Source organism: Diabrotica virgifera, chromosome 7, assembly GCF_917563875.1.
Source record: "Diabrotica virgifera virgifera chromosome 7, PGI_DIABVI_V3a".
NCBI lineage: Eukaryota > Metazoa > Arthropoda > Insecta > Coleoptera > Chrysomelidae > Diabrotica > Diabrotica virgifera.
This window is the reverse complement of record NC_065449.1, coordinates 203,899,381-203,971,469: the sequence shown is the minus strand read 5'-3', so window position 1 is coordinate 203,971,469 and position 72,089 is coordinate 203,899,381. Positions and strand designations below refer to the sequence as shown.

Here is a 72,089-nt window from a genome sequence, read left to right as displayed (position 1 = left end):
TTAATCTAAGATAAAGTAAACTTGCATTTATTACAAAATACAAATCGTCATAACTTCCAGACATCGTATCGTATAGCAGCCAACACGCTACTAAATTTGGCAACAAAGAAATACAAATACTTTAAATCGTAACATAGCTGCCGCTGTTACACCGCGCCATGTATTTTAAGTTGCCTCGACGTCGACTCGACGCGCACCGACTGGTGTGTCCTTGCTCTTAATCATCTTATTGCTTTAACATTTAAACCACATTATCATCTATGAATAAAACATATATTTTAAGTGCGAAGTATCTATTTTTTATAATATGGCGAAGTCCAGAATTACATTTTGATCAAATCAAAAAATTCATAATGTTATTTTATAAATGACAATACTTTATATCTTGTCATATACTTTCTTACTTATTCCTCTTCCTCCATGCGGAGCATACGGCGTCAACTCTCTGCCTCCATTCTGTCCTGTCCTTTGCACTGATCTTTATTTCTACCCAGGTTTTCCCAATACCATTAATTTATTTCTCAACACTTCTTTTCCACGTTTCTACGGGTCTACCTGGTCTTCTCTTTCCATGTGGTGTGTATTCTAGGGCTTGCCTCGCTATGTCTGTGTCAGGTCTCCGTAGTGTGTGCCCCTTCCAACTCATATCCTTTTGCATATTGTCTTAGAAATAGGTTCCTGGTTAGTTCTTGTCCATAGCTCTTGTTTGAGATGCGGTTTGGCCAGTAAATGTTAAGAATCTTCTTAGGCATTTATTTATAAATACATGACATTTTCCAAGTTTCTGCTTCATACAGTAACACAGTCTTCACGTTGCTGTTGAATAATCTTATCTTGGTGTTACTTGTCATCTGACGTGAAGACCACATTTTCCTTAGCATATTAAATGCGTTTTGAGCTATTCCTATTCTCCGTTTTACGTCCTCCTTCATCACTCCTTGGTTGTTCAAAATACTGCCCGAGTAGTTAAGTTTCTCTACCGTTTCTAATTCCGTGCCTCCCAGTGATTTTCCCATTTCTATTGGTGCATTTATTTTCATTATCTTAGTTTTTTATGTTAAGTCCGACCTTCTTCCCTGCCTCTGCTACTTTTTCAGTTTTGCGTTGCGTGTGTTGTCTTTTTTCTGTTAAACGACATATATCATCTGCAAATTCCAAGTCCTCAAGTTGGTTAAAAATATTCCATCTTATTCCAGTCTTACTACTAGTTGCCTTGGACATGAACCAGTCGATTACTATCAGGAATAAGGTCGGAGAAAGCACACAGCCTTGCCTTTCTCCTGTACCAATATCTATTTGTTCTGTTTTGATATACATGGGGGGCATTCCGTATTTCTCTAGCAATTTCCATAAGGATTTGCGATCTACATAATCAAACGCTTTCTCGAAGTCTATAAAGTTCACATATAGCTTGTTCTGCCACTCCAATGATTGCTCTATAATCGCTCCCATCGTACAAGTGTATGTCATGTATAACAACCGTAATCATCATCATTCAGCCAATCTGATCCACTGTTGAACATTTACCTATATAAGTCTCTTTCAATGTTCACTATACTGAGCTACTTGGAGCCAATTTCCCGCTACTACATATATTTTCACGTCGTCATTCTCCGTTTCCCTTTTTTTCTGGTCCCTTTTTTTAGATTTCCTTTCCCACAGTCTGTCTCATACAATCTAACTCACTAATTCGCCTCTTAGCAGAACTTTTTCCCTCTACCTTCTACTTACAATATACTTTCCTCTTACTTTTGTCGTTGGTACAACTATTTTTCCTCCTTTTCTTTATTCTTGATCACTGCACGGATATAGTTGTGTATACTAGTCCAACCAGATTTATTTTCAATCATTCTCTCAATCATTTCTTTCACCTGTCACAAAATTCACACCTGTCTCTGTCCATTCTGTTCCTTTCAATTATTCATCAGTTGCACTCTATCTTCGTATGTGTAACAGTGTCCGGGTGTCTGCAGTATAGGCATTCATCAATATCAGCATTTCCGAACCTATAGAGATAGGATCTAAAACATACGTGTCCTATGAGCACTTACGTTAGGAAATAATTGAGTCCACCCAATATTTTAGGTTCGGGAGCAACATCTTTGTCCACTGAGCCACATCCTCCGTGTTGTTCCATTCTTATTCTCTCCTTCTTGGTCTTCTCTCGGCCATAGTAAGCTCTAGGTCTCTTGTCTCATATAGTTCTTTTCTTTTCACTACCAACACATGCAATGGAACACATCCAGTGATGGCTCACAAGGCTGCAGCAGACACAGTCCTGTAGGCGCATGCCACTCGCAGCAGGCTTGTTATTTCCACTCGTGTCATGAGCCCCATGTAGGCCTGTATCATTACAGCCCACACCAGACTGGTGCCGCGTAGTGGACGATCGACGGCAAAACACCGTGCAATGCCCTCCTCCTTGGATTTGGGTCCCCCAATGTTGGATATGACCTTCCCCAACACAGCCGCACCAGTTGTAGCCTTTCGGGTCACCACCCCACGTGCTCCCCCCACTATCCATTCTGGTGCAAAGTCACTCCTAGGTACTTTACGTGTTTCTTGGGTATTAGACACGCCCCCGCACATTGTAGTTTCACACTTTGTCTGTTCCTTTTCCCCTTCAGGAGTTGTGACTGTCAGTTCGTGCTGTATCATCCATTTCTTCTTACCGGGTGCGTTCCGTACCCGGTATTTAAGATCTGGCTCGTCCCGTGCCACTACCAGCACAGCGAGGTCATCCGCAAATGAGGGTGACCTCCATAGCGTCGGGCCCCTGGTCAGATCCCTGCTATCACGTTCATCAGGTATCCAGGACATTCTCTCTTCTCCATTGCCTTCATTACCTCGTTCCACTGCAGCTTATTGAATGTATTCCTAACATCGAACTACAATAGGGCTGCCCAACGGTGTTCATCCCCTCTGTTGCGCAATGCATCAAATACACTCACTATTGTATCAATCGTGCTTTTCCCTTTGCAAAACCAATACGCTATTGATTATGTATTTTAGAAAGGAACTACAACGTTAACAAAGTTTTATTGTTTCATATAGTCAATGGACCTCTCAGTATGAAAAAACCGGGGAGCGCTACCATTTAAAGCGGTGCGTTTTTGAGAAAAGGGTTAATTAGTCCCTAGGCACAGGGCGAATTAGGGTGAGTTCTATGCACATTTGGTGCAAACATGTCTACAGGAAAATTGTTTCAGGTTAAATTTACTATAGAAATATCACATTTTAAAATTAAAAATATTTTTTTACAAAAATATTTTCAAAAGAAAAGCAAGAAAAAAAAACTAATGATATCAATTTTGTTTCTTGTTCCAAAACTTTTTTCAGTGGATATATAGGTATAGACATTGCTTCACACAAAAAAAAACTTCCATCCTTTTTTTTAAGTGATGTTTGATATAAGTCCCTATGATTTATAATTTCCAAATTATGATTTTTCAAAGTTCGCCACATACAGCGATTTTGGGACATTTTCCTTGTTACGTCGCAAACATTGTTCTGTAACTTTTTTCTAATAGAAACAAAAGTCAGTTATCTTTAAAATGGTGTATTGTAAAAGGCTATGTGACTAATTTTAAGCAAGATATGGTTTTTCAAAGTTGTATACTTTTAATGATTTTTGATATATTTTGTAGCAGATGGATTTCTACTACAATGTTTTATAAAAAATACCCATTAATTTAATATCCTATCCCAAGAAAAATATCTATTTTTCTAATATTTCGGCGAGTAAAAACATGTTCGAAGATTAAACATCTTTTTGTGTGGAACTCAACTAACAGACTCGCAGAAAGTCGCACTTTGCCGGCCTTAAAATATTTTTCTTCTTATGGTAGAAGAACTAAAGGATTTTTAACTTGTCAAGGAATATAATGACAATAGTTTCACAGCATTTTAATGGATATATTATTGTGAAACAGTTTTATTGTTACGCAGTTTATTTTGCCGGTAAAGAAGTGCGTGGTTTCCTGTTTTTATGATGTTATAGTAACATTCCTGTCCTTTGTGTAGCTGTTGCTATTTTTATGATGATATTATGGATTTGTTCATGTTCCAGTAAGAATTCCCGTAAGTTTTTTTTTTCTAATGATTTGAATGTCTTCCCCCCCAATCTCGAATGGAAAATTTTGAAGTTCCTAAGTGTGACGTGAATGGATTTTGTTTTAACGAGGTATGAATAATGTTTATTTTAAATAATTCACAAGTGGATATTAATGGTAAAGGTTTTACATAATTAAATATTTGTTTTCAACATGGATTCTCGGAAATTTTTATGTAAAGTAAATATAAAATGGCAGTGACTTTTGACAGCCATGTCAAATTTTTGTTTTGGTACACTGCTAAAAATAAGGTTAAGAATTGTAAAACCATATATTTGTTTTTATTGTTCATTTCTTGTTTGAGAATGTTTTTTCTCAAAATAAAAATAAAAAGGTATAAAGGTTTAAATAAACATTATAAAATGTACTAATTTTTGTTTTTGTAACCTCTTTATTTAAGAAAATTATTAACAGATATCTAATACAAGCAAATTAAGTTTTAGAACAGAAGTAAATAATATGGCATAGAAGCCAATAATGGTAAATAGATAGCCCAGTTTAACCCCAACGAGGAATCTACGATGAATGTCCTCCCATTTGGTTTCCAGTAAGTACTCGATATGAGAATTTGAGGATTTTTCAAACGGCGTCCCAATTTGTTTAAATAGTAGGAAAGTCCTCAAGTCTGTGTAAGTATCCTTTGCTTATTTGGTTAAGTAGTTAGTCTTCATTAAACCCTCTTAAAAATACAGGTAATGGTTGGAAAAATGCTTCAACTTAGTCTTCTTTGAACCCTCCTACCCCTCCCAACGAACCTACGACCTGCCACCGCACAAAAAATGAGCTGCCGTTCGCATGAAGGTTTGCGTGTCTGTTCCTTCTACTAGCCCCATTTCGACTCCCCCAGTATCTCTATAGATAATCTTTCCTTGTCCCCATTTGAGCAGACATGTAAATCGCATCAATTTTACGATTATTTTTAAATTTCTCATTATAACTTTTTTTATTGTATATTTAGTTTAGATATATAGATTGTGCAATAAAAAAGAAAACTTATTTTATTTACATTAAAACTGTCTATCGTAAAAAACTTTAGGACTATTTTTAAACAAGATATGCTTTTTCAAAATGTCACATACAAATGCAATAGGTCCCACTAAGCTGGAACCATATGGAAAACTTTTTTATATTAACTTTATGAAAAAAAGTTATTCTTTATAAAATGCTCTGCATAGTCTAAAACCAAAAATGCAATCATCAAATATAAAATTTTGTCAAGAGTGTACGAGGTATGTTTGAAAATATGAATTTCACTCAAGAGTAAAGTACCTTTATATTTCAAAATATCGAAAAGTGTTGTTAAGAAAAGTTATTTGGAATTGAAAATTATGTTATAATATGCCATTATATTCTTCTAATTGAAAAAAATGAAAAATTTTAATTTTTTTCTCAAATTACGGATACCCTTGGATATCCTACGGATATCTTGTTTAAAAATAGTCCGAGAATTTTTTGAAATACACCATTTTAAAGTAAAAAAAATATACTTTTTTTTATTTCACAATGTATATAACTAAATGTACAAGAAAAAAAGTCCTAATGAAAAATTCTAAAAATAATCATAAAAAATATCAAAAATCATAAAAGTATAAAATCTTGAAAAAGCATAACTTGCTTAAAAATAGTCGTACAACCTTATACAATATACCATTTTAAAGGTAATTGACTGCTCTTTCTACGAAGTGCGAAGTTGTATATACCTAGACATACGAAAAAAAGTTACAGAACAATGTTTGCGAAATAATGGGGAAAATGGCCCAAAAATGCTGTAAGCGGCGAAATTTGAAAGATCCTATTTCGGAAACTATAAATCCTAGAGACCTCTACCAAACGTCATTTTAACGAAGAAGGATGGTAGTTATTTTTCACTAAAGTAATCCCTATACCTATATCCCTGTGGAAAAAAAGTTATGAGGCAAAAACAAAATTGCTTTCTTTTGTGTTTTTTTCTTATTCTTTTGAGTATATTTTTGTTAAAAAAATATTTTTAACTTTAAATTGTGATATTTCGATAGTAAATTTAACTTGGAACAATTTTTCTGTAGACGTGTTTGTACTAAAAGTGCATAGAACTCACCCTAATTCACCCTGTGCCTAGGGACTAATTCACCCCTTTCTCAAAACGCACCCACTTAAATGGTAGAACTCCGCGGGTTTTTCAAACTTAGAGGTCCATTGACCATCATCATCATCAGTAGCTCGACAACCTTTTTGGGTCCTGGCTTGTTCTAGGATTTTCCTCCATTCTGTTCTGTTCCTTGCTTTGTTCTTCCAGTGGGTAATCTCAAGTGTTTTCAGATCTTGTTCCACTTGTTCCATGTATCTAAGTTTGGGTCTTCCCTTTGACCTTCTCCCTACTGGTGCTTGTCTCATTATATGTTTTGGTGTTTCGGTCTCCAACATCCGTTCAACATGGCCCATCCAGCGCAGACGTCCGATTTTTATGGATGTTATGACGTTGGGTTCGTTGTATGCTGCGTATAGTTCAAAATTATATATTTTCTGCGTCATACGCCATTTTCTTTCACCCCCTTATATATGTGTCTGAGGATTTTTCGTTCAAACGTACCTAATAAGTTCTCATCGTTTTTCGACAGTGTCCATGTCTCTGATCCATATATAAAGACCGGTTTTATCAGGGATTTGTATATTTTGCATTTGGTTTTTCTCGTGATGTTGTTAGATCTTAGATGTTTAATTAGGCCATTATATGTTTTATTAGCAATATGTATTCTTCTCTTGACTTCTTCGCTGACATTGTTATCTGCGGTGACTAGTGAACCTAGATGTAAAATTTTTTACGCTTTCGATGTTATAGTCTCCTATTGTCAGATTCTGTAGGTTTCTTTGGCCTGTCGATTTGCTGGCCTTCATGTATTTGGTTTTTATTTCATTAATATTTAGGCCACTGTTTTGTGCCGCTCTTTCTATCGCATTAAATGCTTCTATCATTTCTCTTTTGCTTCTAGCTATGATATCAACATCATCTGCAAATGCCAATATTTGTACACTTTTTGTTATTATTGTTCCTCTGGTGTTGACTTTTGACTCTCTAATTATTTTCTCTAATGTGATGTTGAATAGAATACAGGATAGGGCATTTCCCTGTCGTAAGCCCGTTTTAACATGTATTGTATCTGTTAGTGCGTTTTGAATTCGAATTTGGCTCTGTACTTTAAGTGTTTCGAGTTGAGTTGGAATATTAAACTCTTTCAGGGCGTGGATCAGAAATTCTCGATGGATATTATCATAAGCACTCTCAAAATCAATGAAGAGATGATGTGTGTCTATATTAAATTCACTAGTCTTTTCCAAGATTTGCCTCAAGACGAAGATCTGATCTATTGTGGACTTCTGCCTGCAGAAACCACATTGATATCCCCCAACTATTTGTTCCGCATATGGTCTCAATCGCTCATAGACAATATTTGACAGTATTTTATATGCCACAGTCAGTAGCGTTATTGCCCGGTAATTTTTACATTCAAGTTGATCTCCCTTTTTATGTAGTGGAATAATTACTCCGGTATTCCAGTCTTGTGGCAGTTGTTTATTATTCCATATATTCACTATTATTTCGTGTATCGTATTCAATAGGGAGTCTCCGCCTTCTTTTATTAATTCTGCGCTAATATTGCCTAATCCAGGTGACTCGTTGTTTTTCAGTCTGGTAACTGCTTCTTGCATTTCAGCTACTGAAGGGGGGGGGGTTGTTTCTCTGGTATCCGTTTGATCCAGTATAATTCCATCGTATAGTGGATCTCCGTTTTGTTCAAACTTTTCTTTAAAGAATTCAGTCCATCTTTGTAGTATTTCACTCTGTTGAGTTACTATATCTCCTTCTTTGTCTCTGCACATCATTGTTCTTGGTTTAAATTCTTTTCTGCTTTTGTTAAGTTTTTGGTAGAATTTTCTGGTTTCTGTTGGTTTATTTAATTCTTCAATTTCTTGGAGTTCGTCTTCTATGTGTTCTCTTTTTTTTTTTCTGCGATGTATTTTCTTTTCTTCCCTCCTTAGCATTCTATATTTCTCTTCTTCTTGTCTTGTTCTATGTCGTTGTTTTAATCGTTGATATGGATTATTTTTCCTCTCTGTTATGTTACGACACTCTTCATCGAACCACTTCCCGTCAGTTGATTTGACCTTTTTTTGTAGACCCAAGGTCTCTTTGGCAGCGTCTTGTATGATGTTTTTACACGCTTCCCATTCTCCGTTTATATCATCGTGCTTTTGTCTGTTTTCTAGCCTTCCTTTTATATATTCTTTGTATTTGGCCTTTTTGCTGTTTTCTGCTAAGTTTTTATTTCATATTTTTCAATTTGGATCCCTTTTCTTTTTTTATGTTTGAGATTCTGGCTCTTATTCTACTTCCCACTAGGTAGTGATCTGAGTCGGCATTTTCCCCTCGTCTGCTGCATACGTTTATTACGGCCCATTGACCCTATGAGATAATAAAATCCCATTAACGTTCCTTTTAGCTCTCTTACTTTGAACATAATCAATAGCCTACAAATTGCCTTAAGGATAAGCCTCCCGACCTCTCAATCATGCCATCGATGCGTCCTCGCAACATTCTTTCATAAAGCTTACCGACGCACGGAAGAAGGCAGATGGGTCGATACTTTTCCCCAGCTTTGGGGAGCAGTACCAACTTCGATGTCCTCCAAAAAGGTTTGTGCTTCCAATAGTACATTCATGTGCTCCAGAAGCCACGCATGCTCCTGGTGTCGCTATCTAGCCATATCTATGTACTTTTAGATATGCCAGTAAATTGACACCAGTGTATCCCTCTGAACCATAGATTAAATATCTGAAAATACCTCTATTTTCCAGCAACAACAATTTGTAATTAGTTTTATAGAGGACGACCTATTACGCAGCAGAAGACATGAACACTTTTTCTGTATTAAAGTCTGTCCTTCCATCACATTACAGGTTATGTCCTCTAGTTGGATACGGTGTACTTGGTAGAAATTGGTCGGGTTTGCCTATTCTTTTCTATACTACATTTACAACCAAAATGCATTAGAAATAAACAAACCAAGTCACGTTAACTGTTATAAGGAGTACTCCTGAATCATGATTATGTATAAACTTTGTAAACCATCATTTGGGATTTACAATATACATAATATACATACATTGTAAATCATGATTCAGGAGTGCTCCTTGTAATAGTTAACGTGTCTTGGTTTGTTTATTTCTAGTGCATCTTGGTTGTAAATGTAGTATAGTTTTGAATTTATAGCTGTTTAATTATTGTATACCTTATTACAAACCCCTATTCTTTCAAAGGTCTTTTTGCATGATTTTTATTTCCTTACAAAACCCACTTGTACCTATTCTAGGGGAGTGCAATTAGAACGAAAACATGCATTGTTTCGGAAAAATTCAAACAAGCTTATATTTTTCTTAAACTGTTTTTGTTAGTTTATATACATGTTAAAGTAAAAAGTTCTACTCGCAGATTTGGCCGCTAATTGTTTATTAATTGTTTAAACAATAACAATTGTTCTGTATAAATAATTTTAAAAATATCGTTAAATTCATCATTTTACTTTGATCAAATATGTTTCTATTTTGTTTTTAATTATGCTGAATCCGAATATGGCATTGCAATTTGAAAATTCCTTTACAGAAGCTCTTATACAGTGTGTCTGCGTAGCTAGGAACCACATGGAAAACTTTTTTATTATCAATTTTACGAAAAAAATTGATTCTTAATGAAATGCTCTGAATAGTCAAAAATTTAAAACTCAACCATCAGATATCAAATTTTATCAATTTTGTACGAGTTATGTCAAAAATATGAATTTCTTTAAAAAGTAAAGTACCTTTATATTCCAGCATATCAAAAAATGCTATTATTAAAAGTTGTTTGAAATTCGAAACTATGTCTAAATATACAATTACATCATTCTAATCGAAAAAAAAATTACGGATATTTTATTACGGATAAATCTTTTGTCAAATTACAGATACTCATCATCATTTTATTACAATTATGATAACTTTTTTATTATCACTTTTACGAAAAAAAGTTATTTTTTATAAAATGCTCTCCCTGGTCTAAAATCTAAGATACAACTATCAGACATCAAACTTTTTTTATTTTATATGAGGTATGTAAAAAATATGAATTTTTCTTAAGAGTTAAGTGCCTTTATTATTCACAATATTTTAATTAGAAGGATGTAATTGAACAATAAAACAATTTTTTTAATTACAAACCACTTTTCTTAATAACAATTTTCGATACATATTGTGAAATGTAATGGTACTTTACTCTTAGTGAAATTCATATTTTTTGACATACCTCGTATAACATTAATTAAATTTGATATTTGATGATTTCATCTTAGATTATATACGATGCAGAGTATTTTATAAAGAATAATTTTTTTCCGTAAAACAGATAATAAAAAAGTTATCAATAGGTTCCAAGTTACGCAGACATACTGTATAAGAGCTAAAAATTTTTTTTGCTGAACATTTATTATTGTTAAAGCTTATTATTAAATGTATTTAGGTAAGTTTTACAGAAAAAAGTTTTGATCAGTTTGTACAAACATTTTTTTAGCTGGTAATTTTCGGTTTCTGTATTACATTTTTGTTATCTTTCTTAATTTTCTTAAAAAGAAGTAGTTTATTTCATTTCTAAAGTAAAATCATTTAGTGCATTTTAGAGATTACATTCTAAGCTTTAAAAAAGCACTTATAAAACTGTAAGAGATCTGTTCAAACTTGAGTAATACCGTCTTAAAGTGGTGGTAATTCTATAAAACTACGAATATTTCAAAAATTACATTTTTTGAGACGTCATATCATTTGAATTAAATTTTTGAGATTTTTTTTTTGAATAAAACATCATTTAGTAAGATGCTTGAAAGGTAAGTTGTGCAAAACTGAGAGTTTTATAAGAAAAACTATTAGTTACACATTTTTAAATTATTTTTAAACAAAATTCATGTAAGGCTCACTTTCCGCCCACACCGTAGTTATGCCCATACGTTTTATTTCTTTCTATTTATAACCATAAGATAGCTTAATTATTCTTCTTTCATGTTCAATTTGTAAAATTTCATTTGATCCATTAGTTAAAGAATTACATTAAAATAACTCAACCATGCACTTCACCGTACGTTAGTTTACAGTGCGCCAATGTTTGTGGAAGGGTGTTTGTTATGACTTTAGTGTTATAATTAAAAAAATATAGAAGATACAGATTTAATTTTAGAAAATTCTTTATATAAGGTTTTTTTTTGTAAAATTTTCTGAATTTTTCAATGGTTAAGGCAGTTTTTTTCTAAAATTTATATTTTCGGAGTTATTTAAAAAAACATCTAATTTCGTAGTTCATTTGTTTAATAAAAAATGAAGCACCCACTTCTCGAGTAGAACTTTTTGATATGTTGTTTATTAAACATTTCTTAATGAAATTACAAAAAGTTATATCTTGTTTGATTTTTTCCGAAGTGAAAATCTATATGCACTTCCCTATTCGTAGTGAAAAAGAAGCAAAATATAAAAACTAATAGATACAGGTCTTTAATTATCTTTATTGATTAATTAAATGTTGTAAATTCTTCTGTTGCATTGGAAATACTGATATTAATAAAGTCTTCTCTTACATTGGAAATACTGTTATTAACTTTAGTGTCTATAACAGTTGTTTCCCTATTGAATTGAAGCAAAACAATGGAATAAGAAAACATATAAGCAAAAAATCTGCCTAATAAACTACGATCAATATTATAAAAGCCAGCAGCATTGATTTTCGTCTTCATAAAATTGACCACATCGCTCAGAATAGTCAATTCCTTTCTTTCTTCAGACATGGGATCCATAGTGTCTTGTAGCTTGTAACAAATGGTAAGCGTGTTCCTTGACTCCTTATTTACATTTTCGCAGTAAAGGATAATCATTGCTTGGTAACACTAAAATAATAGTGTAGCTAAATCTATAAGTCTTTTTCTAATAAAATACTACTTATTAAATTTTTCTTGATGAAATCAGACAAATTAGGATCATAAAACAAAGACGGGGATTACAAAAGTTGCCAAAATACAACAGAGAAATCTGATCATACAAGAGATTGATGAAGTGGAAGGAAGCGAGTGGTATGTTGTGTGATTGAAAAATTTCAATGAAGCTGAAGTGACAATTCTATAAAACAGTCATAAAACCAGCTATGAATGACGGAATTTAATGTTGGTCAGTTAGAAACAAAAGAGGGATAACGAATGCATGTAGTGGAAATGAGGTTGCTTATGAGAGGAGTGAAAAAAAAGGATAGCATTAAAAATATAGAATGTATATTAGGGGATGTACAGAGGTGGTACTTACTGATGCTAAAATGAGGGAGAATGGCTAATCTACAGATTCTTGGGAGGCGTAGGAGAGGAAGACCAAAGCAGTCCTGGGTGGAGACGCTTAGGCAGGTTATGTCGGTAAAAGGGATTGGAATTGGTATGATATAAGATAGAAAATTATGGCAAAATATAGTCAGAGAAGCCGATCAAGTATAGGGATAAAGGCAGAGGAAGAGAATGAAATATGGTCAAAAGAAGTTATATTTCAAAAGGTGATAATAGTTTTAGAAATCTCTATTAAAAAATTAATAAACTGCTTGAAAATATGATATTAATAATTATAAGTTACCATAGCTGCAAGTACGGGATGCACTAAAACACCTAAAAAATCATAAATCTCCAGAAAGTCATGGTATATCCGCGGAACTTATGAAATATGGAGGTGCTACTTTGACTAATCAAATATATAAAATAATACTGAAAGCCTGGAATGAGGAACAAATCCCGGAAGAGTGGTGTGTTGGAATCGTTTGCCCGCTACACAAAAAGGGTGATCAATTGGAATGTAGAAACTATATGGGAATAACCCTCCTTAATACAGCTTACAAAATATTTTCGAGTATCTTATACGGTCGCCTAAGTGCACATTCAGAGGAGCTTGTTGGAGAATATCAAAGTGGTTTTATGCCTGGTCGATCAACAGCAGACCAGATCTTTGTGCTAAGGAAAATACTGGAAAAAACCAATGAATTCAATATCGACACATACCATCTTTTCGTAGATTTTAAATCAACCTATGATAGTGTCCTAAGAAATAAATTGTATGAAGCCATGAATGAATTCCACATCCCTGATAAACTGATAAGATTGGTTAAGGCTACAATGCGTAAAGTCGTTTGCAAAGTCGAAATACAGGGCGAACAATCGCAGGCGTTTGAAACGAATGTTGGGCTGCGACAGGGAGATGCGCTGGCGTGTCTTCTCTTCAACATAGCTCTAGAAAAGGCGGTCATAGATGCCCGAATAGACAACAGAGGAAATATTTTTAATAAATCATCCCAAATTTTGGCATATGCAGATGGCGTGGTCCTAGTTGTCCGTACAACACGCAAACTATAAGAAATGTATACCACCTTCTCAAATGTCTCAAAAAATATGGGCCTGGAAGTAAACCAGGAGAAAACTAAGATGATGGCATCAACACCCAACAATAGACCCAGAAACATCGGTCACCAATTCACTGTTGATAATTCTACCTTTGAAGTGGTGGACAAATTCACATACTTAGGCTCCCTGATCACCAAGGAGAACGTCATGACGGAAGAAATCAAGCGAAGGATAATCTTAATGAAAAAATGCTATTTTGGACTGAGTAGACATATGAGAAGCAGAAACATAAGCCAAAAACAAAAATAACCATATACAAAACCCTTATACAACCAGTGTTGGCATATGGATCGGAGACATGGACCATCTCCAAGGCAGATGAAAACTTTCTGCTTATATTTGAACGAAGGATCCTGAGAGGCATATTCGGTGGCATCTGTGAAAATGGTATTTGGAGGAGGAGGTACAACTACGAGGTATACCACAGATATAAACATATATTTGGTGGTGAAGACGTAGTATCTCTTATAAGAATAGGAAGACTAAGATGGGCACGACATCTAGCAAGATCACAGCAGAACAACCCTCCTAGAAGAATCCTTATGTCACAACCTGTGGGAAGTAGAAATAGGGGGTAGGCCAAAACTCAGATGGAAGGATGGTGTAGATGAGGATGGGAGAAAAATAGGCGCAGCAAACTGGCAACGGGTGGCAATGGATAGGACTGACTGGCGTAATAGACTTGGGAAGGTCGAGGCTCTTTCATAGGGCTATAGCACCATTGATGATGATAGCTGCAATCACATCAACATGGTATCGTATTTTAAGTACTTAATAAGAAATTATGGTCGAACTTTCATTTTCTGAATTTTCCTAATTTTGGCGTTTTTCTAACACAGAGAATATATTATACTTACTATAGTTAAAAATGAATTTAAAACCAGCGAAAGAACAGTCATCAGATCGTGGTGGACTCCAGATTTTTGTGCAGGATCCAAAAACAACATAATCATTGGAAAAATCCAGAAACCACAGAAAAATATATTCAGTCACAATAAATATTTGCCAACCAAATAGTTTATTAAACATCTCTACCAAGTCAGAAAGGAGCAGATAATAGTCAGTTACTTCTTTGATGCTCTTCAGATTGTTTAATTTTTCTTTAGATCCTTTTACTATTAAACTATTGAATATATTATGAAGATCGTTACTTTTAATAAGCAAGTTGTTTATTTTTTTGTAACGGTTTGATAAAGCAGTAGCGAAATGGAGTATTACTAGCAGCATTACGCAGGGCCCTCGTAAGAACTACTGGCGCCTGTGTGCAAAAAATGATTTTGGCGCCCCTTAAGGCATTTTGATAATTTTTTTTATTTATTTTTTTTGAAGGTCGGTAGGTAGGTGCAAATAAAGCAAAATAGGAACAAATAACTCCATAGCAAATCTTAATTAAATAAAGTTTAAGGGGCTTTATTGAATCAATTCTGCTGGACCATCTTGTCACACATAGAGGGTTTAGACTTAACCCGAGAACATTTTTGCTCACCTCACAACATCCCACCTTTTTGTGGATGGCGAACCCAGAGTAACGCGATTTTCAAATTTTGTCCATTAAGGTACGTTTTTACTGCAGCGGCTGGCTCGTTAATCGCTGAAAGATCGTCGCTGAATCTGAGCATTGATTGCGGTATACTGCTTGTGTGATTTGTTGGCGGTGCGTGTTTCGGAGTTTTGTATTTGAGAAATTTTTGTGAAGTGAAGCTTGTTTTTATAAGTAATGTATCATTTCATAATTTCCTAATAAATGGTTGTTTATCACAATTTTGAAGTATCCTTCTTCTTGTCTTCTTTTAAATATTGCATGTTTTTCTAATCTTGTAGCATTGGACAATTCTTTCTTCATCCTCTATTTCCTCTGCTCGCATGTATTTTAACAATAATTGTTTTCCACTAGTAATTCCACTAGGTAGAATGACAGATGAGATGTCGAACGAAAGGTTATGATTCAAGGATGGTACTAAAGGTGAGAAATTTGACCTAGGACTTCCGGTTTTAGAAAGGCGACCGGGAGTACTGTTTTAAAAGTATACTTCCGGTTTTCTGACTATCAGTCCGTCTGTGAAAATATCTCCTTCGCCATGGCACTAGGTATAATGGCAAATGAGATGTCGAATGAAAGCTTATAACCCAACGATGGTAATAAAAGTGAGAAATTTCACCTAGGACTTCCGGTTTTAGCAATTCGACCGAAAGTACTGTTTTAAAGTCGTCGGAATAGTACAAGTGATATATTATTCGACGCGGCTCAGCAATACGAGAACAAATATATATTTACGGTTTCATGACTGTCTGTTTGTCTGGCCGTCAACGAAATACGCCACTATAACCGCCCAGTGTCTACGATTTTGTCTGCTCTCATACTCTCAGAGCAGTCACCAAAAATCGACACTTGCTGCCCCTGGGTACAAAGGTTATAGACGCTTCAGTCAAAACGGCTCCTACAATCCACACAACCACAACCACACGTACAATCAGATACACCGCATTCACTGTTCAGCTACAGAGTTGCCAGATGTGATTTTATAAATTTCCCACTTAGAAACCGAAATTCCCTCAAATTGAAGCTCAAATCTCCCAAATTTAAATTTTTGGCACATTTTAATGAAGTAGTAGTCATATCTAAAGAAGAGTAAACCAAAATTATACTACTTATTAACAGAGGCCCTGGAAATAATTCATAGGTCCTATCGTCTTCGATTATATGAGAGTATAATATACAGTTCTATGTACTGTCCGACAGGGATCTCGTGAATAGGCAGAGCTTGTACTACGCAGACTAAGAAAACTTTAGGGCAGAGAAAGATGGAGTATACTGGAAGATTTACGCTTGAGTTCACGCTGGAGAATCATTAAAATTTTTACAATGTTGTCAATATGTAGATGATCACAGTAATATTAGGTATTTTTAGTACGATACTATCTAAAGAAATGATATTGTTCCGAAGCTATTTACTTGTGGTATCTTATGAAATTTACTATTTTATTTGGGAATAAGCCACAATTTAAGTTTGAAATTGAATTTATTTGACTTTTCGACTTTCACTTTGGAAATTGTTATCAAAATACAAAACAATAAACTCAACAAATTTTGTTTTGGTTGCTTTATCTGACTCATTCATATTGAAAATTCAGACATATATTATGCCTACATTTTAAACTGGATGATTTTAATGATATTGTCAATATTTATGATAGGAAAATATAAATAGTAAATTGCTAAAAAAAGAGATTTTGAAATAATTTAATGATTAAAAGAATAAGGGAAAAATTTTTGGTTAGGTGTGATATACAGTGTGAAAAAGCTATACATAACGTGACATGTTTTAAAGATACACTCCCCGGCAAAAAATTCCGGCACTCAAAATTTTTGATTAGGTTTGACAAATTATATATTTATTATTTTTACTCCGATTTTCAATATTCTTGTATCAGTTTGTAGGTACATGTATTGACATCGTTTATTATTATACCGGCAACAAAAAATTTTTGCTTAGATAACATTATACGGGGATGAATGGAAGCGTTGTATTTTCTCCTAACTTTAAAAAATTCTGTGAAAAATTGCAAGGGCTATTTTTGTTTCATAATCCTTTCGTATTATCTCGGAGGCATCCCTTTTTTCTCATTATCCGAACATCTCTTTTTTTGTAAAAGCTGTAAATAAAACTATAAAACAAAAAGATTAAGACTATGACTATGAAAAAGACTATGAAACAAAATCAGCTTTTCAATTTTTCCACAGAATTTTTTAAAGTTAGGAGAAATACAACATTTCTGTTCACCCCCATTTAATGCCATCTAAGTAGAAAATACAATACAATATTTAATATTTAAATAAGGTAATAATAATCCATTCATTATATTCACGGTTACACCTCCAACAAAATTATTTTCTAATAAAATTATTTTTTCAATTTAACTGTGGCAATTTCTCAATCAAAATAGTTAAGGATCTTTAGAAAAAGAAATCAATAGAAGAGAAGAAAAATCGCTACAATAATTGTATCTCACAATGAAAAAAAAAATATATGCAGAAAAGAAATACATTTTATTTTTATTAATATAATATGTATATAATATATTACAATTTATCTACTTATCTTTACAGTTTTTAATTTTATCAGAGTTTTCAAAAGAACTTTTGCATAAAACGAGTAAAACTAAAATGAAAAGAAATAATGCAACACTGTCAAAACGTCTGACGCACAAATGCCTTTACTGGACGTGGCTAAACCCCCACTTTTCACCCAGTTTTATGCGCGGTGACAACTTTATTTCACGAGATCCCTGTCGGCCTGTACATTCGCAAATTTAATTCCCCTAGACGGTTTCAAATTACCAAAAAATTGTGGGAAAATACCCCAATCTGGCAACCCTGTTCAGCGACGATCTTTCAGCGATTAAACGAGCCAGCCGCGCCAGTGAAAACGTACCTTTAGACGGGACTTACCATAATACTTATAACAAATCTACAGGGTACCAGGCGGTGCCATGGTCGAAAAATTGTTTAAATAATTTTTTTTAAACAAATTCAGAAAAGAAAATTTTTCATTTTGAACAATTTTTTTAGATAACTATGGTCATTCTGAGTAAAAATGGTTCCTTGTCATTTTTCTCTAAGATTGATTGTTTGAGTTATACGCGATTTAAGATTTGAAAAATGCGAAAAAATGGCCATATACCTAACTCGACAACAATCAATTTTAGAGAAAAATCACTAGAGACCTTTTTTGCTCAGAATAACCCAAATTATCTAAAAAAATTGTTCGAAGTGAAAAAATTATTTTTGTGAATTTGTTTAAAAAAGTTGTTTAAAGAATTTTTCGACCAAGGTACCGCCTGGAACCCTGTGGATTTGTTATAAAGACCTCTTTTTGAGTAAGTTTTTGCAAAAAAAAAACCATCGAAATAATTTCGCTAACGGGGGCAACGATACAGCTTGGGCTATAGCGCTAATTGTTAATAATTAAAAACAACAGCTTTGTAATAAAATAATGACAAAAATTTCTTCAGGATCTTGAAGGAGGGATTTTAAACTTTGACTTCGTCACTTTTTGACTCTCATATTAATAATTTTTAATCGAGTTATTAAGCCTTAAAAATGGCCATTTTCGCATTTTTAAAGTTTAAATCGCGTATAACTCGACAACAATCAATTTTTAGTGAAAAATGACAAGAGACATTTTTTACTCAGAATGACCCAAGCGATCCAAAAAAATTTGTTCGAATGAAAAAAATTATTTTTGTGAATTTGTTTTAATAAGTTTTCGACCAAGGCACCGCCTGGCTCTCTGGATTTGTTATAAGGACCTCATTTTGAGTAATGTGCAAAAAAATCGAATCGAAATAATTTCGCTAACGGCGACGACGATACAGGCCGGTCTAATTAGTTATTTAATGGGTATGCGATTATCAAATATTGTCGATTCATCATTTGAGTGTCACACAATCGTTGGGTTATCGATGAGATAGAATTACAGCCCACACACTACTACTTACATGTTTAGAATTTTTCCACGAAGTCAGGGCTTAGTTAGGTATTTCTTATCTACAGTTTTGTCTACGGAATGGGTGTTTGTTATTTTTATAGCAGGATTTTTTATTTTATATCTATAGAAAGACTAATAATGTCATCCAAACAAAGTAAAACTGATCTATTTAATTTCTCAACTTTTATTTTAAAATTAATTTTTGCTTTTTGATTTTTTTTGTAAATATTTTTGCAATTTTTGATCCTCAATTTTTGCGCCCCTAAAGGATGGCGCCCGTGTGCATTTCACACTTTGCACTTATGGTAGCGGGGGCCCTGGCATTACGTTATAATGAAGTAAACTTACATATTTAAAAAGGATAAACTTAAATAAATCCCAATGGTAATTGCAGTACGAAACGTAAGCATCGTACCCACAAATGATGAATACAACTAAGTAAAAAATAGAAAGTTCGAGTTTTAGAATGTTATTTTCGGTTCCTGATTGGTATTTCAGCTTCTGGCCCAAATGTTCAAAAACTTTCAGGAACATGTTCCAAGTATCAACATTGCATGCTGCTACTAAGACAGACAATACATTTACAATTGCTATTTATATAGTACATAGAAGTCGCAGGGTTGTACTAGCTCCATTGAATTTTCGAATGAAGTATACTATAATACCATATGCTGAATAAGCTGCAAATATAATTGTTAATACAATCACTATAATATGGTAATACTTATAGTTAGTTAGCTCTTGCTTCTTGCGATTTAGTGGAGGAGTCACAGCTACAAGTTCAGCAAACTTCAACAAGTCATAGATATAATTTATATCAAAGTCTCGAAGATACAGAATCATATTTTCAATCCTGGGAAAACCAACTAGGTACTAAGGAAAACTCGTAAACGGGAAATGGGTTCTTTGGCAACTGAAAATTACCTTGCGTAACATATCTAGATTAATGGAAATAATGGAAATGTACATGTAACTTGTATCGTAAAAAGAAATTGGAATTTGCGGCTAGAAATAAATTAAAAGGGTCACGTGAGGTTACTGGAAACATAAAAAATACACAACTGGAGAAACAAAACGAAAATTATTTATATCTCTTCGTCTAAACATGGAAATGACACGCAAGAGGTGACAAGTAATCAGCAAACTAAAATGAAACCAACAATTAGTGTATTAGACTATAATGTAGGCAAAGCATCAGTTGATTTTAAATAAGATTTTAAATTTGTAGTGACAGATTTTTTTATTTAGCTTACTACCTCGACAACTAATCGCCATTGGCATGGAACAGTTGATTTTGCAATCGGATAGGTACCTAGTGTAGTATGTAGTGTATGTGTTGCGTGTTGAGTAAGTCTCAAATGCTTCCAATTCTCTGCACATACATATCTTCATTCAAGGTCCACGATTCAACGCCATAAAAAGGCCCCGATTCGGTTGAAGATGGATCTAGCTTTTCGATACGCGCTCTTGTCTCTTGGTTGTTGGTCCATTCTTCATTTATTTTGGTGCTGAGGTAATTGTAGTTTATAAATAATAGGTAGGTATACATTATTATCTATTTATTACTATATGTATATCCTGTAAATCATATTCTTTGTTAATGATCTAATTTCGACGAATACAGGGATTATCTTGGCACACTTTGATTTGTTTATAAACAATAATAAATAATTAGCACTAACTATCAGTTAAAAATAAAATCTCTATGCATGTGCCAACGTATAAAAATATTAATATAACCAGCCTCCCTGTAATCAGTAAACAACATTTATCAAAAGTTGCTGACCTATTACAAGTGCTGATAACGAAGTGTAGTAACAGAGACATAAATATATCTACTTAAGTCAATAGAACAATTCCACGTCTTTATAGTAACAAACCGGTACCTAATCTTGTAGTTATGCGGGTTCCAATCACTTCCACTAAGTTACTGTCCGCGTTGAAACAGTTTGTAGCTGTTAGGAATATGGCAAGCGGAGAATTTCTTATAAACGATTCAAAATATTCCTTTCTGAAGGATTTAGGACTGAAAGAAAGAAATTTGGGAGTATACGATGGAGCATGGAAGGGATCTGGTGCGGTGAGTATAAAAATAAATTAGTTTATTTGTTAAGGTTAGGTTCTACTCATTAATTATTTATGTTTACCATTTTTGTGACTCTGAATTCTTTCTTCTTTAGTTATAAAGCATTTAATTTCTCTACGATTGATACAGAATATTGGCTATATTGAATATTGATACCGATATTGGCTTTTGTCAACTTTATGTTAAATGGTTTTTTTATTTTTCCATTTTTCTATGTTTTTACTTGATTCGGTACACCAGTTCTAATGTGTAACAAGTCAGGAATCATTAGTTACAAGAAAACAGAGTAATAACTTGAATTGTTACACTTTGGAACTAAAATAATTACCGTTTTATGTGTGACATCTTCACAGAACGTTATTATAGAGTTGTTGCCCTTTGGAACTCATAAATATTGGTTATTGAAGTACTTTCAAATACTTAACTCCAAATCACTAAAAATTATACTTGTTACTCTTTGGAACCAACGGTGTAACCATGATGATCCTAAGGTGGGGCTACAACTACTGGTGGGTCTCTAGGGGTTATGGAATAGTAATGGTGTTAAGCGCATAGAGCTCAAAGTACATCCCAATGGGGGAGTTACAACCCCCCAACCCCCCTGGTCATGGCACTGTTTGGAACAGGTGTATCAATATATTAGACGAAGAGCTAGAGCCGTAAAATCATCGTCATAAGTAATATGGAGTTTTTCCTGTGAAATGTGTCCATTGTATATTGACAATTATGACTTGACCCCTTTCAGGCTGACACCTCAGTGGATACAGGAAGTAGCAATAACGGATAAAAGGGGAAAGAGTGCAGTCACTAAAAGTTTTCACCTCCTATTTTGTTAAACCTCCATCGATCCAAGAAACACAATTGATTTGGTGCCACTTGCACTTTTACCCTGGTGGTGAATACCACCCCTTCCAACGGGGTGAAAACTATTTTATTAAAAATAACCCCACAAATAGATAGAGGGACAAATTTTAAGTAAACTTTGTTATATCATGTTATTAAAATAAATCAATACTTTTTGAGTTATTAAAGATCAAAGATTTGTCTATTTAAGAGCATATGCGTGAAGTTACGGATGATAAAAAGAACATATTAATTAATTGTATGTTAGTAAAATATTATTTTTATATTATTTAGATATTTAATTGAATTTTTTCTATCAATATAAACTGAATATGTCCAGAAACTGGGGTGTCCAATAATGGGTACATTTGACATATTCGAATACACTTTTGCTAAATTTATAATATCGAAATAATATAAAAATAATATTTTAGTAACATACAATAAATAATATGTTCTTTTTATCATCCGTAACTTCACGCATGTGCTCTTAAACAGACAAATATTTGATCTTTAATAACTCAGAAAATATTGATTTATTTTAATAACATGATATAACAAATTTTACTTATAATTTGTCCCTCTATCGATTTGTGGGGTTATTTTTAATAAAATCGTTTTCACCCCCGAGAAGGGGTGGTATCCACCCCCCAGGGTAAAAGTGCAAGTTGGCAATAAATCATTTTTATTTCCTGAGGTATGTTCTAACTAGTCACCAATTTTCATGCAAATCAATGGAGATTAAACCTTTTTTTTATGCAAAACCTTTAAAGACTACGCTAACTTTCCCCTTTGATCCCTTATTGCTACTTCCTGTATCCACTGAGGTGTCAGCCTGAAAGGGATCATAATTATCAATATACAATAGGCACATTTCACATGCCAAACTCCATATTACTTATGACGATGATTTTTCGGCTCTAGCTCTTAGACTATATGTATTGATGTTGCTTCTCTAATTCTACATTTTTATACTCCCAATAATATTTTGCAATCAGTATGTTTTTCAATAATTTTCTGTCTTTATTACCTTTCCTGCCATCACTTAGCCCATCGCGTCTACTGCTGGACATAGGCCTCCCTCAATTACTTTCAATATTTTCTACACTGAGCCGCCTGTAGTCGGTATCCTGTTACCTTTTTCACATCGTCAGTCCATCTAGTCGATGGTCTTCCTCGGAGCCCTTTATAGTTTCTGGTGCTTTGTTCCATGGTTCGTCTTTTCCACTTTCCATCAATTTTGTGTTCTAGCCAAGTGCCCGGCCCAGTTCCACTTGATTCTTTGCCTGATTTGTTGGTTTGTTATGCAGTCTCGAAGGCTCATGCCCATTATCACCAGGAAATCGATGGTTCTTCATTTTCTTTAAAGCTGCGCCTACTTCTAACACTGTATGGCCCAAACCAGAGTGGCCACTCTGCAGCACTACTCTGTGGATCCACAGAGTGGCTGAAACAGGCGATTTTCTAGCGCCGGCGACTACGCTGCGAAGGGGATCGTTTGGAAGGGTGCGGCGTTTAATGTAATGGGTGAGAAAAACAGTAAGTTTAATCAAGTGATTAAAAACTTGCGGCTAATATTTTTTTAAAAACGTGTACGTCAAAATCAGTGTTTGTAATGTCCATAGTGTCGTCGTCACGGCTAAAATCACTAAGTCCAAATCAACAGATCTGAGAAAACGAACATTTAGTAGCTTCTACCAGACAACAAAATGGTAATTTTGAACTTATGCATTTACAGTGATTTAGGCAACCATCTGTACGTACTTTCTAGGACTTCGTTATTTCTGTCAGACTATGAAAATTGATATTGTGAATCGATTAGTACAGGGACCTCAATTTTAATAAAAGTGGACTTAGTGAGTTTTGCCGTGACGACGACGATAGTTTTAAATATTTTATAAAATTTCAACGCTTTTGAAAAAATACCAATAAACTCCATAAATGGAATTAAGAAGAACCAGACAAAAACAGCTATATCACAGAAAGAAGCACATAAAAAATCAACCAGTACATCTTGTATCCTACAGGCGTAAAATAGTTTGATAAAACCTGACAACTGAGTAAAAGTGAAAAACATGTTAGAGTTAGCTTGCATAGTGCAGCCGATATGTGAAACAATTGTGCATTTAATGATAGTAGTATATAATCTGGACCACATATACTGTACATATAAAGGTTCAAATTTAGATGGGAGGCCATCTCAGATTTTGCCTTTTACAAAAATAGCGGGGATTCAAAATGGCGACTATACATATGTGACTAATAGCACGATAACTTTTGAACGAGACTTCAGATTTCAACCAAATTTGGTATAAAGGAACAAAAACTGAGATGGCCTCGTATCTAAATTTGAACCTCTATATGTGCAGTATATGTGGTCCAAATTATATGCTTCTACCATTAAAAGAACAATAATTCTTATAATATTTGCACGAATCTGCAGCATATAGGTACATGTGAAGATCGGAATGGGACGTTTCATCGCCGCCGTTTCGATGCCGCCGGTTCATCGCCAGTCCATTTCATCGCCGTCATATCTCGCATTTCCAAGAATTCCTAATTAATACTAAAAATAAATAATAATTGTAACTGTCGAAAATTCGGAAATATATCAGATAGCGATTAATTGACTGGCGATGAATCGGCCGGCATCGGCATCGAACTGGCGGCATCGAAACGGCGGCGATGAAACGTCCTAGACCCTGTGAAGATACGTTTTGCATTTATTAAATGGTAATTAACAAAACTAAAAAGCTAAAAATTTTTCCTAAAAAATATTTATACGCTCTTTTTAATGAGTATTAACTTTTTGAAAAATTAATATATACACGGTGAAAGACTTGAAAAAAACAACAACATATTTTTACATAAAAACCAGGAAAAACACAACTTCTGGTAAACCGATTCGTCTGGTTCAAGACCTCGATTTTATACATCAAAAAAAGAACCTATATACCAAATTTGGTTGAAATCTGAAGTCTCGTTCAAAAGTTATCGTGCTATTAGTCACATATGTATAGTCGCCATTTTTGTAAAAGGCAAAATCTGAGATGGCCTCCCATCTAAATTTGAACCTTTATATGTGTAGTATATGTGGTCCAAATTATATGCTTCTATTATTAAATGCACAATTCTTATAATATTTGCACGAATCTGCCGCACTAGCAGCCCCCTTTTGACTGATATCGTTTTGTTTTCAACAACAAACAATAAAACCTTTTTTGACCTAGGATGGGACCCCACTATTTAACATAAATAAACAAACAAGATTGTGAGTACCTATTTGTTTTGTTCAGTTCAAATGCATCCAATGTATAATAAAACGTAGGTAAATATAAATAGAGAAAACCATGGACGTATAAATAAAGAGAAAACATTGCTAGGATTTATTCTTTTTGATAGGGCTACCTTCTTTAAAATCAGAAACAAATAATTCAAAGATGACATCCCACGGTTTTTCTTTTAATGCCCTATAAATATGCCCTCGGGTTCTTGTATCGCATATTATATCCGGTCTGTTTTGCACTTCAATCAAAAACCGTTCCGAATCGAAATTAATTTTAGGTGCTCACCCTATAAATTCTCGTAAACATCTGCGGCAGCTACAAAAGTGGTCAGTCTGAATGGCGTTTGCGACAGAGGCATAGCTACCGCCGTATCAGCCGTATCAATTATACGGGCCCCCGACATTCAGGGGCCCCAACGCGGCATGTCGAAACAAAATTCTATTTAAAAAATTGAACAAAATATTCTGCAATTATTTCACTATTAAAACGCTTTGAAACAGTGTACAAATATTGTTGGGATATCGACATTTTCGTGTAATGGATTCTTTACTATAAACTATATTTATGTACTGTACAGGTACCTATCTATTTTCTGCCTCTCGCCGTTCTATAACAACAGACGTTTTTTGTTTTCAAGCTACTTCTTATTGTCAATTCACCGTTGGCTGTGTGAGACATTGTATAATGTATAATGCGAAATTGCAATGTTTGTAATCGCTTTACCTTTGATAATTTGAAACACTGTGTATTGTTTGCGTATATTTTCGTGTAATCTGTTCTTTATCTATAAATTGTATTTAGGTATATCTATTTGCAGGTCGCTCGCCGTTAACGAACAGAGCTTCTTTGTGTACGCTCCTTTTCAATGTCTATTCACCCTTGGCTTGAAAAAACTGAATCTGTTTTAAAAAATGAGTCTCAATTCAAATCTGTTTTTTGACTTTGAATTATTAGAGTTTATTAGATTTATTATTATTATCTATATTTGAGTGTTGTACGCTGAACTTATTAGTTCCTAAGGTTGTATTATGGAATTTGCAATTTATTTAAATTTTGCAATATACAGGGTGTTTCATCAATAATTGGAAATAATTTAATTGTAGATTCCTGGGCTCAAAATATGTATTAAGATTTAACCCAAATCACCTAGTCTGAAAATGCTTCTTACAGAAGCTAGAGCTCTTTGAAAAAGGCATCTTGCAATTAGTTTTTTTTAAATACCTCCAGAACTCTCCTATTCAGAGAAACCAAAGCTGGTACGCCTATTTATCTTCCTTTTTTATCTTTAACTTTTAAGCCTTTTTGACACTGGATTATTAAATTGTGAGGCATTCTAGTAATAAAAGGTACTCTTGCTTTTAAGTCAGTAGAATACACCGTTTTCTAGAAATGTCGAAGTGAAAATTTTGTGGTTTTTTTAATTTGAAAAAAATTTTCAAAAAAAAACTATGAAAACAATAAACGAAAACTGGTACGTTTATTTCAGAGATGAATCGATCTCATCAATTGCGATTTTCTAATACAGGTCATATGCTTGCGTTTTGAGTTGGTCAACGATTATTTTATCGCATTATTTTTTGTGTCTTTAATTTGGAAACATTTTTGACACTAGATTATTGAATTATGAGGTATTCTAGTACTAAAAGTTACTGTTGCTTTAGGTTGGTAAATTACACTGTTTTTTTTAAATGTTTTTAAATTTTGATCAAATTTAAAAACGAAAAAATTTCAAATCGATTTTTTTAGAAAACCGTGTATCCTACCGACTTAAAGTAAGAGTAACTTTTAGTACTAGAATACCATACAAGTTAATAATCCAGTGTCAAAAGTACTTCAAAGTTAAAGACAAAAAAGTTATGCGATAAAATACCCGTTGCCCTACCCAAAGAGGATGCATATGACCGGTACTAGAAACTCGCAATTTATGAAATAGATTTATCTCTGGAAGATAAATAGCCGTACCAGTTTTAGTTTTTATAAATAGATGTATTCTAGAGGTAGGTATTTCAAAAAACTAATTAAAAGGCACCATCTCCAAAGTGCTCCAGCTCCCTTAGGAAGCCTTTTCGGAGTAACTGATTTAGGTTAAACCGTAATATTTTGAGCCCAGAAATCTACAGTTAAAATATTTCCAATTATTAATTAAACACTCTGTATTGTTTTGTTTTATTTCGTTATCTTTTATTTTGTAATAATATTGACGATTTGTCTAATTTCAGTAAACTGTATTTGTTGTTGTTTTTTTCCTACTCTTTGTACCTACGCTTTGTCCATAAAATTGTAAAATTTTCAGTGACAATAAAGTATATGTCTATTCTATTCTATACACGCGTTTTTGCTGCTTTTGTTAAAAATTTTTTAGCACTATCCCATATCAGTCGTGAAAAAGGGTCCCGCGACAAACTTTGATAGGGGGCCCCTGTGGGGCTAGCTACGCCACTAGTTTGCGACTAGTGGACGCCACTAGCAGTGAAGCTCGGCGACTGTGGCCGGCTACACTCGCTCGTCTGGGGTGCGACGTCCACTTCACATAAGAACCCACGTTACATCATCGGAAGCTGCATCGGATCCACAGAGTAGCGCTGCAGAGTGGCCCGTCTGGTTTGGGCCTAAGGGCCAAAACTAGTGGTTGAAATGAACGCGAACGCACGTTCCCTTTCGTCAAACGAACTTTTCCTTTTTTGTTCCTTACACGGTTCCGGTACAGACCTATGTACCCGAATTGAAAAGGAAATGTGTTTCGGTTCGTGCATGAGTAAGTCCAATTCGATTAAGCACCTCAGATCTCTGATTTATGAAAATCTTTACTCGTGTCGGGAAATTCTCTTGTGGAAATTTTTCGAAATATGTAACAAATATTTTTGTAGAAATAACTTAAATTTTATATAGTGGAGTCACTGAAGTTTTTAAGTAAGTAGTTAGAGGATACTTTAAGCATCAAACGTGACATGATGCAAACTTGCGCTTTTACTTTAGGGGTGGAAGCCACCCCTTCTCGGGGGTGAAAATTATTTTATCAAAAATAATACTACAAATCGATATAGGGACAAATTCTGAGCAAAACTTCTTATATAAAGTTATTAATATAATTCAATAGTTTTTGAGTCATTGAGGATCAAAGATTTGATTTTTTCGTAAAAAATGCATGTTTAAAAGCTGTTTTCACGTATAACTCAAAAACTATAAGCTTAAAAAAATATTATTACCAAAATTGAAGATAATAAAATATTAAATACAGTCCTCACTTAAAGAACTAAATTAATGTTAATTCAAAGTGAGTTATGGGTAATTGAATGTAATTTTTTTTTTCGACGAGTACTGAACTCTAAGTATTTAAGCTTAAATAACGGGAAAACGATGCATTTTATAAAATATACCTGTCAAGCACTTGTCAAAGCACTTTGGATAACCTATCAAATGAGCTCCAGAAGAAGTTAATAGCATTAAAATTAAGCAAGTTATGTTGAAAATAAGAGAACCCTTTCGATTTTTTTAGGAAAAAGTGAAAAATAAAACATACGCCATTTCCATAAACATTAAAATTTAGAGTAATCCTTACAATAATTTCTTTATATTAGCATAAGTAATGATTTCAAAAATTTTGACCGGTTTAGAACGCAAATTTTTGAAAAAAAAATATATAATTTAAAAAAATCAGAATTTTTAAAATTATCGTAATTTTCCTTTTCTTTTGATAATAACTCCAAAAATACTCAATATACGTAAAAAATTATATATAACCAAATTTTAGTTTTTTCTGTATCAAATATTTTACCTTTTTTATTTCTGTAGGGTAAAAAATAACAGATAGAAACGTTTAAAACTTAAATTTTGCTGCGAGAACCATGTAACTGGGGCCATTTAACCTTTTATTTTTAAAAAAGTAAGGGGGTTAAAAGATTAAATTCAATGTCGTTTAATAGCCCTTACAATTAACTTTCAAACAGTTTTTAGGTCAACCTGATATCCTAAAAATTAACGGAGTTATTAAAAAAAAAGCAATAACACTTTTTGGAAAAAATTTTAAAAAGATAAATTTTGAAAAATTTTTGGAACATAAATTTTAATGCTATGAACTTGTTCGAGGACTCATTTAATAGATATTTCTAAGTACTTTGACAAATGTTTAATAATTTTATATCATAAAATAATGCATCATTTTCCCGTTATTTAAGCTTGAATACTTAGATTTTGGTACTCGCCGAAAAAAATATACATTCAATAACCTATAACTCAGTTTTAGTTAACATTAAAAGATTTTTCTAGTAAGGGGTTTATTTCATTTTTTATTAACTTCAATTTTGGTAATAATAACTTTTTTGTAAAATCTTAGTTTTTGAGTTATTTATGAAAAATCTGTTAAAAACATGCATTTTTCTCACAAACAATTAAAATCTTTGATCTTTAATAACTCAAAAGTTTTCATTTATTTTAATAACTTTATAAAACAAATTTTGCTTAGAATTTGTCACTTTATCGAATTATGGGATTATTTTTAATAAAATAATTTTCACATTGTTCCTTGAGATATCCTCTAACCACTCACCAATTATTGTCATGCAAATCAATGGAGTTTGAACGAAATCGGAGGTAATAGCTCATATCCGCCTTCAGTGACTGCACTAATATCGAACTAAAATAATTTGGAAAGATTTTCTTACAAACATTTATAATTATTATTGTAATTTCAAATTTTCACCCGTAGCTATAAATAAGATAAAGGGTTTCGACTTGTAATCGATATTTACCTAAAACATCATTATCTTATCCAACTGATAACATAAACAAATTATTATAGCAAACAACACTTGTTATTGTATAGGTATTAACTAAGTAATTCATCAAAAGAGTTTGAAATCTTCCAAAATTTGTCAATAGGTACCTACATACTTTAACAAACTTATTTCTTTCTTTCTCTTGATTATTGTTGGCGTATGTAAATTTATTATCTTCGAAATGAATAAATACCCCATAAATTAATTGTATGTATTTGCAAGTATTTGGAAGTTTATTCACATTTCCCTGGCTCGACTAAACCTCATTTCAGACTCATCTTTAACACTTACCGACAATGCTGTTTAGCTTTAATATTATCCATACTTTTTACCTAATCATCTTAGACTAGAATAACTTCGTTTTTGTCTTAATGTGTGGAAAATTGTCAGCTTTTTAAAGATGAAAAAATATTTCCTGTACGAGTAATAGTTTAAAACTTAGTTTAATGGTTTAAGAAGTTAAAAATAACAAAAATTGTTTTTTTGAACATTCGTTGGTGCATATTAAAAGTATAATGTTTTCACCTTTCATTATGGTACCAGTAGAATTACGGAATCTTCATTATTTTATGACTTATGTTATCACAAAATATGACCTCTGGTATGAACAATTTAAAAAACTTTTAAAATAATTAATGAATCGAGCTGAAATTTTGAGGATTATAGTATGATAAAATTGATCCAAATAATGGCATAACCCAGACATCCAAAGTGAAAGTTATCCTCTTCTTCTTAACGTGCCCTATCAAGTCCCCTTGACGTTGGCGATTAACATGGCGAAACTGTCTCTGTCTCGAGCTATTCTAAATAGGTGTTCTGCTTTCTTTATTCCTGTCCACTCCCGGATATTCTTCAACCAAGAGACCTGCTTTCTACCAATTCCACTGCGTCCTTCGATTTTACCCATCATAATAAGTTGAAGAATATTATACCGTTCTCCCCTTACTACGTGTCCAAAATAGGCCATCTTTCTATATTTGATGTTATCAAGCAGCTCGCGGGTAGCATTTGCTCTCTTAAGGACTGCCACATTTGTCAGCATAGCCGTCCATGGTATTTTCAGAATACGTCTGTGCAGCCACATTTCAAAGGCCTCCAAACCGTTAATAGTGGATATTTTTAATGTCCATTCTTCGACACCATACAAGAGGACTGACCAAATGTAGCATTTAATCATGCGCTTTCGAAGTTAAAGTTGCAAGGTATCATTACAGAAGAATGACCTCATTTTTAAAAATGTCGTGCGGGCTATCTCGATTCTACATTTTATCTCTTTATCTGGATCTAGTTGTTCAGTAATATGGCAACCAAGATATTTAAAACTGGGTACTCTTTGAATTAATGACCATCAACATATAACCGTGAATCTTGATGGGCTAAACGACTAAATACCATGTATTTTGTTTTTGAACAGTTTATATTTAGGCAAAACTCTCTTCCCACTATGTCAATGGCATTTAAAAGGTGTTGTAATCCATTCATATCATCACTTAAAATAACTGTATCGTCTGCATATCTGATTGTATTTATCAGAATTCCATTAACTTTCACACCCCATTCCAAATTATGCAGCGCTTCCTTAAATATTCTATCTGAATATAAATTGAATAACAGTGGGGACAGTATACAACCCTGTCTGACACCTCTTTGTATTTTGCATATTTCTGTTGATTTTCCGTTTATGCAAGCTGTCGCTGTTTGACGCCAGTATAATTTTTCTATGATTCGTACATCTTGACTATCAACTCCTTTATCCTTTAATGTTTTAATTAATCTGTGATGTTGTACTCGATCAAAGGCCTTCTCATAGTAAATAAATACAGTAAAGACGTCTTTCATTTGATCTCGGCATTTCTGCAATAACACATTTAGTGCAAAGAGTGCGTCTCGGGTTCCCAGTCCATTTCTGAAGCCAAATTGTGTTTCATCCTGGTCTTCTTCACATTTATCTCTGATTCCAAAGTTATCCTCCAACACCAAATTGTTCTAGAAAAAAGTCACACCATTTTGAGCGTCTGGTTGGGGGGGAGGGAGAAGGGGGAAAATCGGTAACTTCGTAATTTTTTACGTTTTTCGTCAATATTTCTAAAACTATGCGGTGTAGCATGAACAACCTTCTATACAAAAATGTTCTACATTAAATTTGAAATAAAAAGATCCTATGCATAATCCTTCTAAAATGAACGGTTCCAAAGGTACGGGCGTAGTATAGTGTAATTGGTCCAAAAAAACGCCTAACCCAGACATGCAAAGTAAAAGTTTTCCTCCAATACCAAATTGTTCTATAATGGTCCACATATTGTTCAGTAAAAAGTTACATCATTTTGAGCGTCCGATTTGGGGGGGGGGGGGGCGATTGGGGAGAAGTCGGTAAATTAGTAGTTTTTTTACGTTTTTCGTCAATAGTTCTAAAACTATGCTTTAGCGTAAACAATGTTCTATACAAAAATGTTCTACATAAAATTTAAAAGAAAAAAGGTCCATACATAATTATTATAAAATCAACGGTTCCAGAGTTACAGAGGGTGAAAAGTGAAGGTTTTTGATATTTTTTATATTATTTGGACAACTGATGATGATTTTGGGTGGTGAGATTGACGTTTCTTCAAGAGCTTATCACTAACATACCATCGGCCACTGAAATAGCAAATTTTATGTACAAAAAATTTCTTTCATTAGTAATAATATTATAAATTGCCCAAAAAATATAAAAAGTATCTAAAACCTCCACTTTTCACCGTCCGTAACTCTGGAACCGTTGATTTTATAACAATTTTGTATTGAACCTTTTTTGTTTTAAATTTTATATAGAAAATTTGTGTATAGAACATAATTTACGCAAAAGCATAGTTTTAGAAATATTGACGAAAAACGTAAATCAACTACTAATTTACTGACTTCTCCCCCATCTTCCCCCCAAACCGGACGGTCAAATTGGTGTAACTTTTTACTGAACAATATTTGGACCATATACAACAATTTTGTGTTGGAGGAAAACTTTTACTTTTGATGTCAGGGTTAGGCCTTTTTTGGACCAATTATAAGATACTATCTCCGTAACTTTGGAACCGTTCATTTTAGAAGGATTATGCAGGGCCTTTTTATTTCAAATTTAATGTAGAACATTTTTGTATAGAAGGTTGTTCATGCTAAACTGCCTAGTTTTAGAAATATTGACGAGAAACCTAAAAACTACGAATTTACCGATTTCTCCCCCCTCTCCCCCCCCCCCCCAAACCCGACGCTCAAAATGGTGTGACTTTTTTCTGAACATTATGTGGAATATATAGAACAATTTGGTGTTGGAGGATAACTTTCACTTTGGATGTCTGGGTTTGGGTCTAGTTATACCATACTATTAGTTAGACACTATCAGACCCACTTTGAAGACAATCACAATCACAAGTGTAAGTTAACTTTTAAAAAATTTATAAACAATTAACCATTTGTCTTATTTTTATGTTTTTGTAGCAACACATTTTAGAATACGCAAGTTTGTATGTTTTTCTATCTTACAGATATCTAACAGATAAATGTTTATATTTTAGTTTAAATAGATACATTTTTAATAGGAGGCAAAAATTCGAAATAATCCAATTTTTCGCAATAAATTATTAATAATTAAAAATAACGCCGCAATTCTTGTATAAAACGTATATGATCTGTTACTATAATGTGTATGTATACTTTTTTTTGAAAAATCAGAGCCAATGAGCCAAACTTGTTTGTGATTGATTGCAGATTCATAGTCATAAATTTCTTATTTCATAACATAAGTACATACAACAATATTATTTTTAGATACATAGGTCGTAGGTACATTGTGTTGCATTTTTTATTTTGTTTTTTGTTTTTTTAATTATATTACTGTGTTTTTTAATATACAGCGTGTCTACTTAAGTTGGAAACATATGGGGAATTTTTTATTATTAATTTTACGAAAAAAAGTTATTCTTTATAAAAAGTTCTGCATAAGCATACCCCAAAACCTAAGATTCAATCATCATATATAAAATTTTCTCAATATTATACGAGGTATGTCAAAAAATATGAATTTCGGTCAAGGGTAAAGTACCTTTATTTCTCTCAATATCGAAAATTCTTATGATAAAAAGTTGTTTGGAATTAAAAACTAAGATCAAATATGCCATTACATGCTTCTAATTGAAAAAAAATATTTTTTTCTCAAATTTATGGATACCAAACATAGTTTTTAATTATTACAAATATGATAACTCTTTTATTATTCATTTTACGAAAAAAAGTTATTCTTCATAAAAAGCTCTGCATGGTCTAAAATCTAAGATACAACCATGATACCAGGAACTTTTATAAATTTTATACGAGGTGTGTCAAAAAATATGAAATTCGCTCAAGATTATAGTACCTTTATATTTCACAATATTTCAATTAGAAGGATGTAATTGCATATTGAAACATAGTTTTTATTTCTAAACAACTTTTTTAATAACCATTTTCAATATTGTGAAAAATAAAGGTACTTTACTCTTGAGTGAAATTCATATTTCTTGACATACCTCGTATAAAATTAATAAAATGTGATATCCGATAGTTGCATCTTCATTTTTATAAAGAATACCTTTTTTTCGTAAAAGTAATAATAAAAGAGTTATCGTATGTGTAACAAATAAAAACAAAGAAGTATCAATAAAGAGAAAAATTTGGAAAATATTTTTTGTTCCAATTAGAAGCATGTAATTGTATATTTTATCTTAGTTTTTATTTCCAAACAACTTTTCATAATAAGAATTTTCGATATTGAGATAAATAAAGGTGCTTTACTCTTGAACGCAGTTCATATTTTTTGACATACCTCGTATAATATTGACAAAATTTGATATCTGATGATTTAATCTTAGGTTTTAGAGCATGCAGAACTTTTTATAAAGAATAACTTTTTTTTTCGTAAAATGAATAACAAAAAAGTTTCCCATATGTTTCCAACTTAAGTAGACACGTTGTATATTTTAATTTGTGCTAAACACTTTTTTTACTTTCTTTTTTTATTTTTTTTCTTTTTTTTTGTTTCATTTTTTTTGTTATTATTTTACTATGTGTTTTTATATATTTTTTTTTTCTTCTTTTTAATTTTTTCAAACCACATTAACAAATTCTGCCTAGTTAGTAGGTACATATTACATTTACAACTTCTATTAACATAATTTAACATGTTTATAAATGAGATGAAGAATTTCCATATCATTTGTAAATTGTAAATATTAAAGTATTAAGGTTTATTGGGAATAAACATTTTAAATCTTTTAATTCCTTATAGAGGTCGTTTATATTATTTATTTGTAAATTACATTCTAATATGACATGTGTTAGATCTCAGATTTTGCCACAAGTACAATTAGGAGTATCTGACAAGCCGATTCTATGCATGTAAGATGGCGTAAGTGCATGATTGGATCTCAGCCGATTAATGGTCTTTATAAAATGTCTATTATATTCTGTGTAAAACCATCTTCTTGAGAATATCCTAGGGTTACAATGAGCAAAATTTGAGCCAGTATTACATTCGTTGTAATAGAGTTGCCAATTATTTTTAAGTTTTTGTCTGCTAAAAGTATCGATATCTGAAGCTGGAATGAAATTTTTGTTTTTTATTTTTTCTCCGATCATATAAGCTTATTTAGCAAAATTGTCAACTATTTCATTGCCTTTTATTCCCGAATTGTCCTTAATCCAAGCAATTGTTACATTTACTCCCAATTGTATAGTTTCAGAGTTTTAAAAATATATTCAATTCAATGTGGTTTATATGTTTGACTGTTTGAATGTTACTCAATCTATCCACCACGCTTTTACTGTCAGTAAATATAACATAATTACTAGTTGGATTCAGTAGTAAGTACATACTGAACAGCAAACATTACTGCTTTCATTTCTGCTGTGTATAATATTGAGCATTCAATAGGTAGGCTATATTGATGATGGTAATTTTTATTTTCGTGGAATACTGCTTATACCTATATACCTATATTATCGGAAAAACTCGTCAAATATCTTTCTAATGATGTCGTCAACAAGGTTAAATTATGCTTATTTCCCTGGAGTCTTATTTAGTACTTACTATTACAAATAATAAACATAAAGGCAGGGGGAATAGATCCTAAAGGAGGAGAATGAATAATGAAAATGGTTAAACTGGTCGTTTGTGGAGAGTATGTTACTACCTCCATGAACCAAAACCTGTAGTTAGTAAAACTTTTTCCAACGGAGCGGAGAAATACCAATTTCTTTAAAGTTCTTGCCAATCCCGTTGTTATTTCACAACTTAAAATTTGTCAATACACGATCATGTATTTAAAAATCTTTAGTCTTTCTCTTTTTGCTTATAAACATGGTTATTAGGAAAATTAATTTAATTGAATTTAAATTTTTCGTTGCTATTACAGTAGAACCCCGAAAATCCGAACTAATTGGGGGGACAACCTGTTCGGATTCCGAAAAGTTCGGATTATCCGAAAGTTAGCCTAACTATGAAGTAGTTCAAAGCTTTCATTGTCGTTGATTTTGAGTAGCCAAACGTGTGGATACTATTTTTCGACTCAAGTTGACTACGATAGAACCGAAATAAGTTTATGTTTAACCTTTATAATCACTACCTATACAGAGAGAGTCTGTAATTTGGAATAAATTCAATATCTCAAATACTAATTGTTTTTTTGAAAAATGCTCAGACACTTTGCTAGTATTTCAAATTGTCCTCTTTGACATACAATAATAATGTGTACAGGGTGTCCCAATTTAGAGATATGACGTCATCGTTATTTTTCTTAAATGGCAACACTGTCATTTTGATAGCTATTTTGATAGGGTGTGTAAAGTTACACATTACTGCAAAATTTCAAATTTTTATTTTCTACCATTTACAAGATAATAAAAAATAACAAAGTTATGTCTGTAATTTGGAATAAGTTCAATAATTCAAATATTAATTGTTTTTTTTAAATGCTCAAACCAGTTGATAAGCATTTCAAATTGTCATTTTTGTCATAAAATAATAATGTATACAGAGTGTCCCATTTTAGATCATCAGGGTGTTATCATTGATTTTCCTTACAGGCAACACTTTCATTTTGATAGCTATTTTGATAGGGTGTGTAAAGTTCTACATAACTGCAAAATTTCAAATTTTTATTCCCTACCATTTACAAGAAAATAAAAAATAACAAAGTTATGAAAAACAAGTAATCAAGTAATAATTTAATTATTTAATTATTTAAATTAAGCAAAGGCTAATAATGTTGCCCTTAATTATTGTCAAATAGTCAATGGACAACATTATAAGCATTTGCTTAATTGAAATAATTGAATTCAATTATTATTCAATTACTTGTTTTTCATAACTGTGTTATTTTTTATTATCTTGTAAATGGTAGGGAATAAAAATTTGAAATTCTGCAGTTATTTATAACGTAACACATCCTATTAAAATAGCTATCAAAATGACAGTGTTGCCATTTAAGAAAATCAACGATGACGTCGTATCTCTAAATTGGGACACCCTGTATACATTATTATTGAATGTCAAAAATGACAATTTGAAATACTAATTGACGGGTCTGAGCATTTTTCAAAAGTACAATTAGTATTTCAATTATTGAATTTATTCCAAATTCCAGACATAACTTTGTTATTTCTTATTATCTTGTAAATGGTAGAGAATAAAAATTTGATATTTTGCAGTTATGTATAACTTTACACACCCTATCAACATACCTATCAAAATGACAGTGTTGCCATTTAAGAAAATCAACGATGACGTCATATCTCGAAATTGGGACACCCTGTATACATTGTTATTGTATGTCAAAAAGGACAATTTGACATACTAATCTACGGGTCTGAGCATTTTTCAAAAAAACCATTAGTATTTGAGATATTGAATTTATTCCAAATTACAGACTCTCTCTGTATAATTAAAGTACGTATTTATTTTTAAGAAAATTTTAAATGTCAAAGTCTTATTAATCCTACGTTGTTTAATTCTCTGGTTTTACTCTGTATAATAAACATGTTTTTAAGTTTTTGACTTGAATTTTTTAATTTTTTTCACTTTGCGTTGGTTCGGATTTGCCGAACGTTCGGATTAGCGGGGTTCGGATTTGCGTGGTTCAGATTTGCGGGGTTCTACTCTATAGCATTAAAATAAAAATTGAAAAAGAGTATTATAAACTTAATAATTTAATTTATTTTTTGTAGGTAGTACAATCAATTTGTCCCAGCAATGGGAAAGTTATAGCAGAGGTTCAACAGGGCTCAATAACAGATTATGAATCCTGCGTGGAAGCATCCAAAGCAGCTTGGAATGTTTGGGCAGACTTACCAGCTCCAGCAAGAGGCGAAATCGTTAGACAGATTGGAAACGCCTTAAGAGAAAATCTCGTTCCGTTGGGAAAGTTAGTATCTATTGAAATGGGTAAGTAGAGAATATGGTACTTTCTGAAATGTCCAACTTTACTTACTCCGTGACGTTACAACTTATGGGTTTTAGCAGACTCAACAACATGCCTCCACTCTTCTCTATCTTGAGCAATCTCTATCCAATTCTCCACGCCCATAGCTTTCAGGTCTCCTGCTATATTATCTCGCCACCGGAGGGCGTCCGCGTGGTCATCCTTCAGCTGGTACTTCTTCCTATACCAGCCTTACTGTTCTTTGGTCTGAATGTCTTCTGAGGTGTACTGCCCATTAGACTCTTCTGGACTTTATTTCTTTTATGATGTTGGCGTCTGGGTATAGTTGTTCGAGCTCTTTATTAGTTCTTATCCTATATTATCCTGATGCTTCATCAAGCACAGGCCCAAAGATCTTCATTAAGATTTTTAATTCCCAAACACGTAGTCTTTCTTCGTTTGCCATTATTAACGTCCACGTTTCGCTTCCATACATCATTACGGGTCGTATGATTGTTTTACATACTTTTATCTTTGTACGTCTTGTTAGTTGGTTATAAGGTTTTGAAGGGCATAAAGACATCTGTTGCAGGCTTGTATCCTATTGTTTATTTCTTGTGATCCGTTATTGTTGTTCCAAGATACTTAAATTCTCTAACGCGCTCAACGTTAGCGTCTAGGAAAAAAATCCAGCGAAAGTTGGTTCCGTGTACTCACAATCTGAGTAAACTGTGAAAATAAAAGACAGCTTATGTTTAATTTCGGTTCAGAGATCATCAATCATCCCCTTACGTATGTTTCAATCTCTCCAGACCTCATCAGAGGGGGGCTACATGATCACCTCTGATCCACCACCTAGAGATGATCGTGTAAATATACTTCTCATACTATACTTGAGAGATCAAATAAGCTTCAGATATATTGGCCTCTAATGAGGAAAAGAGAGCAAGATATGAAACAAAAATAGAGAACATAATTAAACAATGTAATCAAGTAAATGAAAATCAGGTCAGAAATATCGAAGATAAATGAAGGGTTTTAAAAGAAGCACTGATAACAGCTGCAAAAGAAGTAGTGGGGGAAATCAAAGAACCTAGCCAAAAAAGATGGTACCATGACAAAGACTGTCAGAGACTAATGGAACAAAAAAACCAAGCTAGGCTTAAAATGCTGAACAACAGTACGAAAGAAACCAAAGAGGAATATACTACAAGAAGACGACAATTAAAAGAACATCTAAGATTTAAAAAGAGGAAACACAATAAAGAAAAGGTTGAAAGGATAGAAGAACATAAACAAAAACATGAAATAAAACTATTCTATAAGGAGAAAAATCTTGAAAAAAAAGGTTTCCAACCAAGAACAAAATTATGCAAAGACAAAAATGGAGACCTAATAGCAGACGAAAAAGGAGTGCTAAAACGGTGGAGAGAACATTTTAAAGAACTGTTGAATAAACAAAATCAACGTTACGAAATAGAAGAGCTAAGATTAGTAGGAGAGCCTGAAGTAGACCAACAGAAGCAGAAATAAAAGACGTAATCAAAAAATGAAAAATAACAAGGCCCCAGGATGCGATACAATAACTGTAGAAATGTTAAGATATGGAGGACATACAATACAGAGTGAAATATCAAAGTTATTACTAGAAATATGGACCACAGAAAAAATGCCAGAACAATGGAAAATTGCAGTGATATGCAATATACATAAGAAGGGAGATAAGTTATATTGCAATAATCACTGTGGAATATCACTACTAAACGTTGGATACAAAATATTTAGCAAAATATTGGAAGGAAGACTAAATTTAATAATATAATGGAACAAACAACAGGGGCTTATGAAGGAGGATTCAGGAAAGGAAGGTCAACTATAGACCAAATATTTACAGTAAGGCAAACGCTCGAAAATTCTACGAGCGGAATACCGAACTACATCATCTATTTGTAGATTTCAAACAAGCGTATGACTCAATAATCAGAAAGGAATTATATAGCGCAATGCAAGAGTTAAATGTGCCAAAAAACTAATCAGATTAGTAAAACTATGCCTAACCAACACCAAAGCAAAACTAAGGATCCAAAATCAACTGTCAGATGAATTTAACATTAATGAAGGCCTAACACAAGGGGATGCACTGTCAACAACACTTTTTAACCTTGCGTTGGAACAAGTAGTGAGGAAAACTCCTATAGATAGGGATGGTACAATATTTACAAAGCTCAATCAGGTCGTTGCCTACGCAGATGATGTAGACATAATCAGCTGGACATTAAAAGAGCTAGAACAAATTTATACATATTTTAAAGAAGTGGCACAGACTATGGGTCTAGAAGTTAATGTCTCAAAGACAAAGTGCATGATAACAACTCGGGAAAAAGTACGAACGAAAGGCAACATATCTCTGAGCAGGCAAATATTAGAAAGAGTGCACCGTTTCGAATATCTAGGATCACCAATAACAAAAGGAAATAAAAACAGTGATGAGGTAACAGCAAGATTTCACTTGGTAACAAATGCTTCGACAGCCTACAAAATATCATTAAGTCAAGATCAGTATCTAATAATTCAAAAGTCAAAATATACACAGCAGTAATGAGACCTGTAGTAATGTATGCATCAGAAACATGGACCTTGACTAGTGAACAAGAGGAACAACTTCTTAGACGGGAAAGAAAAATCTTAAGGAAAATATATGGACCTATACAGGAGAATGGAGAATGGCGTATAAGAATGAACCAAGAAATAAATACATAGAGGGTTTAACAGGCCGACTATCATAAAAGAAATACTAAGTAAACGACTGAGTTGGTTAGGACACGTAGAAAGGATGGATGATAAGGGAAATACAAAAAAAGTACTTAGAAAAGAATGAAATGGGAAGAGACCAAGAGGTAGGCCTAGCAAGAGATGGATTGATGGTATTAACCAGGATTTGAAAGACCTAGGAATACGAGAATGGGAAAAACAAGCAAAGGAAAGAAAAACATGTGCAACTATAGTCAAACAAGCAAAACACACATAACGCCGAAAAGACCTCCTTAAAAAAGAAACAAGAAAGTAATATTTTAGATAAATATCGTTTAGAGCTTTTAAGGAGTTATGCGTGTGGCTGGCCTCCACACCATGTAAAACTTTAGAGCCTAGAAACCCCAACGGGCGACCATGGCCCTCCATGGGCTGTCAGCAGTCACCGATGATGATGATGATCATGAAGATACTATACTTGAGACTTAAATAGATCAAGAAAATAGACAGGTATAAGGATAGTGAGATACTTATTGCGGAAACAATGGAGAATGTAAAGTACTCAGTATATTATATCTGGGAGATGGAGCCCTTTGCTCAAGGTTGTTAATTCAGGAAACACTCGTATCTACTCATCACTATTTATTTGGATTATTTACAGATACAAATAAGTTGGTTAGTACTTAGCTGAGGACGTACCTACCGCTTTATAATGATATCTTCATCAGAGCTCATAGCTCAGATTTCGGGTATCGGATTCTAATAATTATTGACCGAGCTTCCTGCATGCCTTTATTTATATCAACAAATATTACGTGACACATACCAGTCTTACTGGGTCAAGTTTCTATTATATAATATGTGCATTATTGCTACGTTAACAGAAAAACCACTGTGTCATCACCACGCACGTAGATTAAAACGATTAAACGAATAACATCTTTTGATCAAATATGGGACAGGTATAATGGGACAGGTATAATGGGACAGATATAAATCTAGAATGTCAATTTTTTTCCTTAAAGCGAGTGAGATCTGCGTGAGTTAAATCTGGATAAACAAATATAATTCACTAAAAGGTTAGGCATTGTTTAAAAACAATTTTAATCAAAAAATGATTTATAAAAAAGCTTTATAAAATTTAAACCAAATGAATATGTCATCATTTGATCTCTATCGAAGTCTTAAATTTCTGATATTTTTTATTTGTTGAATATGTATTATTTCATTGATGATTAATTTGATATCATTGATAATTACTTTTAGGAAAAATTTTACCCGAAGGTATAGGAGAAGTCCAAGAATATGTAGATATTTGTGATTACGCTGTAGGATTATCAAGGACGTTAGCCGGATCCATTTTCCCATCGGAACGTCCCGGACATGTACTTCTGGAAAAATGGAATCCGTTGGGGGTTATAGGAGTAATTTCAGCATTTAACTTCCCCATAGCAGTATACGGCTGGAACAGTGCTATTGCAATGGTAAAACAATAATAATATTAATTTATTTATTTAATGACAATAAACGGGACAAACTCACTGTAAAAATAATACAACAATGCAACTTAAACAAAAATAAAAATACAATACAAATATTAAATTACAAATAAATGCGTATTTTAACCATTTACTACCAACAAGCTAATTTTTCGTGAGTAGTTTCATTTTGACGAGACGTAGAGGGGTGGAGGGTAAATTTAAAATTTTAAATATAAACCCCGCGACATTTCGCAAAATGAACATCAGATCGAAAAACTGCAAAGTACACTTTCAAAATTTACACTTTTTTCAGCAGAAAAACGATGTAAAATCGAATTTGATGGGAAAATAATACGATGCACTACGATGTAAAATCGAAATTGATGGGAAAATAATAAAGCAGGAAGAAAGGTTTAGATATCTGGGAATAGATATAATCAGTTACGGAGATGTTGAAGAGGAAGTACGACAATAAAGCTTAAAAGTAAGTAAAGCGCCGGGATCTCTTAATGACACAATCTGGAAGAACAAACACCTAAGACAAGACACAAAAGCAAGAATCTATAAAGCAGCAATTAGACTTATATTGATATACACGGCGGAGACAAGACCTGATATATCTAAAACGAGACGACTACTAGAAACAACAGAGATGAAAATACTCCGACGAATATCAGGGAAAAGTCTGTTGGATAGGGAGAGAAGCGAAAACATAAGAAGATCATGCAATGTAGAAGACATAAATAGATGGGTGACAAAACGGAAACAGGAGTGGAACGAACACATTAGTAGAATGGCAGAGGATAGGATAGTACGAATAGCACGAGATAAGTCACCAAATGGACGAAGAAGTATTGGCAGACCAAGAAAAAGATGGTGCGATAACTTAAACAATTTAGGAGGCTAATATTGAAGAAGAAACAGGCTTTAAAGCCTACATACAAGAAGGAAGAAAAAGAAGAAGAAGCAAATGTTTTTGAAAAATCTATCGAATGGTACCAAACACGACCCCCCCCCCACGAAGGTGGTGTGGGGGTTTTTTTAAAATCTTAAATGGGACCACCAAATTTTTATTGCAGATTTGGATTCTTTGCGTAAAAATAAGCAACTTTTATTCGAGACATTTTTTCAAATCATGGATAGATTGATGGTGCTATAATCGGAAAAAACGATTGATGGAAATGGAAAATTAAATTAAAAAATGGAAAATCCCCATAAAAATGAAAAATTTTACTTAACTTTTTTTGGTTTTAAGACCTAGTAATCATAACCCAATAGGTCCCTATAATGCTTGAGTGACTACAAATTTAGCATACTTTGCTTCTCTACCATAAGTATTTGTTTTAAATGTAATTTCAGTATAATTTTGTATGTTAATTTCGATTAAAACATGTATTTGTTATACCTGCAATTTAAAATATTTTTTGTAGATTAATTGAAAATGATTTAATTAAACCCTCATTATACTCCATTAAAATGTTACATTTTTTAAGCCATACCTTGCATTTGTTAGGAGTCAATTTTAGTTCTTTAGTGTGTAGAGGCGATCAGTAGAAGCTTAAGTTCAAGTTTTTGGGGTCGCCACCCTTGTCCCCCGGTCGTCATCTTGGAAATGAGGTGCAAAGGAGTTTCGCGCTATATCTCGTAAACTACCAACCCTACGTAAAATCTAATTAAACATAAAATGTATCAAATTAAGTTTTCTATAATTTTATTTCTATTACTTTTTATCGTCAAATGACCAACAAACAAAAAAGATATAAAAAAAATATGTAAAAAAATTTTAACAAGTTTCCTTTTGGAGGTTATAACTTTTTTTCAGTTCATTTTAAAATAAAATAACATTACAGCAATTTTGTAGAGGGTTTTTCAGCGAACCATTTCCACTATAAAATTGTTTAATTCTATTTATTTATATAGGTTTTACAGCGCTCCAAACTTGACCAGATTCTCGAATGCTCATAGGGTTACAATAAAAACAAAAGTTAGGCTTACTTTTCTATCTATATATATTTTTTATTCATACAATTTATTATGATTTTAACATTCCTATGCTATTATTAATCTGTTTTTGACCTTTCTCCCCACTATAAAACGTATAATCCAAAGCATATATAGAAAAGGCCCAAGAAGTTGTTTGAGGACAAATTCGCCGGTTCAGAAGAAGAATGACGCAACCGCAAAATGCAAAATTCTTAAGAAGAACAAAAAACGAATTTTTGATACCATAATCATAAAGTGTTATCAAAATTAGCCATTCACCACAGCGTGGTCAGGATCTCGAGATATAAGCGTTTTTTGGGGTGTGCCGCTTGTCTATGAAGTAACATAACTTTTTTTCTATTGTATATTTTGACTTAAAATTTTCCAAAAAACTTCTTTATGAATTATACTTTATTGCTGTGTTGGTTAAAATTATAAACTAAAAAGTTTATCACTCAACTTTTTTAAGTAAACATGAAACTAACGAAATATGATGACAAAATGTTTAAAAACTAACAATTCCTTTTTTAATGTATTTAAACATTTTGGACAAATTTCATTGTTATCTAGATACTTCAAAGATGACACAGTAAAATTTTCAAAATTAAATATTTACAGCGACCAAAGATACAGCGAGGTAAATATGAAAAATCATCAAAATTGATTTTCGGCATTTTTGTATAAACTTTGATTTTTAATTGATGGATTCGACCGTTACTTGCTCGACCGTTTTTAAACATGTTCCACCAAATCTAGATAAAAATAAACTTCTTCATATTCGGATTCAGCGACCTCGAAAACATAAAAATAGTCCAAAATTGGTCATTCGCCTTAAATTTGATTTTCGTGGTCGGCATAACGATTGCTGCCGCTACAAAAGAATTTAGTATATATGTTATAGTCAAAGCCCGAATTTCAGGCACTCCTAGGTTTGACTACAAGGGCGGATCCAGGGAGGGGGCCATGGGGGCCATGGCCCCCTCCGAGAATAAAAAAAATATGAATTTAAACATTTGCAGTTCAAATGTTTTTAGTTTCAAACGCATATATATTAATAAGTAAAAAACAGGGGATAAATATATCTTCTGGACTAGAATTCAACAAAAGCAGTAAAAGAAGCTTCAAGAATGACATAGGATGTTGTGTAAATCAAAATGTTGATAATTTTACAAAGTGCCAATGGTTAAAACGACCTTGGCAGCCATCAAAATCGTATCAGTTTCTATATTCTGTACACACAAAGAATAAAAAGAAATGAAGCATTACTTGAGTCACCAGCACTTAGAGTAAAGGAGTTGATTGGTACTTTCGCACATTCAAAAAGGATTGTTTTGCAAGTATTGCGTTTTATTTTTTTAATGAAAAATATGGTCATGATATAGGGGATGACAGCCCAAAGCCTTGTCGAAACCTTTAACATTTTTCGTTAAACTAATGGGCAACGACGAAGCCATACAATCCCAGAAAAAACATCAGACCTCAAGGAGTGCTTTCAGGTTGAGCTAGATTTTCTACAAAGTTATCGCAACCCACAAAAGTCAGTTATTAACCAGATAGACTCTCAGAGGTCTAAACAGTTACAAGAAAATAGAGAAAGGCTACGACCAATAGTTAGAGTCTATAGTGTTCTTAGATCTTAGACCGACAAAATATTCCTCTAAGAGTCCTTCGTGTAGATGGCCTTCTACTTCTAGACGAAGATGTTGGATCTAGCAATGAGGGGAGCTTTGAAGGTCTAAAATCGCATCAGGAGATAAGACTCTTAAACAACACCTATCCACAGAATCTTCCCGAGCAACATACATTAGTAGCACCAGTAAAAATGAATTAATAACATGTTGTGGTGAAGAAATAATTGAACAAATAATGAATCAGGTTCAAAGTTCAAATTATTACTGTTGGAATTCAACTTTATTATTTTTGTTAAGTGTTATAATACACATGTGGGGTCTTCCTTCATGGGTGGGCCAATTCTCCGAATGCATTAGGGCGATAAACTCTTACCTAAGGTTGCACATGTTACAAGGGATGTGAATGTCAGAACTGTATGTTAGTGTTAGTTCTGCGTTCGATACAGTAGTCTAGAAGAATATCTCGTTGTAGAAACACGTATCTTAATTTCTTTGTATATTGTAATATTACGGTTTTTCGGTTATAAAATAAATAGTTTGTTTATTATTTGTACCTTTTATTATCTACTATTTCTAATAGGTTCTGGGCTCAGTTACGTTGTTAGCTCACCTGTATTAAGATAATAATTAAAAGTGTACAGTCGCGAAATTTTCGTGTTAACCGAATACATAATGGCGGAGAGTGCGAAATATAACGTCGAAAAGTTGAACGGCAAGAACTATCAATCTTGGAGTTATTTAGTGAAAATGTTACTCATCAATGCTGATCTATGGGAAATAGTTTCGAGTGAGTTACCATTAGAAGCAGATCGAAGCAGTTCTTGGAAAAAACAAAATGATAAGGCTTTGTCAACTATAGCCTTACTTGTTGACGTTAATCAATTAGTGCATATCCGGAACAGGGAATTCGCGCGCGATGCGTGGATAGCGCTAAGGGAGTATCATCAGAAATCAAGTTTGTCTAGTATGGTGTTTTTGTTAAAGCAAATCTGTAGGCTATCGCTAGAGGAGAATGGTGATATGGAAGCACACATTAGTTTATTCCTAGAATCGTTGAATAAACTGGCCGCCTTAGGGGAAGAAATTAAGGACAGGTTCTCAGCAGGAATTTTGCTGGGAAGTCTTCCAGACTCATACAGTTTTTTGATTACAGCACTGGAAAGTAGGCCATCGAGTGAATTTACTCTAGAATTTGTTACGAGTAAATTAATAGATGAGTACAGGAGACGTCAGGGAGCTTTGGGAAGAAATCAGGAGGAGTCGGTGATGAAGTCAGTATACGAGGGTAACAAAAATAATGGTACTGCAAGGGCAGAAGCAAGGCAGTGTTATTTTTGTAACCGGAAGGGCCATTTTAAACGAGATTGCTTTAAGTACAAAGCGTTTAAAAAGGAAAAGGCCAATAAAGTCACTGAAGGTACTGATGATGCATGTTTTATGGTCAATTATAGCTCAAGGGACGGAAAAAGGGATTCTGCTTCGTGGTATGTGGACTCAGGAGCTTCGAGCCACATGGTTAATTACAAAGGATTCTATACCCAATTTGACGGTAGCAGAAAGTGCGTTGTAAGTTTGGCGGAGAAAGGGCAATACTCCGAGGTTCAGGGTATAGGAACAGGACTTATTGAGTGCGTGACTGGATCGGGAGTGGAAAATTTAAAAATCGACGAAGTGTTGTATGTGTCGGGATTAGACTCAAATCTGCTTTCGGTGAAAAAGCTAACAAGTGCGGGACATAATGTGCAATTCGATAAAAACGAGTGTAAAATCGCTTTACACGGAAAAGTCGTCGCGAGTGCGGTGCCTTCACCGGACTTATACAAACTTTCAACTGTGGACCATGGATTGAGTGCTGTGGAGCACTCCAGCAACTGTCAACATGCATGGCATAGACGGTTTGGACACAGGGACATGGATGCAGTCAAACACTTAATGGAAAAGAAAATGGCAGTCGGGATTGATATGACAGACTGTAGGATTAGGGAAACTTGTGAATGCTGTATGAAAGGTAAAATTTTACGTAAGAGTTTTCCAAAATTTTCTCATAGCAATACATTTAATATTCTTGACTTATTACATTCGGATATTTGCGGGCCCATGAAGACTGTTACTCCAGGGGGTAAACGTTATATTTTGACTTTAATTGATGATTTTTCTAGATATACAACTATATATTTATTAAATCATAAAAATGAAGCGGTAAAATGTATAAAAGAGTTTATAGAATTTGCGAGTAATCAGTTAGGTAGGGTTCCAAAAGTAATTCGGTCGGATAGGGGTGGCGAGTACGTAAATAATAATTTAAGGGAATTTTTAAAGGGTAAAGGTATAAAAATTCAATATACAGCGGGGTACTCTCCAGAACAAAACGGGGTTGCAGAAAGAAAGAATCGATCTCTAGTTGAAATGGCTAGGTGCATGTTAATCGATGCGGGTTTAGCAAAGAAATTTTGGGGGGAAGCGATAGTGACAGCCAATTATTTGCAAAATCGATTACCTACTAAGTCGAAAGAAAAAACGCCCTATGAATTGTGGCATAAAGTAACACCGAATGTGTCGAATTTGCAAATATTTGGGTCTACGGTTTATAGCCACATTCCCAAAGGAAAAATGAAGGATAAATTTGATCCAAAAGGTGAGTCACTGATATTTGTAGGTTACTCTGATGAATCAAAAGCGTATAGATTGTTAAATGTAGATACAGAACGTATTACAATTAGCCGTAGTGTGGTGTTTTCCAAGAGAAATATATGCGTCGAGAAAAAGGAGGCAAAAAGTGAGGAAATATCCATTGGGTCCATGATGGAACGGGAAAAAATAGAGCCAAACGACGTAGAAGACAGAGAGGTTGCAAATTTTGAAAACACGGAGGAAATAGAAAATTCTACGGACACATCTAACACGTATGAGAGCTTAAGTTGGGAAGAATCCCATGACGATGACGGTGATTCTAACTATCAATTAGATACAGATCTCGATATAGAGAATTCAGGTGATCGTAGATCTAGCAGAATAAATAAAGGTATTCCACCTGAGCGCTACATAGCAAAGTTGACAGAACTCGGAGAAGTAGAACCTATAAACTTTAAAGAAGCGCTTAAAAGAAGTGATAGTGAAAAATGGAAGCAAGCTATGGAAGAGGAAATCACGTCATTAAGGAAAAATAAAACTTGGGATTTAATACAAGCACCAAAGGGAAAGAATATAGTCTCATGTAAATGGGTATTCAAGTTAAAAACAGGCGAAGATCAAAGCTCGAAGAAGTACAAAGCACGGCTGGTAGCAAGGGGTTTTAGCCAAAAGTTCGGCGTAGACTACGATGAAGTGTTCGCTCCGGTTGCACGGCAAGCTACTCTTCGAATTTTATTGACAGAGGCATGGAGAAAAAATCTCATAGTAAGGCATATAGATGCAAAAACAGCCTTTCTAAATGGAGAACTGTCAGAAGAAATTTTTATGAAACAGCCTGAGGGATTTGAAGAAAAGGATACAAGTTGTGTTTGCAAATTAAATAAAAGTTTATATGGTTTGAAACAATCTGCCAGAACTTGGAACAAAAAGCTTGATGAAGTTTTATCTAAAGAGAATTTTTGTAAAAGCAATATTGATACACGTTTATATATCAAGGTAATAAATAATGAAAGGGTTTACGTACTTATATACGTGGATGACATTTTAATAGCAGCAAAGGATACACAGGTAATTGATACATTTGAAGAGAATCTAAAATGTAATTTTGAAATAACGAGTTTGGGATTATTACAAAATTATCTAGGTATGAAGATTGAAAGGTGCGATCAAGGGATATATAGTTTAAATCAAGCCAGTTATATTGACAAATTGCTGAACAAGTTTAAGATGAAAGATGCAAAAGAGTCCAATATACCACTGGATGTTGGATACTATAAGCTTAGCAGAGAGAAGCCGATGAAAAACAGTGAAATATACCAACAACTGATTGGTGGTTTATTATATATTGCGGTAAATACTAGACCGGATATATTGGCAAGCGTCACCATACTAAGTCAACAGAATAAAAATCCAAAAGAAGTAGATTGGAACGAAGCAAAGAGGGTATTAAGATATTTAAAGAAAACTAAATATAAAAAGCTTATTTTAGGACAAGAAGGAACAGATAATGCATTATACGGCTATGCAGACGCTGACTGGGCAGAAGACAAGGGGAACAGAAAATCCAATAGCGGGTATATATTTTTATTACGGGGTTCGCCTATAAATTGGGGATGTAGAAAACAGAATTGCGTGTCTCTATCATCAACTGAAGCAGAGTACATAGCATTGGCTGAAGGCTGTCAGGAAGCAATTTGGTTAAAACAGGTTATAAAGGAATTTGTGGGTTTAGAGCCGGAAATAGTTATATACGAAGACAATCAAAGCTGTCTAAAACTTTTAGGAAATCACAAATTCAGTAATCGGACAAAACATATCGATACAAAGTACCATTTCGTAAAAGAATTGCATGAAAAAGGGGTTGTTAACTTTAAGTATTGTCCTACCGAGGATATGATAGCTGATATGTTGACTAAGCCGCTGAATAGGGTTAAGTTAGAGTACTTAAGTAGTAAAGGGGGTCTGTTTGACTAATTCAAAAATAATTTTAGTTGCGAGGGGATGTTGGAATTCAACTTTATTATTTTTGTTAAGTGTTATAATACACATGTGGGGTCTTCCTTCATGGGTGGGCCAATTCTCCGAATGCATTAGGGCGATAAACTCTTACCTAAGGTTGCACATGTTACAAGGGATGTGAATGTCAGAACTGTATGTTAGTGTTAGTTCTGCGTTCGATACAGTAGTCTAGAAGAATATCTCGTTGTAGAAACACGTATCTTAATTTCTTTGTATATTGTAATATTACGGTTTTTCGGTTATAAAATAAATAGTTTGTTTATTATTTGTACCTTTTATTATCTACTATTTCTAATAATTACTCTGTCATATTTGACGAAACGACCGACGTATCTCACGTGAGACAAATTTCGCTAAATTTGAGATACATACACAATAACAACATTCGTGAATATTTGTCAAAGTCCATTGACGCTTATGAGAACATAAAAATAATTAGTAAAAATCATGAAAGAGGGGAAGAACAAGGCCTGACAAGAGAAGCATAGGGAAAAATAGTATTAAACTTATAAACTTGTTAAAAGAACTGCACTTGGATCTGAAGAAATGTGTAGGAGTCGGTATTGACTTTAATAATACTTTAATAACGATAAGTTTTGAATGACTTTATGGCAATCAACAGTTGTGAAAAGTGCCCTAAAACTCACCATTGTAACTATAATCTTTAAAAATTACCCCCAGACCCCCCGGTACCCCTCCAAAAATAAAGTTCATGGCACCTCCCGAAAATCGGTCCTGCATCCGCCCTTGTTTGACTAGGCAATCCTCAGGTCTGACTGACGGTCTTAGTCAAAGCCCGAAATAAATAACAGTTTCGGCCTTTGGCTAGTCAAACTTAGGAGAGACTAAGTTGGTCAGGCAAAGGTCGAAATGTAATTTCATGAAATCGGGGTTTGCCTAGTCAAACCCCGATCAGCTATTAAAATGTCGTAATTTGTTAGATTAGGTTTAATAAATCGTAATGTTTTAATTTTAATGTTTGCTATTTTTATATTGTATTTAAAATTAAAAAATTATTGTTTATTCTCACATGTTGAGGCATTATGGCATTTAAAGTTGCACAATACGTTAGACCTTTTACACTTAGATAATTTTGAGAAGCATTTCTTATTGCAGTAGCATTTTATAAAGCCTTGTCCTCAAAATTTAGAATCTTTTGTACTAATTTCTCTTAGAGACAGCTTAACGTCTGGAACATCTTCGAATTTAAGAAAATTCTCTTTGATTTCTTAAAAAATGTGTGTTTGTTTTTCTGTATTTCGTACCAACTCTATACAAACCGTCAATTGTTTTATTTTATATATTATCCAAAATATTTCGAGCATATCCTTTGGCTCTGTCAAAGCTGGAGATAGGTATTGTTACAGTTTTTTCGATCGAAATTGGAGGACATTTTTTGTCTCTTAATGGTTTCATAGTATTAGCCTGGGAATGAAGACCTTCAATCGCCTTTTCTTTATTTATTTTAATGTTTTCTGTCTGTGCACAGCGCATGCATGTAACTTTTCTTTCAAAACCTTCATAGTATGCACTAAGTGTGCTGTCAGTGCACAAAATATGTACCACCTGATTTCAAATTATGCACGCATGTGCAATCTATTATCTTAATTCTGCGGAATATATTACCTTAAAGTATTTTTGTAAAAAATTTATTAATATTTTTAAATAGTTAATGCTAAATAATTTTCTCATTTGTTATGGTGTAAATAAATTATAATTATTTATTGGCGTAAAAATTTCCTCCAATTTCGATCGGAAAAACTGTAAGAATTCCTATCCCCAGCTTTGATAGAGTCAAAGGAGATGCTCGAAACATAGCATATAGAGTTGGTACGAAATACGTAACAATAAACACACTTTTTTCCAGAAATAAAATAAGATAATGCAATGAGGATTTTCTTAATTTTGAAGATGTTCAAGACTTGAAGCTCTAAGAGAAATTAGTACAACAGATTCTAAATTTTGAGGACAAGGCTTTATAAAATGCTACTGCAATGAGAAATGCTCTTCAAAATTATGTAAGTGTAAAAGGTCTAACGTATTGTGCAACTCTAAATGCCATAATGTCTCAACATGTGAGAATAATAGTTATTTATGAAACAGTTCGTGATGTATGCTTTTTGCGAACGCACGCGATTTTTAGAGCACGAGCAACAACGGAGCGAGTGCTATACATCGCGTAAGTTCGCAAAAAGTACTTCACGCACAGTTTCATATAATATTTTATCTACGATAAACAAATAAAAAACTGTAACTCTTCATCACTGGAATTCATTTCTATTTTAGAATTTTTAGAACTTTGACATTTAAAAACCGTAACTACTTTCAAACCACAAAACTGTCAAAAATGTTGTTGTAAGTCATTGCTCATATTGTCATCACCATGACAACGCGAAAGTTAAGAATATTTGATTATATGAAAGTGTGCCAAAAAACCCATTGAAAGTGTGCGAAAAAGTAAATCCCATTTAAAATACATTGTTACTTCACGCACACCTTAAACCCTTCACGCACTGCTATCTATAATGACAGTTTTCACAAACTAAAAACTTATACATAATATGACATAGAGTAGATAAACACTAATTTTTTGTTTATTTTAATTAAAACAATATAAAAATAATTAACATTAAAATTAAAAAATTACGTTTTATTAAACCTAATCTAATAAATTACGACATATTAATAGCTGATCGGGGTTTGACTAGTCAAACCCCGGTTTCATAAAATTAAATTTCGACCTTTGCCTGACCAACTTAGTCTCTCCTAGGTTTGACTAGTCAAAGGCCGAAACTGTAATTTATTTCGGGCTTTGACTAAGACCGTCAGTCAGACCTGAGGATTGCCTAGTCAAACCTAGGAGTGCCTGAAATTCGGGCTTTGACTATAACATATATATATTATATAGATAGAAAAGTACTTTTTATGGATGCTATACAATGTGCAACTTCTTTCACTACTTACATACATTCAAAACGAAAAATGTCTCATACAGTGAGAAAAGTCGGCCATTGCAGTGAGAAATATTTTTTCTCACGGGTTGTCCTACGGTTTTCTATATATGATCGCCGTTTCGATGGTAACATGCACAATATGTATTTTATTTCAATTTATGTATATAATATACCTACCTAAAGGCACCTAAATTATTTAATTTTGAAGTTTGAACTCTTGACAAAACTGCATCCATAGAAAAAGTAAAGTGTACAACACATGAGAAAATGACATATCCCTCGCTTAATCCCTCACTTAATTTGCGGCACTCGCCTCGTGCCTCGGCTCGTGCCAACATAATTCTGCGCTCGTGAGAAATGTGTCTTTTTTCTCACTTGTTGTACAATATAGGTACTATTTTTTATTGTATTCCTATAAGAATTCGAGATATCTGATAATATCTGATCAAGATTGGAGCGCTGTAAAACCTAGATAATAAATAAAATTAAACAACTTTATAGTGAAAATTGTTCATTGAAAAATCCTCTACAAAATCGCTATGATGTTATTTTATTGTGAAATGAACGGAAAAAAAGTTATAACCTCCAAAAGGAAACTTCTTACAAAATTTTCTCATATTTTTGATTATAACTTTTTTGTTGGTCACTTGACGATAAAAAGTGATAGACATAAAATTGTATAAAATTTAATTTGCTACATTTTATGTATAATTAAATTTTCTGTAGGATTGCTAGTTTAGGATTTAGGAGATACAGCGCGAAAGCCCTTTGCACCCCTTTTTCCAATGTGGCGACCGGGGGACAAGGGTGACGACCCCAAAAACTTGAACTTAAGCTTCTACTGAACCCCCCTACACATTAAAAAAATAAAATTGACTCCTCTAAGAAATGCAACCCTAAATGTAACATTTTAATGGACTAATACAATATTATTGTACTCTTTCTTATTTAGAAGTTTCAGACATTATAGTACGTAAATTATTTTTTACAGGTATGTGGTGATACTGTTTTATGGAAAGGAGCTGAAACTACTCCACTTGTATCTCTAGCAACAACAAAGATAGTAGCCGATGTTCTTAAAAAGAATAATCTACCTGGAGCTGTAGCATCCTTGTGTTGTGGTGGTGCAGATGTAGGCAAGGCTATGGCTGCTGATCACAGGATCAAATTGTTATCCTTTACAGGAAGCACTCATATCGGTCAACAGGTGCGTTCCAAAATTAAAGATTTATATTCGTTCTAGTGAGGATATTACATAATAGTTCAAGTAAAAAGAATTTGAAATCACACGATTCTGTGCCAACATTCATTATTTGTGTGATTTGAAGAGATAAGTTGCTATCGTCTAGGTAAACTCCGTCTAGTAATATTAGCTTTTTTATAAACTTGGGAAAAATCATCTAATGACACCAACCACTTAGACTCTATCACGAGATGGCTTGCCAATTTTTTACCAGCTAAAATCTCTCGGGTCTTTAATGTAGGGATGTACTGAAATCGTCTATCACGACATATTGTGCATCATATTCATTCTGGGCAATTTGATGATAAACTTCCCACTTTAATCTATTATGGCTTTTTCTTCTGCTTATTTATTTTAATTATCTTCATTATTAACTGGTACCTCCGTTGCCAGTTTACAGACACTTTAGTATGTAATTTATCAATTCCTCATCTGGGTTCAATAATAAACCTTCTGGTTCAGCAATAATATGCTGCTTGTACTGTATCTTGTAATGCGTAGCGTCAGTCATGGTAGTTTGGACTTTGGGTGTTTCCGATCCTAAGTGAATATGTTCGAAAATAACAATGGCCACTCAAAAAATGCGTAAAATGATAACTTACGCCCTTATGTTTGCATAATATCCATTTTCTGGTGTCCGGTATTAACTGCCATGTCCACTGTCCCTTTTTTTCCAGGCAATCCACATATTCTACCATTTTGCATGGTCGCCTCTTTTGCTTCTTTCTTATTGTCACCAATATTTCGCTGTTTAATATCTCTCCTCTGCTTCACAAGTAAAACGACTTTGATTGATTCTGTTATGACTTTGTAGACCTTCCTCTTCTTATTGCACCTTCTCTTTTCGAAGATTGGCGATCCAAATGGCAATTGTAACTTTGGAAATTGCTGACGAAAGATTTCTGCGGATGAGCGGTCAAATCATTGCCTCAGGTCTTTCAGCCACGAGTTCTTCCCAATGATATTTTACTTTGAACTTTACCTTCCAATATGATTCGGAGTAAACCATATCTTTCACCTCTCAATACATGACCCAAGTATTGTATTTTCCTCTCGTTGATCACGCTTAGTAATTCTTTTTGTTTACTCATGCGCCAAAGTACCTCATCGTTGGTAACTTTTTGGCATCTATTCTTTTTTCTGGTTCAGAGTCCATTGCCCAACTTTCACAGCCATACAACAAGACAGAGAAAACGTAACATCTGTTCATTCGGATTCTGAGCTCTAGACTAGATTTAATCTTGTAAAAAATGTTTGTATGTTCGTGAGTCTTTTCCTCGCTTGTTCGATTCTTGATAGAATTTCTATTTTTGGGTTACACTAGCAGTTGAATTTGCTCCCAAATATTTTATAGAGGTTACCTATTCTATTATTTGTCCTTTAGCATTACCAGTGAACGGCAATTCTCGTCAGTGGCGCACACACACACCCCCCTACACGCGACACTATACACGAATAACAACATATGAGATATTTTTGATTATTTTTACGTATATTATATAGTCTTGAAGTTTGGAACATTCCTCCCCACTCACCCTGTATATACAAGAAATTTTAGATTTTCTAAATCTGACTGAATTGAAAATTGGGCCAACTCCCATCTTAAACTTCAGGAAAAGACTCATCCATTCATATGTCAACCATCCATTTTGGTCCAAGGGTGTGTATTTTACGGCCATTCATATTTAGAGTCTGTTTTTCGTTTTCGTCCCCAAAACTCCCAAAAACTTCGAAAATTTAAGTCCGACCTTTGCGGCTTCTAATAGTACTGATCATTATGATCATACATGTCATTACCTTTCCAACGCATGTCTAATTTTGAAAATCGGTTATACTATTCAAAAGTTACCGAGCTCAGAAATATGACTCAATTTCTATTTAAAAAAGGGAAAATGTTTGTGGATATGCATGTATGTGTAAGTTAAACCGATCTGAATTTTTTTTCTGTGTTTGAAGAAGGGTCAGGGCCGATTCAGAACCGGTGTAGTTTTTAAATTTTGACCAACTATAAGCCATCTATAGGACTTGGTAGGTACAAAATGGCATATTTTTTGGGGGTACATAATATCTTCGGTTCAAGAAGAGACAGGAGAATCGCAAATAGACCAAATCAATAGTGTTGAGTTATGCTTTCAAATGGCATTTAAGCCGTCAGGAATAGACACACAAACGGTATAGCGGAAAAACTGAAAAAAAAATTTGAAAATTTTGGTTTTTCGACAATTACTCAAAATTTCAACCTACGAATTGCGCCAATAACTGAGCGTTTGTAAAAGGATTCTAGACGAATCTAATGGTGTATACCTCATATCTGGGAAAATTCGAATTTTTAAGTTACAGGCTTCATAAATATGGTCAAATCTATTTCCTAAGGGAAAAAGGGTTTTTTAAGCTCAATAATTCCTGTAATAGGTTTAGTTATCATACTTACTTGACCTTAGATGCATCACTACTACTTGTCAATACGTTTCAAACTCATGTTTAGTGATCAAAATCGGTTAAGCCGTTTAGAAGTTATTAAGCTACAAAAGTATAATCCAATTAACGATTATTCCCGAAATGGTTTATGTAGTTGTAGTGGTTACGACGCTAAGTTTGATCTGGCAACGGGCAATCCGAGTATATTTACCGACCATCCCAATATTTTTTTCAATCTATTTCGAATAAAAAAAATCTAGTGTACATTCGATGTACACTAGATCATTTAGGAGATAATGCGACAAAGGCGGCCATTTATAAAGCTTAACGTGTAATCGAGAAACATTGCATTAAACTTCATACATTTAATTTATAAATAACTTTGAAAAACTCCTAATACAAGAATAAAAAACCGCTAAACGCCGTAAAAATGAGTGGCGCATACAATATTCCAGCTACAAAAGATCTGATATGAATATTACGTGACGCGAAAAAGTATTTTCATTTTGATGCAAAACAAAATTCTAGTTTTATTTTAAAATATTTTTCCATAATATTTGTTAAATTTGAAGTAAACGCTCCACAAAAGAGTTTCAAAATTCAAACTGTATCAAAGTTACTCTTTTGTGGTGCGTTTTACTTCAAATTGAGCAAATATTATCAAAAAATCTTTTAAAATAAAACTAGAATTTTGTTTTGTATCAAAATGGAAATACATTTTCGCGCCACGTAATATTCATATCAGATCTTTTGTAGCTGGAATATTGTATGCGCCACTCATTTTTACGGCGTTTAGCGGTTTTTTATTCTTGTACAAACGTACGTTTATTGGTATTTTTGAAAATACTAGAATTTTAGTTTAAGAAACATTTCTATCCGATTTTAGAGATACATGTATATACATATTTTCAGGTGGGAGTGGAAGTTCAAAAACGTTTTGGAAAATTTTTGTTGGAACTTGGCGGAAACAATGCAATCATAGTAGCTGAAGACGCCGATTTAGATATGGTGGTACAAGCAAGTTTGTTTGCATGCGTAGGAACCGCTGGACAAAGATGTACAACTACAAGAAGACTGATACTACATAGCAAGGTACCTATAACATTTTTATGCTAAAATTCACGGAGACCTTTCCAATATAGTAAAACATCTAAAGACTGCTTAATTTGATAGAGGATATATTTTATACATATGTAACAAAATGTTCCGTTTAAGGTATATAATGAAGTTTTGGAGAGATTAAAGAAAGCTTACGGCCAGGTACTACACAGGATAGGAGATGCTTTAGAAGATAATACTCTAGTAGGTCCACTTCACAGTAAACAATCATTACAAAAATATATAGACACTATAGAACAAATTCAAAAGCAAGGAGGCAAAATTGAATTTGGTGGCAATGTAAGTATACTTTTTCTTAATCTAACTTTAAAACTATCTTTTTCTACTCTCATACTTTATAGTCTAAGATCCCTTTGCAGAATCAGTACGTTCATAAATTAGTTAATTAAAATCACATTCTTATATAAATTTAAGAATAGGAGAATACATTGATAGTATGTCTCCAGTCAAAAAGTAGCAGCAAACATTTTTTATTTAAAACAAGCTGTAAATGCGAGCATTATCATAACGAAAACTTTGTTTATTTACGTATTTTAATTCATAATATGGAAAATTGCTATTATGAAAAGTACATAGTTTAGAATCAATAATTATGTTTTAATGTGCAATTATATCATTCTAATTTAAATGGTATGAACTAGATACTTTATACCACTGTATAAAGGTAGTTTACCCTTGATCGAAATTCATATTTTTATATACCTCGTATAAAATTAATAAAATTTTATATATGATGGTTGCATCATAAATCTTAGAACATGAAGAGCTTTTTATGAAAAATAACTTTTCTTCGTCAAATTAAAAACAAAAGAGTTACAAATAGGGCCGCGACAAGGCTTTCAAGCGCCCCGGGGCAAGTAATTTTAGGCGCCCCTTTCCTCCTCCCCTTGTAAGCAGTTTTTTGCAACTTAGTGAATAAGTCCATTTACTCACGGTTTTTGCTCCGGATTTTAAAGCACAGCTTGGATTGAAATAAAACTTGGCATAAGCGTAGCTAACATGTCAAAGAAAAACAGTGATATTTTGCCGATGTGTGGCTTTTGCTCAGAGGATGAGTTTTACCCCTTCTCGGGGTTGAAAAACTATATGTTCAAAATAAGTCCGGAAATGGATAAAATGACTAATTCTAAGCCACTTTTGTTCTATAGAGTTTTTTCACTAAGTCAACACTTTTCGATTATTGGCGAGTGAATATGTCCATTTTTCAACAAAAAAAAAACACGTTTTTCGCAAATAACTCAAAAACTATTTTATCGAAAAAACATTCTTAGGAAAAATATAGCTTATAAAAAAGTGAAAAAAATGGTGTATGCATGAAGTGACTACACCCAGATGAAGCAGAATTTTAGCTAATGAAAACTAGGTTCTTATTGGTCAAATTCCAAATCAAATGCCTATTTCAACGAGAAATAAACAAAAAATGCACTTTTCGCGGTAAACTCATTACAACTTTTTAAAAGTGTTTAAAAAAACTTAATTTTTGAAGTTACACTTCTTTAGGCGCGATTGGAAATAATGTTGAGAGTGAATTTTTTATAAAAGCGACAGTATGAAGCAGGCGCGTACCGACAGTATCAAGTTAGTTGCTAAATCTTCCAAGTTACGTATGATAAAGTTTGAAAAAAAATATATTGGTGTTTTTAGTAAATATATTTATTTAACTTTTGTATCTTTGGATTTGTTTTCGTTGGGATAATTAGCATTAAAATATGATGAAAAGAAAATTAAAAAATTGTACAGAAAATCTGAGGGTATTTAGGTTTTCTACGATTGGTCAAGGGAAAAGTAATTGCGGGGAGGCTACAGTTCATAAAAAATGACATATTAACGTTATTTTTAATTTTTGGTATTATTTTAAATATTAAAATTAGTTTAATATTTAAATAAAAATACAATTAAACTGTTTAAAATATATTTATTTCGCTGAAATCATAATAATAGAAGTATAACTTCTTACATGCGTACAAGATACACACATTCTTTTTATGTTGTTTAAAAAAGTTTCTAGCATAAAAAGTAAACAAGTTACGCTAAAATAATGATGGTCCCTTTTTTTGGTAAACAAAAATTAAAACACAAATTAATTGTTACCGCGTCACAAGTTACTTAACTTATGTATTGTTTATATACATATAAGTTTCATCGGTTCAAAGTGCTTGTTTTAAAAAAATGGCTTTAAAGTAATTTTTTTAATTTGGAAAAAATGACATTTTTTTTAAAACTTAAAAATTATTAGTGATACCAAAAATCTCAAAGAGTAAAAAAATGTACGTTTTGCTTTTCTGAATATTTTGGTTTTTTGTTTTTCTATTGGTTAATAGAGTAGTCATCATCGGTAAAAAAATGTAAAACCGTGGAATTTTGAGAATTAACACCGATTTTAATAAAAAATTGGATTTAAGCTCGGTTGACCCCCTTCTTCAAAATCTACCCTATGCCAAACCGGGCTTTTGCCCTGGGGGTGAAAACAACCCCATTTAGGAAATGAAAATTTTTCAATCAAAATAACTATGGAAGTCGTTAGATTGACCAATTTTGAGTAAATTTTGTTCTACAATTTTTTTTGCTAAGTTGATATTTTCCAAGTATATTAGCGATTGAAACTATGCATTTTTCCTTGAAAAAACTCACGTTTTATAACCGTTTTTTACATTCTATAAAAAACTCACAATTTATAAAAAATTTCACTACATTCGAGTTATTTGAGATTGATGGTTCTCCATTTCGAGGTTCTTCAAAAATAATCACCCCTTTAAAGAGCAATAACTCAGTGGTTATTGGGTTTACATAGTTTTTTTACATATTTGTCATGTGTTTAGGAAAGTAACATACCTACCGATAAATTATTATGAATACTATAAATATTTACAAAAAACAACGATTACACCATCAGAGAACAAATATGGTTCAGTTTAATAAGAGAAATAAGGGTTCGTACAATTATGGGATCAAAGTAGTCGTAATACTAACTGCCATTTTTATACCTACCTACGATTGGTAAGTTTTAAATTTTACAAGATAATAAAATACAACTAATATTTCTGGTAATTTCGGTATTGTCAAAAATTTTTTTTCGGCTCCTACTGGCGCCTTTTGAATACGGCGCCGGGGGCTCCGCCCCCTTCGCCCTTATGGACGGCGCGGGCCTGGTTACAAATGAAAATGTTGTTGGTATCCATAATTTGAGAAAAATCTTCAAATATTTTTTTCCATTAGAAGGATGTAATAGACGGCCGGAGTGATGACGTAGAAGTGTCAATTTTTATTGACATATATGTCAGATTTTTTCCAAACCTTTCCAAACAAACGTTGTTTAGTGTGGCAAATTTGTATTTTTTATTGTTTTTTCAGTTTTTACAGAGAATATTTCCGTTTTTTTGCAATATGTAAGTATTGTTATAGTTACTATAACAATTTTACAAGGTTGTGTAAATAATAAAGCATGATGTTTTATATAAATAGCAATAAAATGTATGTATGGGTGAAGTTAAGGTTAGGAGACCGAATTAAGATAGTGAAATTAAAAAACACTATAATTAAACATAAAAAATAGCACAGGAAGCAAAATTTTAACTTTATACTAATTAAAAAGTCTTGAGATTCGGTAAACTCTATCTTTTCAACGTGTTTACAATCTCTGTTTGGAAAGTGATAATAACACTGAAGATAGTCGCAGTTGGCCGTGACGTCACACTCCGGTCGTCTATTGCACATATCAGATCATAATTTTTTATACCAAACAATATTATTTCATATACTGTCGGCTCGCTAAACTCAGACACAATTTTGTCAATTTAGCAAAAAAATGATTACTAATTAGTTAATAATTACTAAATAATTAGTAATTTTGCCAATTTTGGCAAAATTCGCAAAAAACAAAAAATTACCTACTAAAATCACTAGCCAGTTGTGGCGAGTTTAGCGAACCGACTATATTTTAATTTCATAGCAAATGGAACAGTCCATTTATCATAAAGGGGAGGCCGTATACTCGTATAAACCTTTTTAAAGCTGTTAATAAATTATTGCTTTTAAAATATACTCAAATTGTATTTTTGAACATCTTATTTATTTTATATAATAATTAAATTCACTATCAAATGTCATTGATGTTTTATTAATACTTAATTTAAAACTTAGTTTAACATTCACGAAGTGTCAAACCCAAATGTAAATAACCGATGCATTGCTTAAGGTGATACAGTAGCGATCAACAGGTAGCCAAAACGCGTTCCAAGATTGCGGCTGTAATTTTGAATATTTTTTCGAGATATTTGGCACACTTATTCGTAATATAATAAAGAATGGCGGTACAGAGCCCAATTTGAAAAATATATTAATATGTGGAAATTACTCTGTAATTAAATACAATATTAAAAAAACTAGCCTGTACCGCCATTAAGAAGAATAAAAAAATACACTTTCTTCAAATAAAATTTTTTATCCGATGCCTAGATTTTGTGTCATTTTGGAACTACTAATGAAATAAAAAATTTTAGTAGTTCCAAAATGACACAAAATCTAGGCATCGGATAAAAAAGTTTATTTGAAGAAAGCGTATTTTTTTGTTCTTCTTAATGGCGGTACAGGCTCGTTTTTTAATATTGTATTTAATTACAGAGTAATTTCCACATATTAATATATTTTTCAAATTGGGCTCTGTACCGCTATTCATTATTATATTACGAATACGTGTGCCAAATATCTCGAAAAAATATTCAAAATTACAGCCGCAATCTTGGAAGGCGTTTTCGCTACCTGTTGATCGCTACTGTTTCCTCTTAACAAATCGAGATTAAAAAAACTAGCCTACTTAATAGGGCTTTTCATCGATTGTCATTTGTTTCGAGCTTCTGTCATGTGTCACATAATATATCTACGTCATACGTCTTTAGCTTGTATTATTGTATATACCAATAACGTATGTCGTAGATATACTAATATTATGTGACACATGACAGACGCTCGAAACAAATGACTGTGAATGAAAAGCCCTACAGCAACAATTTCAGCTGGACGTGTAGTGTGTCGGCAGAAAATAAAACGATTGTGACGTCACATTTTAGACTTTGAAGTCGATTATCTCGAAGACGGTTAGAAATATCGAAATGCCGTTTTCAGATTTGGATTCAGAAGAAAAAACTACATAAGAATCCATCGATAAATCTGATCTGAGTATTGCAGGAGCGGCAACGCAATAACACACAGACTTTTGCGAATTTATAAACGAAATGTTTTCGTTGATAATAGTAATTCATTTTTAAAAAAGAAATTTTCGTTCGTTACGTAGTACAGGTGAATTATACTGCTGGTGGCGACATATCGCAGATTCTGGTTTGACTATTTACGAAATATTTAAAAAACAGTTTGCGGCAAACAGGTATAACTTCACTTGTATCCCTTTGGCTATAAGGTGTTGGATATTATTTTTGGAGAATCGTTTAGTATCTTTGCAAATCAAGCCCTTAAAAAAGTATTCAAAATAAGTGAAATAATAACACAAAATGAATCAAGTAATTTTTCATAAATAAAAAGGTTTATTTTTTACGTAATTTTGCCTTTATTTTAGATTAAGAATTTAGGAAATTCGTAAGGTACTTAAGTGGCAAAGAGAAACAAGTGCAAAATTTGAAGCAAAGGGGTACAAGTGCGAATGTTTTTTCAAAATTTCAAATATTTTGAATGAAAATAAGTACTAACTTTACAAAAGCTTTTTACAATTAGATAAAGAAAAGGTGTAAAATGAATTCAAAATAAGTCTATAAGTGATTCATTCGATGTATAATTTACTATGTAAATTTAACTTTGACTTCGTTTTTCTCAATTAAACCATTTTATCACTTGTACCCCTTAGCATCTAATCCCCTCAATTGTGTTCGCTTGGTAATCGCATAAATTAAGAACTTTGGAAAGATCAGATGTAATAATAGGCCACTGGCCTCTTCTCTTCCTTGCATCCCGTAGGACCAAATAAAATAGCAACCTATTGTTATTCTGTTGTAATTGGCCAATTTACTAATAGGTATAACTAAACAGATTTAACTGAAACCCCCAAGGTTACTTGCATCGCATCAACGAACGTCTATCGTGTCTTTTCCTCATGATTGCAGACAAATGGGTTTTACTGAACAATACTTATAGAGAAAATTTGTTTTAGGTATTAAACAAACCAGGATTCTATGTCGAACCAACAATAGTAACAGGACTTCAGCATGACAGCCCTCTTTTACACAACGAATGCTTTGCACCCATAGTATACGTATTAAAGGCAGATAGTGTAGAACAAGCGATATCCTGGAATAACGAGGTACCACAAGGACTTTCTTCAAGTATGTTTACTCAGAATATCGGAAATATATTTGAGGTAAGAAAGATATCACTTCAGTTTCAATTTTAATACTTATTTAACTTTTATTCAGGATGTTTTAATTGTAAAAAATCTTCGGAAAAACGTATATTACAAAAGTTTCTTAAATAAACACAAAAAAAACGGCGAAATCAATTAAATTAAAACCAGTTTCTTTAATATGTCAAATAACCAAAAAATATTTATTTATCTTCATCCTCTTGCAACAAGACAATCCTGTTTCTCATGACATCTACCTCCTACTATTCATGAACTACTTATTTTAAATGGGAAATAAGCCACAATTTTATCAAAAAAATGAATTTATTAACGTTTCGACGCCCAAGTCGGGTGTCGTTGTCAAAATACAAAATAATACTAAATAAACAAAAATGTTGTTGCTTAGTAAAAAATTCTTCTAATAATTTATTTAATCTGACTCATTTATATCGGCAATTCAGGCATGTATTATACATTTTAAAGCAGAAGACTTTAAAATGACATTGCCAATATTGATGAGTTGCGTTCCTGGGACGACTTACTAAAAGATAGTTCATTCGATTACATGAAATCAACCCCAACTCAAGAATATCCGCCACAAAAAATCATAGCATGTGATCTGTCCTTAAAAAGACAACAAATGGAACGATGGCAGTAAAATTCTCGCGCTAGAGATTCCATAGTAAATCACGAGGGAAAACCAGGAAAAAACCTCGTGATACTATCCCGACATCGTAAGTATTTGGGCTTACATTTAGTTTACTCTCAAAACTAATACCAAATTCTGACTTTAATGTATGTATGATATTTTAAATTATAAATAATATTAATAATACATAGATATATAAATAAAACTAAAATATAAAATATGTACTAACTCGATATGACCTACTAATCGTGGTATTTTCTTTCTATTGACTTCCTCTTTTAGTATGGGTAACCACATCCTACTGCATTCTACCGAGGAATTTGCGACACAATTGTTTTCATCTAGCATAATTAGAGCCACTTCTTTGATTTTTCTCTTTTTACTATCTGTTTCTTTCGGGACTATACTTGAATCTCTCCACTGAACTCTATGTTCATTATCCCATGCGTGTTGACATATTTGAGATCTATCAAATTCTCTATTTTTAATATAAGACTGATGTTCACTTATTCTAACGTCTAATGGTCTTGATGTTTCACCTAAATAAAATTGTTCGCATTCACAAGGTATTTTATAAGCACAATTCTTTCTTCTTTCTTGTTCATTGTTAGGTTTAGTTTTAGATAGAATAGATCTCAATGTGTTTGTTGTTTTGAATGTTGTTGAAATGTTGAATTTATTTCCTATTGTTTTAAGTTTCTCGGATAGTCCTTTTATATATGGTATTGATATTTTCCTCGTATTATTTCTTGTGGATGTTATAGGATCCCGTTCTACGTTGTTCTGTTCCATTCGATCCAATCTTGACAATTCCTTATTTATAAACGATAAAGGATAATCATTTTTTAATAAAACATATGTTAACAAATGTTTTTCTTCTAAAAATGAATTTTCGTTAGAACAAGTAATTTTGGCTCTATCATATATAAGGATTTAATGATTCCCTTTTTAACGTTGATGTTGTGATTTGATTTGTAATTGAGATATCTGTTAGTGTGTGTTGGTTTCCTATACACTTGAGTCTCGATATCCAGTGTCGTTCTTTGAGACTAAAACATCGAGGAAAGGTAGAGTGTTAATAAATTTATTAGTTAATAAAACGTTAATAAATTCATTTTTTAAAATAAAATTGTGGCTTATTTCCCATTTAAAATAGTTCATTATAAAAATGCCACAAGAAAATAACCTACGATTCATATTTCACGCTATTTTTCCTCGCATCTCATCTTTTTTAGTGTCTTTTCACGTCATGTTTGTCTATTTCTATCCATTTTGTCCACTAGACCCATTCCACATTTTTTATTCATTTTGTCCCATAGACCAGCTCCACATACATAAGCTGTATACTTAATGTGGTGCTTCTATTTGTCGCATTACACGCATTCTCGTTTTCTATTTTTCTTAATTTTATTCCTAAGTAATCATCTTTAATAGTTCTTGGAGACTTCTTTTCTGGTTTTTTTCGTGAAGCTCTTATGCTTTATTTATTATAATTTACCACTAAACTGAGGTAATAATGAATTTAGAAAACTCATGAACCACGAAGTAAGAGAACTTCTGAAAGGAGAAGACATCGTCAGATTCATCAAGGCACAGAGACTCAGATGGATGGGACATATAGAAAGGAGGAAAGCCGTTATCAAAAAAATTTCCAAATGGAGACCTGTATCAGGCAGACCACGAGGAAGACCCAAAACTAGATGAGAGAACCAGATAGTCGGGGAGCTTAAGAAGATGGGAGTCAGAGAATGGGTAACCATAAGCAAAAACAGCAACGAATGGAGAAAAATTGTAGAAGATGCCAAGTCACACAACCAATTGTAAAACCAAAATGTTCATTAGGATTAATTAACCGCGACAAACGAATCGGAAGAGCCCAAAGAGGGCGGCAATCATTCCGCTAGGAGTGTAGATGGCATGCTGATGATGATGGTGAATCATCTTTAATAGTTCTTGGAGACTTCTTCTCTGGTTTTTTTCGTGAAGCTCTTATGCTTTATTTATTATAATTTAATCATATGTGCTCACGGTTGTCTAATTTTATATTTGTTATAGCCAGTTTTACCTCTTACCCTTTGGAATGCCTTAATACAAGATTAGAAAGTTACTAAAAAATTATTTCCAATAATAAATTATAATCGATAATAAAATAAACATTCAAAGGTATAATGTTATGAGAAAAAGAGATCTCTCAACCTGAAATTCAGATGAGCTCTTCAGTATACCAAGAGGGACCTATGTACCTAGTTTCAATAGTCTAGGTCTAGTTCTTTTTCTTCAATAAAAAGAAAAGAAATAAGAATTATATCTATCGACCCTAAATTAAGCAAAGTTGTTCCTTGTCCCAAGAACCAACGTACCTATGTACCAAGTTTCAAGACCTTAGGATACTTCCTTAAAGAATTATCGAATAGACAGAAGGACAACGAGATGATTCCAATAAGAATCCCTCTGTTATTTTTCAATATTGTCTCTTTGTTCGTTGCGTTTAAGAGCTCAGTTAAGCAGACTTTATTTCCAATTTTCCTTGTGCTTTTTAACTTTTTAGAGCTGTGCTTAAGAAATCTAGGATATTCCCTTTATTACATTTTGGTCTTCTTTATATATTTCTACTCCTTGTTTTCTTACTCCTGTCTTTCTCCATTCTATCTATTTTATTTTCTATCTATTTACTAATTCTTCCATTTTTTTGTTTATTCTATTTGTTTTTCTGTTGCAGCTTCTTCAATTCAGTTCTATACTTTCTTTGCTATTCTCTTAATTCTCTATTTTCTGTTGTTCATCATCATCAATGGTGCTACAGCCCTATGAAAGAGCCTCGACCTTCCCAAGTCTATTACGCCAGTCAGTCCTATCCATTGCCAACCGTTGCCAGTTTGCTGCGCCTATTTTTCTCCCATCCTCATCTACACCATCTTTCCATCTAAGTTTTGGCCTACCCCTATTTCTACTTCCCACAGGTTGTGACATAAGGATTCTTCTAGGAGGGTTGTTATGCTGTGATCTTGCTAGATGTCCTGCATATCTTAGTCGTCCTATTCTTATAAGAGATACTACGTCTTTTCCACCAAATATATGTTTATATCTGTGGTATACCTCGTAGTTGTACCTCCTCCTCCAAATACCATTTTCACAGATGCCACCGAATATGCCTCTCAGGATCCTTCGTTCAAATATAAGCAGAAGGTTTTCATCTGCCTTGGAGATGGTCCATGTCTCCGATCCATATGTCAACACTGGTTGTATAAGGGTTTTGTATATGGTTATTTTTGTTTTTTGGCTTAAGTTTCTGCTTCTCATATGTCTACTCAGTCCAAAATAGCATTTGTTCGCTAGGATTATCCTTCGCTTGATTTCTTCTGTCATGACGTTTTCCTTGGTGATCAGGGAGCCTAAGTATGTGAATTTGTCCACCACTTCAAAGGTAGAGTTATCAACAGAGAATTGGTGACCGATGTTTCTGGCTCTATTGTTGGGTGTTGATGCCACCATCTTAGTTTTCTCCTCGTTTACTGTCAGGCCCATATTTTTTGAGGCATTTGAGAAGGTGGTATACATTTCTTCTAGTTTGCGTGCTGTGCGGGCAACTAGGTCCACGTCATCGGCATATGCCAAAATTTGGGATGATTTATTAAAAATATTTCCTCTGTTGTCTATTCGGGCATCTCTGACCGCCTTTTCCAGAGCTATGTTGAAGAGGAGACACGCCAGCGCATCTCCCTGTCGCAGCCCAATATTCGTTTCAAACGCCTGTGATTGTTCGTCCTGTATTTCGACTTTGCAAACGACTTTACGCATTGTAGCCTTAACCAATCTTATCAGTTTGTCAGGGATGTGGAATTCATCCATGGCTTCATACAATTTATTTCTTAGGACACTATCATAGGCCGATTTAAAATCTACGAAAAGATGGTATGTGTCGATATTGAATTCATTGGTTTTTTCCAGTATTTGTCTTAGCACAAAGATCTGGTCTGTTGTTGATCGACCAGGCCTAAAACCACTTTGATATTCTCCAAGAAGCTCCTCTGAATATGCACTTAGGCGACCATATAAGATGCTCGAAAATATTTTGTAAGCTGTATTAAGGAGGGTTATTCCCCTATAGTTTCTACATTCCAATTGATCACCCTTTTTGTGTAGCGGGCAAACGATTCCAAGACACCACTCTTCCGGGATTTGTTCCTCATTCCAGGCTCTTAGTATTATTTTATATATTTGATTAGTCAGGGTAGCACCTCCATATTTAATAAGTTCCGCGGATATACCATCACTTCCTGGAGATTTATTATTTCTTAGGTGTTTTATTACATCCCGTACTTCTTGAATTGATGGAGGCTCTAATGGTGTATTGTTGGTTGCTCTTGGGTTCGGTTGATTTGGATCTTCTACTTCGATGGTAAGTAGTTCTTTATAGTGTTCCACCCACCTTTTCAATATTTCTTCTTTTGTATTGAGTATGTGCCCCTCCTTATCCTTACATAGTCTTAGCCTTGGTTTGACTTCCTTTCTTGCATTATTCAGAGTTTTATAGAATTTTCTTGTTTGATTTTCCTGTTTTAATGCCTCAAGTTCTTCTAGTATTCTATTTTCATAAGTTCTCTTTTTTCTTCTATGAATGCACTTCTCTTTTCTTCTAAGGTCTCTATATTTTTGTTGTTTTTCTCGGGTTTTCCTGTGCTGCATCTGTTTATATGCATCTTTCTTTCTGTTGTTACCATATTTAAAATATCCAGTATTGTTTCCAGTAAATATAGAAGAAAATCAAACACTTGCAATGTCGCTGATTGTAACAGTATAATAAATAACGATCCAAAATAGATATTAATAAACATCTTTTTTTATTTTTTAGTGGATTGGCCCCAAAGGCTCAGACTGTGGTATCGTAAACGTTAACATTCCTACATCAGGAGCCGAAATTGGTGGAGCTTTCGGTGGTGAAAAAGCCACTGGTGGTGGCAGAGAATCAGGCAGCGATTCCTGGAAGCAATATATGAGACGATCTACCATTACAATCAATCATTCCAAACAATTACCCTTGGCACAAGGAATCAAATTTGAATAGAGATTCTTTATTTTAAAATAATTTTGTACAAAAAAAATTCCATTTTTGGAAATTTGTTATCTTTATTGTTAAAAATAAAATTATTATTTTGATTATCCAACTTATTTTTGAGATATACGATCTTGTTCTTAATAATACTTCAAAAATAGGGCTTTTCATCGATTGTCATTTGTTTCGAGCTTCTGTCATGTGTCACATAATATTAATATATCTACGTCATACGTCTTTGGTTTGTATCAGGTTTGTATCATTGTAAACATCAAAGACGTATGACGTAGATATATTAATATTATGTGACACATGACAGAAGCTCGAAACAAATGACTGTGAATGAAAAGCCCTATACTACATACACTTGAGTCCAGGGTTGTTTACCCGTGCGTCATCATTTAAACCGTACGAAATAAGTCGGAAATTTACTAAACGCAACACCAAGTGACAGTAAGTAGCTACTGCTCTGATCACGGGTTAAAATTTGACGTTATCAAATCAATAAAATGTCAAATGTAAGTTTTGCTATGGTTATTTATTCTGTGGTTTTGCTTTAAAATTTTGTTGCAGAATTACAGCTACATTTGAAGTAGCTTAACAAATTCTTTTAATATCATTAGTGATTAATAAATAAATAAACAATTTATAAAATAATTCAATAACATATTTTCTTTTTGTCATTTCATTCACTTTGCGGAAACTTAAAACAACCTTATATTCTCATTTCTTAACTGCCACTTAACAAAACTTCCTTAACAAAATAAAATATACTTTTACCATAAAATTTCAAACTCCAATATAAAATTAGTTATGAAAAAACTGTTTCTGTGATACAAAAACCTTCAAAATACAAAAATTCGACAAAAAACAGCGAAAAATTCAACAGACTGACAGCCACAAAAGTAAACAAACCAGAAACTTCACAAAAAATCTGAAAACATTCCTACGCGTCTTTTTTTGTATCTATCTCTTTTCAATGCACTGAGTCTAGATCGTTCATAAAAATAACACGTGTTTTTACTTAATAACAGGCGGCAGCTGGTTTGTCATTAGTTTCATGCGTGGAAGAGAATGATGCTAGATAAAAAGTATGTGTTTTATCTCGCTAGGTATTAATGACGCACGACGCACGGGTAAAGATTTGTTGACTCAGGTGTATATCTTACAGAGATATGTCAACAATAGATCTGGCTAGTCATATGCCACTCAATGCATCGGGGTGTAACGCCGATATCAAGTACGGTGGTCTAGCTATCTTTGTCTGTCGTGCGAGTGTGAGCGTATCTCCCAAGGGGTGGGAGTAATAGAACG

At 33.2% G+C, this 72,089-nt stretch overlaps 1 protein-coding gene across 1 annotated transcript; it reads left to right on the top strand.

Moving 5' to 3' along the window:
- The first annotated feature begins 20,787 nt into the window (after window positions 1-20,787).
- LOC114326553 (putative aldehyde dehydrogenase family 7 member A1 homolog) lies at window positions 20,788-70,882 on the top strand. Its single transcript, XM_028274946.2, has 8 exons — window positions 20,788-21,160; window positions 38,304-38,520; window positions 42,515-42,732; window positions 54,939-55,154; window positions 58,521-58,700; window positions 58,824-59,006; window positions 64,885-65,091; window positions 70,575-70,882. Exons 1-8 carry the CDS (start codon window positions 20,981-20,983, stop codon window positions 70,785-70,787), a joined length of 1,614 nt encoding a protein of 537 aa, XP_028130747.1. The 5' UTR covers window positions 20,788-20,980; the 3' UTR covers window positions 70,788-70,882.
- The last annotated feature ends 1,207 nt before the right edge of the window (window positions 70,883-72,089 follow it).

Coding starts and splice junctions, on each gene's coding strand:
- LOC114326553 (XM_028274946.2), top strand. CDS start 20,981: ATGCGGGTTCCAATCACTTCCACTAAGTTACTGTCCGCGTTGAAACAG. Junction 58,701..58,823: donor GACTGATACTACATAGCAAG/GTACCTATAACA, acceptor GTTCCGTTTAAG/GTATATAATGAAGTTTTGGA. Junction 65,092..70,574: donor ATATCGGAAATATATTTGAG/GTAAGAAAGATA, acceptor TTTATTTTTTAG/TGGATTGGCCCCAAAGGCTC.